Source organism: Elephas maximus, chromosome 3 (assembly GCF_024166365.1).
Source record: "Elephas maximus indicus isolate mEleMax1 chromosome 3, mEleMax1 primary haplotype, whole genome shotgun sequence".
Taxonomy (NCBI): domain Eukaryota; kingdom Metazoa; phylum Chordata; class Mammalia; order Proboscidea; family Elephantidae; genus Elephas; species Elephas maximus.
The window spans coordinates 16,560,756-16,626,696 of record NC_064821.1 but is presented as its reverse complement, the minus strand read 5'-3'; the positions used below and the strand labels follow the sequence as shown (position 1 = coordinate 16,626,696).

Below are 65,941 nucleotides of genomic sequence, written 5' to 3'. Positions count from 1 at the left end.
TAGGATCCAACTGGATGGCACCTAAAAGCAACAGCAAACATAATCAAGGTCATACTTTGGCTCTCGTGGACTTGTTCTAATTTATTTCAGCTTCAACTTGGACTTGCGTATGAGCAATTGTCTTTTCAGCTTGGTCCCTGGCCTTGTTCTGACTGATTACATTGAGCTTCTCCATCACCTCTTTCCACAGATGTAGACGATTTGATTCCTGTGTATTCCATCTGGTGAGGCTCACATGTATATTCACCATTTATGTTGTTGAAAAAAGATATTTGCAATGAAGAAGTCATTTGTCACACAAAATTCTGTCATGTGATCTTTGACATCATTTCCATCACCAAGGCCATATTTTCCAACTACCAATCCTTCTTTATTTCCAACTTTCACATTTCAATCATCAGTGTATCCTGATTGCATGTTTGATGAATTTCAGACTGCAGATGTTGGAAAAAATTAATTTCTTCATCTTTGGCCTTAGCAGTTCTAACTCACAGTAACCCTGTGTAAAACAGAGTGAAACACTGCCCAGTCCTGTGCTATCCTCACAATCTGTGCTGTGCTTGAGCCCATCGTTGCAGCCATTGCATCAATTCACCTAGTTGAGGGTTTTCCTCTTTTTCACTGACCCTCTACTTTACCAAGAATGATGTCCTTCCCCAGGGACTGATTCTAACCAACTGTACATTCTTTTATCACAAGATCGTAAATGACATATAAGCAAAAAAAAAAAAAAAAAGACACAAAAACTGCTTTTGAACAGTTGCAGCAGTTTCTCTAGAACTGACTGCCTATTTGCAAACCTCTTTCTCTCTTCATCTCTCATCCTTAATAAATAATCTCTTTGTCAAAGTATTATTATTTTGAATAGTTGCCTTCTCATAAAAGTGCAACTATAAAATATTTGTCTTTTTGTGTTTGACTTATTTCACTTAGCATAATGTCCTCCAGATTCATCCAAGTAACGTTCTGAGGACTCATCATTATTATGTACGGTTGCTTAGCATTCCATTGTATTTATGTACCACATTTTGTTTATCCATGCATCCACTGATGGGAACTGTCATGAATTTAACTGTGTCCCCAAAATTATGTGTCGATGTGGCTAGGCCATGATTCCCAGTATCATGTGGTTATCCTCCATTTTGTGATTGTAAATCCTAATCTTTGCCAGTGGTTAATGAAGAAAGATTAGTTTATGTTAAAGAGGATTAGGGTGAGATTGTAACCCACGCACCCCTGATCCAACGTAAAGGGAGTTTCCCTGGGATGTAGCCTGCACCACCTTTTATCTCGTAAGAGATGAAAGGAAGGGGAAGTGATCAGAGAGAGGGTGACCTCATACCACCAAGAAAGCAATGCCAGAAGCAGAGCATGTCCTTTGGACCAGAGGTTCCTGTGCTGAGAACCTCCCATACCAGAACCAACAGAGAAGAGAAAGACTTCCCCTTAGCTGATGGCCTGAAATTGGACCTGTAGCGTCCTACACCGTGACAGAAGAGATTTCTCTTTGTTAAAGCCATCCACTAGTGCTATTTCTGTTATAGCAGCACTAGATGACCAAGAAAGGCCCTTAAGTTGTTTCCATCTTTTTGCTATTATGACTAATGCTGCAATGAACATAGGTGTGCATATGAGGAGTTTTTAAAAATATATTCTGAATATTGAACCTGTATGGTTTCCAAATATTTTTTCCCATTCTGTAGGTTGTCTTTTCACTTTCTGGATAATATTCTTTCATCCACAAAAGTTTTAAATTTTGTTGAAGTTCAAATTATCTATTTTGCTTATCTTTTAGTGTTGCACGTAAGGATGTACTGTCAAAAAACAAGGTCCTGAAGATTTACTTTATGTTTTCTTCTTCATGATTTATACATTTTGAGTTCATCTTTGTATATGGTGTGAGGAATAAATTAACTTTTTTTTTCATGTGGAGATGGAGTTATCCCAGCACCATTTGTAGAAGATACCATTTTCTCTCCATTGAATGGAACTAGCACCCTTATTGAAAATCAGTTGGTCACAGATGTAAGAGTTTATTTTTTGGTCTCTGTGAGAATATTATAAAGTAATATCAGAAAGAAATGGGGTAATATAAATTAAATTATTGTGGACTTGTTTTTATAACCTTCCATCTATGAGAGAGATGATGAATTTTATATCATTTAAAATTTTTTCTTAGTTTTTCCTCATGTGGGTAGGTGAGACACCAGCATGTACAACAAAAAAAGAAAGAGGTTCTACTGTGTTTGGAAAAGTTATGTTCATGTTCTAGGCTGTCTTAGTCATCTAGTGCTGCCATAATAGAAATACCACAAGTGGATGGCTTTAACAAAGAGAAATTAATTTTCCTACAGCCTGCTAGGTTACAAGTCCAAATTCAGGGCATCAGCTCCAGGGGAAGCCTTTCTCTATCTGTTGGCTCTGGAGGAAGGTCCTTGTCCTCAATCTCCCCCTGGTCAAGGAGCTTCTCAGGCACAGGGACCCCATGTCCAAAGGACACACTGTGCTCCTGATGCTGCTTTCTTGATGATATGAGGTCCCCACTCTCTGCTAGCTTCCCTTTCCTGTTATCTCTTGAGAGATAAAAGGTGGTTTTGACCACACCCCAGGGAAACTTCCTTTACACTGGATCAAGGAGGTGACCTGGGTAAGGACAGTGTTACAATTTCACCCTAATCCTTTTAACCACAGGCAGAGATTATGATTTATAACACATGGGAAGATCACAAAATGGAGGACAGTCACACATGGCCTAACCAAGCTGACACATATTTTGGGGGGATACAATTCAAACCATTACATAGGCAAGGCAGGTTCTATTTGTTCCTCAACAGGAACTTGTTTTGACACAGATTTAATACCAACGAAAAAAGAAAAATATTTTAAAACTTAAGCTATTTATAAAATATGAGTGAAAGATGAGTAAAGAAGACAAATTTGTGATTAAAAAATATCGGAATAGCATTACTAAATTAAGGCTCAACTAATGTGAGTCTAATGCTAATGTCCCCTTATCCTCAACATTCACACACAAGCACACACATAAAACACTTAGTTGCTATACTTTAAGACACTATGACACTAGATTAAACTTCAATAGTGCACAAAAATGAATATAAGAATTTCATGAGATGCTTCCTACTAATCATCAAAAAATGGACGTGGACATTTACCTCTGATTTCTCCATAACTCCACTTAAATGATAGTAAAATAAATAAATAAATAACTTAAAAGGTTGAACCAGAGGGAGGGCCAAGATGGTGGAGTAGTCAGACACATCCTATAATCCCTCTTACAACAAAGACCAAAAAAAAAAAAAAAAAGTGAATTGATTATATATGACAGTCTGGGAACCCTGAATATCAAGGGAAAAGTTGAGGAGCTGGACCAAGTAGCAGGGGGAGGGAGATGGTTCAGCAGCAGCAAGAAGTTGCCAGAAATGACATGACTGGAACCAGAGCCCCGCAGGCTGGATCCTCTGGTGCAAGGGTGGTGAGGAGAGCAGTGGCATTTAGGATGCATTTTCTATATCAGGAGAGACTGAGCAGTGGAGAGTCCATTCATGCCTCGAGAGTCAGCAAAAGGCAGTGTTCAGTCAGCAACAGATAAATATGTGAGTCTATTCTACCGCACAGATCAAAAAACACCCCTTTGGGGAAAAAAAAAAAAAAACTCTCTCCCACTTACCTGGCCCCTCCCTACTCTGTACCCAGTCCCAAGCCAGCTTCAGTGATAGCCACTTTCCCTGGGCCAGAGGCAGGACCTGTCACACATCCTGAGTCATTCTCCCAGCCTTGGAGAAGGAACAAATAAACAAACAGGGAAAAAATAACCTGTCGGCTCGCCTATACCAGCAATTCAGGGCAGAAACAGCTCCTTTGCCTAGGCACGGGCATCAGCATTCCATGGACTTTAATGCCTTTCACCCCTGCATAGATGTGCGTGGGCCCATTTCAACAGTGTAGGCCCTCATTAGCACAGTACAACAGGGTATATATCTGAAGTCTAACTTCATCTGTTTCAGCTATGTGGTGGAGAGGCACATTCGTGATGTTTGACACTGCTCCGCCTATTAAACAGGGTCCTCACCTACCCACATCAGGGGCCTTAGGACTGGTGGCTCCACCTATGCCACCTAGGCACCCACCACAGGGGCCCAAGGATAAGTGGTGTCTCCTAGTCCTTACAGCCAACGTCATTGGGTACCCATAGTCCAGCTGCAAAACCCACCCAACTATGCACTCTAGGGAACAAGGACACACTTTCCTCACAGACACTCAGAGGCAGTTGTCACCCCCTGCCTTGCTCAGCATGAGACCCCCTACTGCAGCCAGATACCTGTGCCTACGCCAATGACCCCTGCTCATCTAAGAATGCAGGTGAGAGCCTGCACCACACACTTGGTGACTGACTACCTGAACACCTGAGCTGAATCCATGCAAGAAAAGTCAACAGACTCCTGGGCCTACATACGTAATAACAGCTCAAACTAGCAGGTGATAGGATGAAAGAGCTTTAAAGGTGCCAATAATCAAACTAGATCACTCAATCAGCCCATTTGGGCATATCAAAACTAAACAAAACAAGAAGCTCCAAAACAAAACAAGAAGCTAGCACACAGTAATCCAATACAAAATAAATAAATACAATAATTTATGGATGGTTTGGAGACAACAGTCAAAATCAAATCACATAAAGAGGCAGACCATGATAGATTCAGAAAGCTCCCAAAATGAAGAATGAAGAAATCTTCTGAACATAAAAGATTAACATACAGAACTCTTCAAGAGAGCAGGAAGGAGATCAGCCAAAATGCAGGACAAGCCTAGGAACACACAGACATGGCATTGGAGGAACTTAAGAAGACTAGAGAAGAGCATAATGACAAATTTAATAGGCTGCAAGACTCCATAGAGAGACAAGAAATAGAAATTCAGAAGATTAACAATAAAATTTCAGAATTAGACAACTCAATAGGAAGTCATGGGAGCAAAGTTGAGGAAATGGAAGCCAGAATTAGTGAGATTGAAGATAAAGTACTTGACACCAACATATTTGAGGAAAAAATCAAATAAAAGAACTTTAAAAAATGAAGAAACCCTAAGAATTATGTGGGACTCTATCAAGAGGAATAATTTACCAGTGATTGGAGTACCAGAACGGGGGGATAACAGAAAATACAGAGAGAATTGTTAAAGATCTGGTGGCAGAAAATTTCCCTGATATTGTGAAAGATGAGAAGATATCAATCCAAGATGCTCATCGATTCCCACATAAGGTAAATCCCAAAAGAAAGCCACCAAGACATATTGTAATCGACCTTGTCAAAACCAAAGTTAAAAAGAGAATTTTAGGAGTGACTAGGGTTAAACAAAAAGTCACCTACAAAGGAGAGTCAATAAGTTCAGACTACTCAGCAGAAACCATGCAGGAAGAAGGCAATGGAATGAGATATATAAAGCCTTGAAGGAAAAAAAAATGGCCAGCCAAGAACCATCTATCCAGCAGAACTGTCTCTCAAATATGAAGGTGAAATTAGGACATTTCCAGATAAACAGAAGTTTAGGGAATTTGCAAAAACCAAACCAAAATTACAAGAAATACTCAAGGGAGTCATCCGGTTAGAAAAACAATAACATGAGATAGCAACCCAACACTAGAAGACAGGACAGAGCAAGCAGAGATAAACCCAGATAGGGAAATACAAAACTAAATCAAAGCTAAAATGCTCAAAACAGATAAACAGATGTAATTATGTAAAAGATGACAGTATTAAAACAAAAAAGAGGGACTAAAAAATGTAGTCATTGATCTTTCATATGGAGAGGATATCAAGGTGATATAAAGAAATAAAAGATTGGTTTAAACTTAGAAAAATAGGGGTAAATATTAAGGTAACCACAAAGGAAACTAACAGTCCTAGACATCAAAGTAAAAAACAAGAAAAACATAGACTCAGCAAATACAAAATCAACACCAATGAAAAAGAGGAAAAGAAAATATATAAAGAAAAATGACTCAGCACAGCAACTTAAGAGGGAAAAAGAAACTCTCAACAACACGTAAAAAAAGACATCAAAATGACAGCACTAAACTTATACCTATCACTAATTATGCTGAATGTAAATGGACTAAATGCAGCAATAAAGAAACAAAGTGGCAGAATGGATAAAAAAACACAATCTGTCTATATGTTGCTTCCAAGAGATACACCTGACACTTAAAGACACAAAGAAAATAAACCTCAAAGGATGGAAAAAAAATATATCAAGCAAACAATCAAAAAAAAAGCAGGAGTGGCAATATTAAGTTCCGAAAAAATAGACTTTAAAATTAAACCCACCACAAAGGATGAGGAAGGAGGATATAAGCAAACAAGTATTTATGTACCCAACGACAGGGCTCCAAAATACATAAAAACTCTAAGACCATTGAAAAAAGAGATAGATAGCTCCATAATGATAGTAGAAGACTTCAACAGACCACTTTTGGTGAAGAACAGAATATCCAGAAAGAAGCTCAATAAAAATATAGAAGATCTAAATGCCACAAACAACTTGACCTCATAGGCATATACAGAACACCCCACTCAACAGCAGCCAAGTACACTTTCTTTTCCAATGCACCTGGAACACTGTCCAGAATAGACCACATACTAGGCCAAAAAGCAAGCCTTAACAGAATCCAAAACCTCAAAATACTACAAAGCACTTTTTCTGACCATAAAGCCATGAAAGGAGAAATCAATAATGGAAAAAGAAAGGGAAAAAAAAAAAAATCGAACACATGGAAACTGAACAGCACCTTGCTCAAAAACTACTGGGTTATAGAAACCATTAAGGACAGAATAAATAAATTCATAGAATCCAATGGGAATGAAAACACTTCCTACCAGAACCTTTGGGACACAGCAAAAACAGAGCTCAGAAGTCAACTTATAGCAATAAAAGCACACAACAAAAAGGAAGAAAGGGCCAAAAATCAAAGAATTGTCCCTACAACTCAAACAAATAAAAAGAGAGCAGCAAAAGGAGCTCTCAGTCACCAGAAGAAAGCGAATAATAAAAATTAGGGCAGAATTAAATGAAACAGAGAACAGAAGAACAATTGAAAGAGTTACCAAGACCAGAAGAAGCTAGTTCTTTGAAAAGATCAACAAAATCGATAAACCATTGGCTGAACTGACAAAAGAAATACTCGAGAGGAAGAAAATAACCCAAATAAGAAATAAGATGGGCAATATCACAACAGACCCAACTGAAATTAAAAGAATCGTAACAGAATACTATGAAAAACTGTACTCTAACAAATTTGAGAACCTGGAGGAAATGGAGAAATTTCTAGAAACACACTGCCTACCTAAACTAACACAAACAGAGGTAGAATAACTAAATAAACCTATAACAAAAGAAGATATTGAAAGGTAATTAAAAAATTCCCAACAACAACAAAAAAGCCCTGGCCCTGATGGCTTCATTGGAGGATTCTACCAAGCTTTCAGAGAAGAGACAACACCACTACTACTAAAGGTATTTCAGAGTATAGAAAAGGATGGAACACTCCCAAACTCATTCTATGATTCCAGCATAACCCTGATACCAAAACCAGGTAAAGACACCACAAAAAAAAAGGAATTTACAAACTTATACACCTCATGAACTTAGACGCAAAAACCCTCAACAAAATTCTAGCCAATAGAGTTCAACAACATATGAAAAAAATAATACACTATGACCAAGTGGGATTCATACAAGGTATGCAAGGATGGTTTAACATTAGAAAAATAATCAATGTAAGCTATCACATAAATAAAACAAGAGACAAGAACCACATGATCTTATCAATTTATGCAGAAAAGTAATCTGACAAAGTCCAACACCCATTTATGATAAAATGCTCAGCAAAATAGGAATAGAAGGGAAAACTCCTCAACATAACAGAAAGCATTTACACATAGCCAACAGCCAACATCATCTGAAATGGACATTCTGAAAGCATTCCTCATGACAATGGGAACCACACAAGGATACCCTTTATCACCACTTTTATTCAACATTGTGCTGGAGGTCCTAGCCAGAGCAATTAGGTTAGATAAAGAAATTACGGGCATCCAAATTGGTAAGGAAGAAGTAGAAGTATCTCCATTCGCAGATGTCATGATCTTATACCCAGAAAACCGTAAAGGATCCACAAGAAAGCTACAGGAACTAATACAAGTGTTCAGCAGAGTATCAGGATAAAAAGATAAAAATACAAAAATTAGTTGGATTCCTCTATGCCAACAAAGAGAAGTTCCAAGAGGAAATCACCAAATCGTTACCATTTACAGTAGCCCTCAAGAAGATAAAATACTTAGGAATAAATATTACCAGAGATGTAAAAGACCCATACAGAGAAAACTATAAGATGCTTCTGCAAGAAACCAAAACAGACATACATAAGTGGAAAATCGTACTTTGCCTTTGGATAGGAAGATTCAACATTGTGAAAATGTCTATTCTACACAAAGCGATCTATAGATACAGTGCAATCCTGATGCAAATTCCAACGGTATTTTTTAATGAGATGAAGAACAAATCACCAACTTCATACGGAAAGGGAAGAGGCCCCAGATTAGGATAGCATTACTGAAGAAGAAGAATAAAGTGGGAGGCCTCACACTGCGTGATTTTAGAACCTATTATACTGTCACAGTAGTCAAAACATCCTGGTGCTGGTACAGCAACAGATCCATAGACCAATGACACAGAATTGAGAATCCAGAGGTAAATTCATCCACTTATGAAGAGCTGATATTTGAGAAAGTCCCAAAGTCTGTTAGTTGGGGAAAAGACATCCTCTTTCACAAATGGTGCTGGCATAACAGGATATCCATCTGCAAAAAAAAATGAAACAAGACCCATATGTCACACCATGCAAAAAAACTACTCAAAATGGATCAAAGACATAAATATAAAATCTAAAATGATAAAGATTGTGGAAGAAAAAATAGGGACAATGATAGGGGCCCTAATACATAGCATAAAGAGTATGCAAAACATTACTAACAATGCACAAACACCAGAAGAGAAACTGGGTAACTGGGAGCTCCTTAAAATCAAACACTTACGCTCATCCAAAGACTTCACCAAAAGAGTAAAAAGACAACCTACAAAATGGGAAGAAAATTTTGGCTACAACGAATCTGATCAGCATCTAATTTCTCAAATCTACAAGATACTGCAAAACCTCAACAACAAAAAGACAAATAACCCAATTGAAAAATAGACAAAGGATATGAACAGGCACTTCACCGAAGAAGACATTCAGGCTGCTAACAGATACATGAGGAAATGCTCGCGATCATTAGGCATTAGAGAAACTCAAATCAAAACTAAAATGGGATACCATCTCACCCCAACAAGGCTAGCATTAATCCAAAAAATACAACATAATAAAAGCTGAAGAGGTTGTGGAGAGACTGGAACACTTCTACACTGCTGGCGGGAATGTAAAATGGTACAACCACTTCAGAAATCAATTCGGCACTTCCTTAAAAAACAAGAAATAGAAGTAACATATGGTCCAGCAATTCCACTCCTTTGGAATACATCCTAGAGAGATAAGAGCCTAATAGATATATGCACACCCATGTTCATTGCAACATTGTTTACAAAGCAAAAAGATGGAAACAACCAAGGTGTCCATCAACAGATGCATGGATAAACAATTTATGGTATATTCACACAATGGAATACTACGCAATGATGAGAACAACAATGAATCGGTGAAACAAAACATGGATGAATCTGGAAGGCATTATGCTGAGTGAAATTAGTTGCAAAAGGACAAATATTGTATGAGACCACTATTATAAGAACTCAAGAAAAGGTTTAAACACAGAGGAAAACATTCTTTGATGGTTACGAGGGTGGGGAGGGAAGGACAGGGGTACTCACTAACTAGATAGTAGACGAGAATTATTTTAGGTTAAGGGAAAGACAATACAGGTGAAGTCAGCACAACTGAACTAAGGCAAAAGCTAAGAAGTTTCCTGAACATAACCAAACACTTTGAGGGACAGAGGAGCAGGGGCGGGGATCTGGGACCATGGTTTCAGGGGACATCTAGGTCAATTGGCATAACAATGTATGTTAAGAAAACTTCTTGTATCCCACTTTGGTGAGGGGCATCTGGGGTCTTAAAAGCTTTGAGCCACCATCTAAGATGCATCAATTAGTCCCGACCCAACTGGGGCAAAGGAGAATGAAGAACACCAAAGACACAAGGAAAATATGAGCCCAAGAGACAGAAAGGACCACATAAACCAGAGACTCCATCAGCCTGGACTGGAAGAACTAGATGGTGTCCAGCTACCACCAGTGACTGCCCTGACAGGGAACACAAGAGAGAATCCCCGAGGGAGCAGGAGAAAAGTGAGATGCAGACCACAAATTCTGGTAGAAAGACCAGACTTAACGGTCTGACTGAGACTAGAGGGACCTCAGAGGACATGGCGTCTGGACTCTCTGTTAGCCCAGAACTGAAAGCATTCCTGAAGCCAACTCTTCAGACAAAAATTAGACTGGAGTATGAGGCATAAAATGATACTGGAGAGGAGGATACTTTTTAGCTCAAGCAAACACATGAGACTGTGTGGCCAGCTCCTGTCCAAGGCGAGATGAGAAGGCAGAGGGGGACAGGAGCTGGTTGAATGGACAAGGGAAATACAAGGTGGAGAGGAGGAGTGTGCCATTACAGTGTAGGGAGAGCAAGAAGGGTCGCACAAATATGTGTGTATAAGTTTTTGTATGAGAAACTGACTTGAATTGTAAACTTTCACTTAAAACACAAAAAAAAAAAAAAGAAAAAAGGATGAACCACAAGGATAAATAGAGGTGGGAAGGTGACAAGAATGCAAGTGTATAAGTTGAAATTTTTAGCAAACAAGAGAGCAAAACTTAAGCCCGCTACTGACAATCCATCTGGAATCCTGTCCACCTTACCGGCAGCCTGAGTAGGTGGCACATACAGTGTATAGTTCTGTAAAGGTGACTGCATCACTGGAACCACCAAGCATTTGCAGGAGGACAATACATAAGACAGAAAGCTCAGAATAAAGAACTTTCTCCTGGTAAATCATAGAAAATCCAGCACAGTGATGTAAAGTTGCTACTGAAGATGCCTGAACACCAAGGGATTTTCCACACATGTACCTCCATCGGAAAATGGGATATTCTCACAGGAACGCTACGAGAAGCTCTCTACTTTTTAATTCTGGTCGCCAGAGCAAATCTTGGGAAATCCAGGCAAAGAGACAACATATTAGCAAAGGTACCAAAGCCATAATGGTTATGAAAGGACAGCATATAAGAGTCTTTGTGAGATTTTGGAGAACCAAAATTGGTGATGTAGAGGCGGGGGCCAAGATGGCGGACTAGGTGGACGCTACCGCGGATCGATCTCGCAACAAAGACTCGGAAAAACAAGGGAATCGATCACATACATAACAATCTACGAACTCTGAACAACAAGCACAGACTTAGAGACGGAAAACGAACAAATACGGGCAGACAGCGACCGTTTTCAGAACCAGGAGCCAGCGTACCAGCCAACTACTTGGAAAATCTAGTTCCCCAGTGATGGCTCGGAGACAGCAGTCCATATCAAACCACATAAAGAAACAGACCATGACAGCTTCTCCAACCCCCCAAACAAAAGAATCAAAATCTCTCCCAAATGAAGATACAATCCTGGAATTATCAGATACAGAATATAAAAAACTAATTTACAGAATGCTTAAAGATATCACAAACAAAATTAGGATAAATGCAGAAAAAGCCAAGGAACACACTGATAAAACTGTTGAAGAACTCAAAAAGATTATTCAAGAACATAGTGGAAAAATTAACACGTTGCAAGAATCCATAGAGAGACAGCATGTAGAAATCCAAAAGATTAACAATAAAATTACAGAATTTGACAACGCAATAGAAAGTCAGAGGAGCAGACTCGAGCAATTAGAATGTAGACTGGGACATCTGGAGGACCAGGGAAACAACACCAACATAGCTGAAAAAAAATCAGATAAAAGAATTTAAAAAAATGAAGAAACCCTAAGAATCATGTGGGACTCTATCAAGAAGGATAACTTGCAAGTGATTGGAGTCCCAGAACAGGGAGGGGGGACAGAAAACACAGAGAAAATAGTTGAAGAACTCCTGACACAAAACTTCCCTGACATCATGAAAGACGAAAGGATATCTATCCAAGATGCTCATCGAACCCCATTTAAGATTGATCCAAAAAGAAAAACACCAAGACATATTATCATCAAACTTGCCAAAACCAAAGATAAAGAGAAAATTTTAAAAGCAGCCAGGGAGAAAAGAAAGGTTTCCTTCAAGGGAGAATCAATAAGAATGAGTTCAGACTACTCAGCAGAAACCATGCAGGCAAGAAGGGAATGGGACGATGTATACAGAGCACTGAACGAGAAAAACTGCAAGCCAAGGATCATATATCCAGCAAAACTCTCTCTGAAATATGAAGGAGAAATTAAGATATTTACAGATAAACACAAGTTTAGAGAATTTGCAAAAACTAAACCAAGACCGCAAGAAATGCTAAAGGAGATTGGCCGGATGACCAATAATATCAGATAGCAGCACAATACAAGGTCACAAAACAGAACGTCCTGATATCAACGCAACTCAAATAGGGAAAGCACAAAAACAAACAAATTAAGACTAATTCTAAAAAATAAATAAATAAACAAAATAATACACACAACAGGAAATCATGGAAATCAATAGATAAACGATCACAATAATCAAAAAGAGGGACTAAATATAGGAGGCATTGAACTGCCAGATGGAGAGTGATACAAGGCGATATAGAAGGATACAAGTTAGGTGTTTACTTAGAAAAATAGGGGTAAATAAAAAGGTAACCACAAAAAGGAATATCAATTCCATAACTCAAGAAAAAAGCCAAGAAAAACGTAACGACTCAACAAACACAAAGTTAAACATTATGAAAATGAGGATCTCACAAGCTACTAAGAAAAACGTCTCAGCACAAAAAAGCATGTGGAAAAATGAAATGGCCAACAACACACATGAAAAGGCATCAAAATGACAGCACTAAAAACTTACTTATCTATAATTACGCTGAATGTAAATGGACTAAATGCACCAATAAAGAGACAGAGAGTCACGGACTGGATAAAAAAACACGATCCATCTATATGCTGCCTACAAGAGACACACCTTAGACTTAGAGACACAAACAAACTAAAACTCAAAGGATGGAAAAAAATATATCAAACAAACAATAAGCAAAAAAGAGCAGGAGTAGCAATATTAATTTCTGACAAAATAGACTTTAGACTTAAATCCGCCACAAAGGATAAAGAAGGACACTATATAATGATAAAAGGGACAATTGATCAGGAAGACATGACCATATTAAATATTTATGCACCTAATGACAGGGCTGCAAGATACATAAATCAAATTTTAACAGAATTGAAAAGTGAGATAGACACCTCCACATTTATAGTAGGAGACTTCAACACACCACTTTCGGAGAAGGACAGGACATGCAGTAAGAAGCTCAATAGAGACACAGAAGACCTACTTACAACAATCAACCAACTTGACCTCATTGACTTATACAGAACTCTCCACCCAACTGCTGCAAAATATACTTTTTTTTCTAGCGCACATGGAACATTCTCTAGAATAGACCACATATTAGGTCATAAAACAAACCTTTGCAGAATCCAAAACATCGAAATATTACAAAGCATCTTCTCAGACCACAAGGCAATGAAGCTAGAAATCAATAACAGAAAAACTAGGGAAAAGAAATCAAATACTTGGAAAATGAACAATACCCTCCTGAAAAAAGACTGGGTTATAGAAGACATCAAGGAGGGAATAAGGAAATTCTTAGAAAGCAACGAGAATGAAAATACTTCCTATCAAAACCTCTGGGACACAGCAAAAGCAGTGCTCAGAGGCCAATTTAAATCGATCAATGCACACATATAAAAAGAAGAGCCAAAATCAGAGAACTGTCCCGACAACTTGAACAAATAGAAAGTGAGCAACAAAAGAACCCATCAGGCACCAGAAGAAAACAAATAATAAAAATTAGAGCTGAACTAAGTGAATTAGAGAACAGAAAAACAATTGAAAGAATTAACAAAGCCAAAAGCTGGTTCTTTGAAAAAATTAACAAAATTGATAAACCACTGGCTAGACTGACTAAAGAACAACAGGAAAGGAAACAAATAACCCGAATAAGAAACGAGAAGGACCACATCACAACAGAACCAAATGAAATCAAAAGAATCATATCAGATTACTACATAAAATTGTACTCTAACAAATTTGAAAACCTAGAAGAAATGGATAAATTCTTGGAACAATACTACCTACCTAAACTAACACATTCAGAAGTAGAACAACTAAATAGACCCATAACGAAAAAAGAGATTGAAACGGTAATCAAAAAACTTCCAACAAAAAAAAGTCCTGGCCCAGATGGCTTCACTGCAGAGTTCTACCAAACCTTCAGAGAAGACTTAACACCATTACTACTGAAGGTATTTCAAAGCATAGAAAAAGATGAAATACTACCCAACTCATTCTATGAAGCTACCATCTCCCTGATACCAAAACCAGGTAAAGACATTACAAAAAAAGAAAATTTTAGACCTATATCCCTCATGAACATAGATGCAAAAATCCTCAACAAAATTCTAGCCAATAGAATCCAACAACACATCAAAAAAATAATACACCCTGATCAAGTGGGATTTATACCAGGTATGCAAGGCTGGTTTAATATCAGAAAAACCATTAATGTAATCCATCACATAAATAAAACAAAAGATAAAAACCACATGATCTTATCAATAGATGCAGAAAAGGCATTTGACAAAGTTCAACACCCATTTATGATAAAAACTCTAACCAAAATAGGAATTGAAGGAAAATTGCTCAACATAATAAAGGGCATCTATGCAAAGCCAACAGCCAATATCACTCTAAATGGAGAGAACCTGAAAGCATTTCCCTTGAGAACGGGAACCAGACAAGGATGCCCTTTATCACCGCTCTTATTCAATATCGTACTTGAAGTCCTAGCCAGAGCAATTAGGCTAGACAAAGAAATAAAGGGTATCCAGATTGGTAAGGAGGAAGTAAAGCTATCACTATTTGCAGATGACATGATCGTATACATGGAAAACCCTAAGGAATCCTCCAGAAAACTACTGAAACTAATAGAAGAGTTTGGAAGAGTCTCAGGCTATAAAATAAACATACAAAAATCACTTGGATTCCTCTACATCAACAAAAAGAACACCAAAGAGGAAATAACCAAATCAATACCATTCACAGTAGCCCCCAAGAAGATAAAATACTTAGGAATAAATCTTACCAAGGATGTAAAAGACCTATACAAAGAAACCTATAAAACTCTGCTACAAGAAATTCAAAAGGACATACTTAAGTGGAAAAACATACCCTGCTCATGGATAGGAAGACTTAACATAGTAAAAATGTCTATTCTACCAAAAGCCATCTATACATATAACGCACTTCCAATCCAAATACCAATGTCATATTTTAAGGGGATAGAGAAACAAATCACTAATTTCATATGGAAGGGAAAGAACCCCCGGATAAGCAAAGCATTACTGAAAAAGAAGAAGAAAGTGGGAGGCCTCACTCTACCTGATTTCAGAACCTATTATACAGCCACAGTAGTCAAAACAGCCTGGTACTGGTACAAGAACAGGCACATAGACCAATGGAACAGAATTGAGAACCCAGATATAAATCCATCCACGTATGAGCAGCTGATATTTGACAAAGGACCAGTGTCAGTCAACTGGGGAAATGATAGTCTTTTTAACAAATGGTGCTGGCATAACTGGATATCCATTTGCAAAAGAATGAAACAGGACCCATACCTCACACCATGCACAAAAACTAACTCCAAGTGGATCAAAGACCTAAACATAAAGACTAAAACGATAAAGATCATGGAAGAAAAAATAGGGACAACCCTAGGAGCCCTAATACAGGGCATAAACAGAATACAAAACATTAGCAAAAATGATGAAGAGAAACCAGATAACTGGGAGCTCCTAAAAATCAAACACCTATGCTCATCTAAAGACTTCACCAAAAGAGTAAAAAGACCACCTACAGAAAGAATATTCAGCTATAACATCTCAGACCAGCGCCTGATCTCTAAAATCTACATGATTCTGTCAAAACTCAACCACAAAAAGACAAACAATCCAATCAAGAAATGGGCAAAGGATATGAACACACATTTCACTAAGGAAGATATTCAGGCAGCCAACAGATACATGAGAAAATGCTCTCGATCATTAGCCATTAGAGAAATGCAAATTAAAACTACGATGAGATTCCATCTCACACCAACTAAACTGGCATTAATTCAAAAAACACAAAATAATAAATGTTGGAGAGGCTGCGGAGAGATTGGAACTCTCATACACTGCTGGTGGGATTGTAAAATGGTACAACCACTTTGGAAATCCATCTGGCGTTATCTTAAACAGTTAGAAATAGAACTACCATACAACCCAGAAATCCCACTCCTCGGAATATACCGTAAAGATACAAGAGCCTTCACACAAACAGATAAATGCACACCCATGTTTATTGCAGCTCTGTTTACAATAGCAAAAAGCTGGAAGCAACCAAGGTGTCCATCAACGGACGAATGGGTAAATAAATTGTGGTATATTCACACAATGGAATACTAGGCATCGATAAAGAACAGTGATGAATCTCTGAAACATTTCATAACATGGAGGAATCTGGAAGGCATTATGCTGAGCGAAATGAGTCAGTTGCAAAAGGACAAATATTGTATAAGACCACTATTATAAGATCTTGAGAAATAGAAAAAACGGAGAAGAACACATACTTATGTGGTTACAAAGGGGGGAGGGAGGGAGGGAGAGGGCTTTTTATTGATCAATCTGTAGATAAGAACTGCTTTGGGTGAAGGGAAAGACAACACTCAAAACAAGGAAGGTCAGCCTAATTGGACTGGATTAAAAGTAAAGAGGTTTCCGGGATAAAATGAAAGCTTCCAAGGTCAGCGAAGCAGGGGCTGGGGTCTGGGGAACTTGGTTTGAGGGGACTTCTAAGTCAATGGGCAAAACAATTCTATTATGAAAACACTCTGCATCCCACTTTGAATTGTGGCGCCTGGGGTCCTAAATGCCAACAAGCGGCCATCTAAAATACATTAATTGGTCTCAACCCACCTGGAGCAAAGGCAAAGGAAGAACACCAAGGTCACACGACAACTAAGAACCCAAGAGACAGAAAGGACCACATGAACCAGAGACCTACATTATCCTGAGACCAGAAGAACTAGTTGGTGCCCGGCCACAATCGATGTCTGCCCTGTCAGGGAGCACAACAGACAACTCCTGAGGGAGCAGGAGACCAATGGGATACAGACCCCAAATTCTCACTAAAAGATCACACCTAATGGTATGATTGCGACTAGAGGAATCCCAGAGACAATGCTCCCCAGAACTTCTGATGGCACAGGACAGGAACCATCCCCGAAGACAAATCATCAGGCATGAAAAGGACTGGTCAGTGGCGGGAGGGGGGAGAGAGATGCTGATGAAGAGTGAGCTAATTAAATCAGGTGGACACGGGAGAGTGTGTAGGCAACTCTTGACTGGAGGGGGGATGGGAAGCTAGAGAGAGAGGGAAGATGGCAAAATTGGCACGAAACGAGAGACTGTAAGGGCTGACTCAATAGGGGGAGAGCAAGTGGGAGAAGGGAGTAAGATTTATGTAAACCTACATGTGACAGACTGATTGGAATGGTAAATGTTCACTTGAAGCTTAATAAAAATTAAAAAAAAAAATTGGTGGCGTATAAATTTAATGAAGTAAGCCAGTGCCCCTCCTTTACATATAATGCATTTCTAAAAATGTGTACAAGACAAATTATGCAAGAGCTCAACAACAAGATTATGTACTATGAGGGACAGTTTTTACTCCCACTGTTTTTTAAATTACAAAATTCCTGTCTATAATATAATTATTGATATCTTTTAAGCCTCCGAAGATTATTCAAGATATGTAATTAATAACAGCATAAAGTATTAAATGAATGCAAAATGAATTTTTAAAATAATATATCATTCTTAGCTACATGGGGATGACGCTTAGTAGCCAAGAAGGAAAGAAGGGTTTAGTGTTTAGGGAGTGGATCTGGAGATTGTGATGCTGATTTTGGTTGAAATCAATGGTCCAATCAACTCAACAGCATCTTCAACAACACAGATGCCAAATTGCTTTATGCTGCATGAGGACACAGAAGAGTAAAAACTTACAGGCTTCCTTTATTTCATCCAAAATTTGCTGATTACACAAAGTTCATTCTATGTATGCCTGGCATTCACATTCCAGTTCTTGTATCTTAGCCTAAACAAATGATTTTTTGCAAGACAAATCTGGAAAACATACAGCATGGAAGAGAGGAAAGAGTACTGGTTTCTGGTCCTGGTCCTGCCACTAACCAGCTCCCTTCTCAGAACATTCTTTATCTGACCAATGAAGAAGTAGGATGAGACCAAAGGATTCTCCTTCTTTCTTCATTTGTTGTTGTTGTTAGGTGCCCTTCAGTCAGTTATCATTCACAGTGACCCCATATACAACAGAAAGAAACACTGCCTGGTCTTGCGCCATCATCACAATCACTATGCTTGAGCCCATCATTGCACCCACTGTATCAATCCATCTCACTAAGTGTCTTCCTCTTTTTGTTTCTTATAACTTATTAATTATCAGGTCAATTAACCTGACACGCACTGTGAGAGGAGCCAAAACTAACCTCTGCTGCTATATTTACCATTTTTTGGCCTGTCGAAAATTTTTTGATGGTATTACACTTATTGTTAAGGTTTCTAAGTACAAGTAAAAGCAGTAATCTTTGAAAATTGTTATAATTCCATTGTCATATGTATTTTATCGCTACAGTGACTCCAAGCCCATTGCGGTCGAGTCGATTTTGACTCACAGTGACCCTATAGGACAGAGTAGAACTGCCCCATAGAGCTTCCAAGGAGCGCCTGGTGGATTCGAACTGCCGACCTTTTGGTTAGCAGCCATAGCTCTTAACCACTACATCACCAGGGTTTCCACAGTAACTCCAAAGTACAGAATTATTTTTTAATTGTAGTAACATTGTGTGTAGGAGTGGAGGCAAGGTATTGAGAGAAATAAGAATTCAGAAATGAATAGCCCACAGCAAGTGATATCAAACTCTACCATGAAGGGAGATTTCGATAAGCTCTATAACAGGAAAAAAAATTAACGAATGTGTATCATCACTCCCTTTCCCTCCTCCAATGATTCTGACATTGGCTGCATTTCTTTCGCAACAAATTCCTACACTTCTGTGCTTTGTTATACACATGGTGGGAATTGTGAGCAATCAGCAGGAAAGCCTCTATTTACACAGAAAATGGGAAGAATAATAAGACAGAAAACAAAAGAATCAGAAGGGAGGGAGAGAGAGAATGAACCTGGGTTTGGAAGAATATTTGGAGTTGGGAGTAGAATAAGATGAAAGCTTCTGGTAGCAGCTTTGGTACAAGAGGATTTCCAGATGGACAAAGGTAGGGAAAACTTTTAAGAAGTTCTGCTATACATTTGGAATGTTCTACCACCTTGGCATCTATAATTTCTTTGAGAAATCTTATACTGTTGTAAATATTTCTTCCAACTTTAATTTATTGTGTTAAGATAGAAATTTAATTTTTTTTTTGCTTCCAGCAAATAACTAATTGTCTAAGTCTCATTTAATTCAAAATCTTTCCTTTTCTCATTGATTTTTTTTATTAACTTTTATTGAGCTTCAAGTGAACGTTTACAAATCAAGTCAGACTGTCACATATAAGTTTATATACCTCTTACTCCGTACACCCACTTGCTCTCCCCCTAATGAGTCAGCCCTTCCAGTCTCTCCTTTCGTGACAGTTTTGCCAGCTTCCAACTCTCTCTATCCTCCCATCCCCCCTCCAGACTGCAGATGCCAACACAGTCTCAAGTGTCCGCCTGATATAATTAGCTCACTCTTCATCAGCATCTCTCTCCTACCCACTGTCCAGTCCCTTTCATGTCTGATGAGTTGTCTTCGAGAATGGTTCCTGTCCTGGGCCAACAGAAGGTTTGGGGACCATGACCGCCGGGATTCCTCTAGTCTCAGTCAGACCATTAAGTATGGTCTTTTTATGAGAATTTGGGGTCTGTATCCCACTGATCTCCTGCTCCCTCAGGGGTTCTCTGTTGTGTTCCCTGTCAGGGCAGTCATCGATTGTGGCTGGGCACCAACTAGTTCTTCTGGTCTCAGGATGATGTAGGTCTCTGGTTCATGTGGCACTTTCTGTCTCTTGGGCTCTTAGTTGTCGTGTGACCTTGGTGTTCTTCATTCTCCTTTGCTCCAGGTGGGTTGAGACCAATTGATGCATCTTAGATGGCCGCTTGTTAGCATTTAAGACCCCAGACGCCACATTTCAAAGTGGGATGCAGAATGTTTTCATAATAGAATTATTTTGCCAATTGACTTAGAAGTCCCCTTAAACCATGGTCCCCAAACCCCTGCCCTTGCTCCGCTGACCTTTGAAGCATTCAGTTTATCCCGGAAACTTCTTTGCTTTTGGTCCAGTCCAATTGAGCTGACCTTCCATGTATTGAGTGTTGTCCTTCCTTTCACCTAAAGCAGTTCTTATCTACGAATTAATAAATAAAAAACCATCTCCCTCCCCCCTCCCCCCTCAAAAAACCCTCTCCCTCCCTCCCTCCCCCCTCGTAACCACAAAAGTATGTGTTCTTCTCAGTTTACACTATTTCTCAAGATCTTATAATAGTGCTCTTATACAATATTTGTCCTTTTGCCTCTGACTAATTTCGCTCAGCATAATGCCTTCCAGGTTCCTCCATGTTATGAAATGTTTCACAGATTCGTCACTGTTCTTTATCGATGCATAGTATTTCATTGTGTGAATATACCACAATTTATTTATCCATTCATCCTTTGATGGACACCTTGGTTGCTTCCAGCTTTTTGCTATTGTAAACAGAGCTGCAATAAACATGGTTGTGCATATATCTGTTTGTGTGAAGGCTCTTGTTTCTCTAGGGTATATTCCGAGGAGTGGGATTTCTGGGTTGTATGGTAGTTCTATTTCTAACTGTTTAAGATAACGCCAGATAGATTTACAAAGTGGTTGAACCATTTTACATTCCCAACAGCAGTGTAAAGGAGTTCCAATCTCTCCACAGCCAAGGTTCTCTGGCTGGGACGCTGCACTCCCAGTTCCAAAATCAGTCGCTGTCTCCCGGGGACTTCTCGTCCCACCAGCCGTGTCACCGCGCTGCCCTCGCGGACCGGCTGGGCCCCCTCCCGGGGTTAGTTTAAGGGGAGTAGGGACGTGCCCCGTGCTTGCGCCGTGACAGCACCCAGTCAAAAGCCCGGCGCCAAGGTTCCCCAGCTGGGATGCTGCACTCCCGGCTCCAAAACCAGTCACTGCCTCCCAGGGACTTCGCCCACGGGCTGCGTTGACACGCTGCTCGCGCGGACCAGCTGGGGCCCCTCCCGGGGTAAGTTCAGGGGGGTAGGGCTGCGCCCCTTGTTTGCGCCTTCAGCTCCCCTGGGCCCAGACCTAAGCCAGGCGCCGAGGTTACCTGACTGGGACGCTGGCTCCAGGCTCCGAAAACAGTCGCTGCCTCCCCGTATTTGTTCATTCTCCGTCTCTAAATCTGTGTTTGTTGTTCAGGGTTCGTAGATTGTTATGTTTGTGATCGATTCACTTGTTTTTCCGAGTCTTTGTTGCAAGAGGGATCCAAGGTAGCGTCTACCTAGTCCGCCATCTTGGCCCCGCCTCCTTCTCATTGATTTTGATACCACTTTTACAATGTTATTGTTATTATTCTTAGGTGTCTTCAAGTTGGTTCTGACTCATAGGGATGCTATGTACAACAGAATGAAAATAATAACTTCTGATATTACTGGGTTTGCTTGTGATCATACTGCTGCACCGATAAACCTATTCAGAGTTAGCCAGTTTCACAATGGCTTAAACAAAGTTTCATGGCACATACAATAAAGAGTAGACCAAACCTTTCCTCTTTACTCCTGTTTGTAAGAATTATCTTACCTAATTGTTCTTGTGGAAAATCTGGCTAAGTAGCCTTTCCAGTATGCATTCTCAACCTTTTTTCTAAAAGCAGAACACTGATTTACTTTAGGGTGGCATATACCCAACTAACAACTTCAATCTAGTGGTTATTAGTTTCTTATTGCTGCAATAGCAAACTACCATAAACTAGTGACCTAAAGTGAAGAGGACCTGAAGCACTTACTGATGAAGATCAAAGACCAGAACCTTCAGTATAGATTACACCTCAACATAAAGAACACAAAAATCCTCACAACTGGACCCATAAGCAACATCATGATAAATGGAGAAAAGATTGAAGTTGTCAAGGATTTCATTTTACTTGGATCCACAATCAACATCCATGGAAGCAGCAGACAAGGAATAAAAAGATGCATTGAATTGGGCAAATCAGCTACAAAAGACCTCTTTAACGTGTTGAAAAGCAAAGATGTCACCTTGAGGACTAAGATGTGCCTGACCCAAGCCATGGTGCTTTCAACTGCCTCATATGCATGTGAAAGTGTTACAGCCTGGGACCCAAGACCCCAAAGGGTGAGTCCTTGTCTTGCCCACGAGAAAAGAATTAGTCAGGGAGACTTGGCTGACTTTTGAAAGGAAAGCTTTTATTAGAAAATGAAAGCACTGCACAGGGGGGCAGCAGCCGAGTGTATAGCACTCGAGCAGGCTACTTCCGTGCACAAGTCTTTGTCTCGGTTTTTATTGTTTGCCAAAACAAGGAAAGGGGGTAACAGTGAATCAGCAGCTAGGATTTCAGTAATTCCTTTTTTGGTATAAGCAGTCCCCCATGGCTCTTTAGTTCCTTATCTGCGTGTGCACTCTGCCAATAAGATGGAGTCCGTGACAAAGGCTTCTGGGAAGGTTGGCAACACCTATTATGGGGTGTCGTGCCTGTGCAGTCGCTCGTTCCCTGAGTTCGATTCCGTGCTGCGGTCGCTGCTCCTTAGTGCCCCTGGTGGAAGGTCACACAGCGGTCACAGGTGGATGTTCTGCGCACATCCCCAGGACCGGTTCTATCCAGCTGCTTCTGAAAAACAACTTTAGGAAGGTATATCTTAGGTAATCTGAGATCCTGACAGCCTTATATGGAGTTGTTTCTCTCGACTTTTCCAGGAAATGGTTTGGGCGTATTCAGATGCTACAGGGTTACTGACATGGGTTCCTAGGGTGATTTAATGCATTTCTCTCAACTCCCCCCTGAGAGAGCTGTTACTCATAATACTTTATGGAGAAGGGGCGATGGTCTTTTCTTCAGTAGCTACTTCTTGCTGGCCAGGGGCGTTGTCTTGCCTAGCTGAGTAAAAACCTCTCTCTATTATCTCTAGGTTTAGCCCTTGATAGTCTCAGGAAATTGTGTGAAAACCCTGTAGCATCATGACCTTTATTGGGAATTGTTTTAGTCTAACCAGTACTTTAAATAAGCATGGTCCAAATAAAAGTATTAAGAGAATCATGACATCTGGCCTTACGAGGGGAAGTAACCAAGTTAGGGAGGGCAAATACCCCTTGATTTGGTCCCATATGGAGAGAGCCAATCTTGACCTAGTGTCTTTTCACCATTTTGTTCTCTCTAATAGTCGGGTGGCTCTAAGTTCTACTTCTTTTATTGACATAAAAGCAGCAGGATGTATTGGCAATAGTACAAACTCCTCCTTGTTCAGCTAATATGTGGTCTAATGCTGTTTGATGATCCATGACCATGTTGGCAAGGGAATCTAGAGACTTTTGAAGGGCACGCAGTCCTTGCCCAGAGTCCTCAGCTATTCCTTTGACAACGGAAGACACATTCCACACTGTCGTAGCATTATAAATGACTCCTGCCATTAGACCCCCTAAGGCAACAACTAAAGCAGTGATTCCTAAAGCTATAAGGGTAAGGGGCTCTCTTTTCCTACTGGTCAAGGATACTTCAGTTCCTTTGGGAGAATAGGACTATAAATTGGAAAAGACTTGAATTTGTTCATCTCGGGGAGTTACCCACCCTATAGAGCAGGGACCACGGATCTGGGTTGAATTGAGGCATGAGTTGGCCCATGTTCTTCTAAAGAAGTCTCTGCATAAAAACCACAGCCCAGTAGGAAGACACAGAAGCTGAGACAAATTTTTCCAAAAGGTATTATTGTTTGGGTTGAGAAAGGGTTTTTTGTTTTGTTCTGTTTTTAAGATCCAGGCATTGAAGTGACCAATTAAGGACCTGTTATTAGTTCGTTCACACCCAGGGTATGACCAAGGGCCTTTCAGAGGCCCCCAGTCCCCGCTCCTGTTCCAGGCGGAAGATTGGATGGACCTTAACCACGTCTCCCATGACTCACAACCTTGGCTCTTTTGATTCTGATTACAAGTAGGATCAGGGTCATTAATTTGCCAAACATCCTAAGTGGTATAGTTTATTTTAATAGAATTATTGGTGGGGCAAAATGTCCCATAGACCGTTTGAGAGCCAGCATTTATCATTTGAAAGGTTTCCCCCAGAGCGTCACAGGGCCCTACAATGAAGTCAGAATCGAATGTCGCATTGATCCCATACCAGGTGTTTTTATTTTTATAAAAGATCTCATAACTGGTAAAGTTCTTAAAATATACAAGTTTTGATACAATTGGGGGACAGGTGGGAAGGCACCTAAAGCCCTTGGTAGCTGGCTGAATATTGCTCCGCCAGGTTAGGTCAGTCGGCTCTAGACAAAGAGTTTCACTGAATTGATTGACCTGAAACTGAGCTGGGTATGACTTGTAGGGTGGTTATCTTTGTCCCTTTTGGGCTAGAAAAAGGGTGATGTAACTGCTATCAAGGAGGTCAACAGGAACTGCTGAAAACAAAGGATTGTGCCCAGAACTTCTTGTGGGCCTCTGCTGGCAAATCCAACAGTTACTCAAGTTACTTTCACGTATTATGCTTTCAGACAAGCAAATCAGTGGATTATTTCCCCATTGTCCTGCTGCTTCGTACAAAAAGAGAAGCAGTAGGGAGATTTTGCAAAGCATTACTGCCATTATACTAGCACTGGGGAGTCAACTGATAATTGATGGGCAGAGCCCTCCCCCTGGGGTGTTTCACAGCACCAGGGGCAGTAACTAGCGGCAACCGCAGTGGGGAATTGAACTCAGAGAACAGGCCACTGCGCAGGTCCGACACCCCATAATAAGTGCTGCCAACCCTCCCAGAAGCCTTTGTCAGGGACTCCATCTTACCGGCAGAGTGCGCCTGCAGATAAGGAACAAAAGAGCTAGGGAGGACTGCGTATACCAAAAAAGGAATTATCTGAAATCTTAGCTGCTGATTTGCTGTTACCCCAGTTTTTTTTTTTTTTAGAGAACAATAAAAGCTTGAGACAAAGACTTGTGTGCTGGAGTAGCCTGCTAGAGTGCTATACACTCGGCTGCTGCCCCACTGCGCAGTGCTTTCATTTTCTAATAAAAGCCTTCCCTTCCAAAAGTCAGCCAAGTCTCCCTGACTAAATCTTTTCTCATGGGCAAGACAAGGACTCACTTTTGGGGGTCTGTGGGTCCCAGACTGTGACAAAAGCTGGACGATAAATAAGGAAGATCAAGGAAGAATTGATGTCTTTGAATCTTGTTGTTAGTGAAGAATATTGAATATACCATGGACTGCCAAAAGAACAAACAAATCTGTCTTGAAGAAGTACAACCAGAATGTTCCTTAGAAGAAAGAATGGCAAAACTATGTCTTACATACTTTGGACATGTCAGGAGGGATCAGTCCCTGGAGAAGGTCAGCAAAAAAGAAGACCTTCAAGGAGATGGATTGACACAGTGGCTGCAACAGTGGGCTCAAGCATAGCAACAATCCTGAGGATGGTGCAGAACCGGGCAGTGCTTCGTTCTGTAGTACATGGGGTTGCTATGAGTTGGAACTGACTTGATGGCACCTAACAACAACAACTGTGACCTAAACTAACATAAATTTATTATCTTTAACTTCTGGAAGACAAAAGTCCAAAATGAGTCACATTGAGGTTAAAAATCAAGATACCTGCAGAGCTGAGTTCCTTTCTGGAGGTTCTAAGGAAAACCTATTTTTAGGGTTTGATCAGTGATCCTTGCAATGTGCTCTACATAAGATATCATATCCATGGGTAGGGAAATTTTCCTTTCAGGAGAGGTGGGCCCATTGACAGGGAGGAGATCTGCATCTGGTCCCAAAGCTGAACCCACGGGACCAAACTGGCAGAAAAGTTTATTTACGGTCCCATGGCCTCCAAGGAGCTAACTGTCTTAGAGAATGGAGTAACAATTAAAGAGTGTATTCAAGGAGGACCTCTGAGAACTCTGCCTCTGAACTCCCAAAGCTGTAAATTTTCGCTTGGCTGCTCACTTGCAACACAGCAGCCACAGGCTAAGATCCTCCTAATTCATGCCCACCCTCCCCCAAAACGTCCATCTACTCTAGGTGCCAGCACCAAACACCACCTCCCTGCCTGGCCTGTACCCATTGGCCAAAGGATAAAGGGTCAGTGTAGTCTTGTCCATTGCGTGATGTCATGGGGAGCCAGAGAAGTCCAGTGAGTTCTGTGGAACAGAGTGTAGGGGAAGGAAATTTTTTATGAACAGTGTCTTCTGGGGATTAGTCAGGATGATGAGGTAGTAAAAGGGAATTGATTCAAATCCTATACCATCCAGGTCCCTGCTCTGAAGGGACTTCTTGCAGGCCATTCGCTCTTGGTCCCATTCCTTGTTGCTTCCATCTCAAAGAACGAGCCCAGAGCCTGGCTCCTTCAGCAGAAAATTTCCTCTCCTCTAAGGCTGTTCAGCTCTCAGGAGTCTGCTCTAGTCCAACCTTAGCATCTCTTCTTATTTGTCAAGCACTTACTACAGGAGGCAGCGCTGCTCAGTGAGAAAGTCCCTGACTTGGAGTCAGACAAGGGTGAGTTCTAATTCAGCTCTTTTCACTTAGTAGCTGATAAGCCCTATAAATATTCCTTACATTCTAGGAACCTGCTTCTTCATCAGCACAACAGTGAATACAAGGGCCTCAGAGGAAGCTCCTTGTATGACAGATACAATGGGTCAATGTCCAGGATATACTATCTAGTGTCATCAAAAAACACCATTTTTATCATTCACATGATATGTTCCAACAAGAATTTTCAGAAAATCTACACAAGTACATAAGAGAAAGCAAAATGTTTTAAATGTATACAAGAAGAGAAATATTGGGGTAAAAGGAAACATAAAATGAAGCAAGAAATGACAAAGTAAACAAAATTCGAATCATAGAATCTCACACAGGTGTCAACACTGGGGTCCTTATTTGGCTGTGTATTTATCCCAGTGAAGACAAAGGACTGTTTATGGTATTAGGATGAGATTTGGCTACATAAATGGAAAAACTCAGGTAAAAGTGCTTTAAACAAATGAGTATTTTCTCTCCCATAAAAGAAGAGTTCGATATAATAGCTCCACGCTTACATGAGGGCAAGCATTAGTCTGTATCTCTGCTCCACCATTCACAATGTGTGGTTTTCCGAGATATGACAGCGTCTAGATTCCAGTTTTCATGTTCAAACTGCAGGTAAGAAGATGGAAAAGGGGAGTTTTCTAAAGAGTATTTCAATATTCCCATCCAAAACATCCCCTTCTATCTCATTGACTATCCATAATTACAAGTAGAAATAGCAAGGCATATAAATCAAGTTGCCAGCCATTGAATTAACTATGCTCTGCAGGGTTTTCAATGGCTGTGACCTTTCAGATGTAGATTGACAGCCTCCCTTCTGAAGCACCTCTTAGTGAATTCAAACCTCCAGCTTTTTGGTTAGTAGCCCAGCGCTCAACTGTTTACACCACCCAAGGCATATATTACCAATTCCAAATAAAATTGATTTTCTGTTAATAAATAAGAGAATATATATGTTGGGTAGGAAATCTGTAGATACAATATGATGTAATATAATGAGCAATGTCTTCAGCCTATTGACTACAAGTAATCCGATCATGAATTTCAAGGTTCTTGAAATGTATCTTAGTGGAGGCTAAAGGCATCACACACAGTAAAAATCACACTAGGGAGGAGAGGAGGAAACAGGGACATCATATCCTGGCCCAGATATTCAGGTGCTCTGAAGCAGTAACCTTGGTGGGGTTAAACAGCAATACCCAGCTGAGTGACAAGAGCATTCTAACTTCCTAGTAGTATAGACTGGAAATTGCACTGCAATTGCTCTATTATTGTTATGCTTTGCATGGCTCTAATTAACAAGCCATTATCAATCCTTCTTTGATCTCCAAACTAATTGGTTTCAATGGCCTACTACTGTGTATTTCCTGGGGAGGTCTGAATTTTTTATGTACCAATCTTATATGAATTGGATCAGAAAAAAATCTCTACCCCGCACTCCCCTCCCCCCATGTTTGTAATGAAAACAGATCCTTGAGGGGTGGTCACGTGTGGATCTGGGAGATGCCCCAAGAGATCTTATCTCTCTCACCTGCAATGATTCCCCTATTTCTTGGGTCCACCCCCAGTGGATAAAATGGAAGTCATGGAGATGCGGGATATCCCAGGTGTGGCCGGGTGTGCTCAGATGGTATCTCCATATTTCTGAGTGAAGGCAGCAGGGTTTTATATGAGCTTTGAATCAATGTGTGTCTCCTTCCATTTTAATGTGGAGAAAATCCATCTAAGGGATTCTGGCAGTGTTTCTTTGGGGCATTCTGCAGAGTGGAGGTCAAAACTTAAGAAAGAATGTTCCTTCTAAGATAAAGACTCCCTGTGGCTGTGGATTCAAATGTTGGCCCAAATTTGCACCATGGGAACTTAATGAGCAACCAAAATTCCTATCTGTTCAGGTTCCTTTGTTCCCCATAAGCTAAATTCCTCTAAGACATTAGAAACACAGGAAAAATATACCTTGATGATGAGCAGCAACGAGAATTCAACTGCTGAAGTCCCCCAAACAGCAGATACTAGCCCATTCCCTTTGCCTGCAGCTCACCAATTCCAGGCTGGGAATGAGCTCACTTGTGCCTCCCAGAGACATCACTCCGGTCCAGATAAGTTGTGCTTAGTCCACCTCTTACCCTTCCTGGAGGCAGAACTTCTTACCAAAACGCATCCAGAAGGGAAAGTATGATGCAATCTGGATAAGCTGGAAGAGCCAAATAATTGCTGTACCTAGACCATGTACTCTCAATGGGGGTGATATCGCCCCCCCCACCCCAGGATATAGAAATAGATTCTTGGGAGAATGACATACAATGTATTTGTGGTATTAAAATTGCTTGGGTGTGTAGGTTAGTGGTTGTCTTAGTAATCTAGTACTGCTATAACAGAAATACCACAAGTGAATGTCTTTAACAAAGAGAAATTTATTTTCTCACAGTCTAGTAGGCTAGAAGTCCAAATTCAGGGCCTCAACTCCAGGGGAAGGCTTTCTCTCTCTGTCGGCTGGAGGAAGGTCCTTCTCATCAATCTTCTCTTGGAGTAGGAGCTTATTGGCACAGTAACCCTGGGTCCAAAGGATGCCCTCTGCTCCTGAGGCTGCTTTCTTGGTGGTATGAAATCCCCATGTCTCTCTGCTGATTTCTCTCTTTTATATCTCAAAAGAGATTGGCTTAAAACACTATCTAATCTTGTAGAACTCATCAATATAACTGCCACTAATGCATCGCCTTACATCATAGTGATAGGATTTACAACACATAGGGAAATCACTTCAGATGACAAAATGATAGACAATCATACAATACTGGGAATCATGACCTGGACAATTTGACAGACATTTTGGTGGGACACAATTCAATACATGACAACAATTAAGGGAAAAATATCTCTAAAGGCTCCTCAGGGGCAATAATGACTTGTGAAATGCTGGCCCAGAAGTCTGGAGGGAGGGGAGTATTTGGTGAGAAGTGACTCCCAGATAGGTCCCTGCGTGGTGCAAAAGGTTTTGGCTGGACTACTAACCTAAAGGTTGGTAGTTAGAACCCTCCCAGCATACCATGGAAGAAAGGCCTAGCAATCTGCTTCTGTAAAAGATGACAGCCAAGAAAACTCTATGGAGCAGTTCTACTCTAACAAACACATGGGGTCGCCATGAGTCAAAATCTACTCATGGCAAATGTTTTGGTTTAACTCTCAGAAGACCCCCATGCATCTATCAGTTGATCATACTGTGGAGGCTTGCCTGTTGCTGTGATACTAGAAGTTATGCCACTGGTATTCAAATAAACCAGCATAGTCACCTATGGATGACAGGTTTCAGCTGAGCTTCCAGATTAAGACAGACTAGGAAGAAGGACCTGGAGGTCCACTTCTGGGAAGAATTAGCCAGTGAAAATCTTATGAATAGCAGTGCAACATTGATAAAGGTTCAAAACATGAGCCCTTGATGTTGGAAGGCACTCACTCAAAATACGACTGGGGAGAGCTGCCTCCTCAAAGTAGAGTTGATCTTAATGATGTGGATGGAGTCAAGCTTTCAGGACCTTCTATTGTTGATGTGGGAGGACTCAAAAGGAGAAGGAAGAGCTGCAAACATCCATTAATAACCAGAACGTGGAATGTATGAAGTACGAATTTAGGAAAATTGGAAATGGTCAAAAATGAAATGGAGAGCATAAATGTCAACATCTTAGGCATTAGTGAGCTGAAATGGACTGGTACTGGCCACTTTGAATTGGATAATCTTATGGTATGCTATGGCGGGAATGACAAATTGGAGAGGAATCCTTGCATTCATTGTCAAAAAGAACATTTCAATATCTATCCTGAAGAACAATGCTGTCAGCGATAGGATAATATCCATATGCCTACATGGAACACAGGTGAATGCAAGTATTATTCAAATTTATGCACCAACCACAAAGGCCAAAGATGAAGAAATTGAAGATTTTTACCAACTTCTGCAGTCTGAAATTCATCAAACATGCAATCAGGATACATTGGTAATTACTGGTGATTGGAATGCAAAAGTTGGAAACAAAGAAGGATCGGTAATTGGAAAATATGGCCTTGGTGATAGAAACAACTGCGGAGATCACATGATAGAATTTTGGAAGACCAGTGACTTCCTCATGCAAATATCTTTTTTCACCAGCATAAATGGCGACTACACATGTCAATCTCACCAGATGGAATACACAGGAATTAAATCGACTACATCTCTAGAAACAGATGATGGAAAATCTCAATATCATCAGTCAGAACAAGGCCAGGGACCGACTGTGGATCAGACCATCAATTGCTTATATTCAAGTTCAAGTTGAAACTGAAGAAAACTGGAGCAAGTCCATGAGAGTCAAAATATGACTTGAATATATCCCACCTGAATTTAGAGACGGTCCCAAGAGTAGTTTTGAGATGTCGAACACTAATAACTAAAGACCAGAGGAATTAAGGAATGACATCAAGGACATCATACATGAAGAAAACAAGCAGTCACTAAAAAAATAGGAAAGAAAAACCATAATGGACATCAGAAGAGACTCTGAAACCTGATCGGCATTTCTCAAGCTGAAAAACTGAAGAAAAGATTCAAGCTTCGAGTTGGAATATTGAAGGATTCTACTGAGAAAATATTAAATGACGCTGGAAGCCAGTAATTATCAATGCAACTTCATTGCATGTTTGATCAATTTCAAACTGTGGAAGTTGGTAAAAACCTTCAATTCCTTTTTCTTTGATCTTAGTGGTTGGCAGGTAAATTTGAATAATAGTCATATTATTATTAACTCATATTAACTCGTCTTCCTTGTAAGCCTACGGTTATTATCCTATCACTGACAGTATTGTACTTTAGGATAGATCTTGAAATGTTTTTAAAAATGAACACGATCCCATTCCTCTTCAATTTGTTATTCCTGGCATAGTAGACCATATGATTGTCTAATTCAAAATGGCCAATATCACTCCACTTCAGCTCAAAAACCAAAAAAAAAGAACAAAACCCGTTGCCATCGAGTTGATTCTGACTCATGGCGAACCTATAGGACAAAGTAGAACTGCCCTGTATGGTTTCCCAGGAGTGCCTGGTGGATTCAAACTGCCGACCTTTTGGTTAGCAGCCGTAGCTCTTAACCACTATGCTACCAGGGTTTCCCACTTCAGCTCACTAATACCGAAAATATCGATGTTTATGTGTTTCATTTCACTTTTGATGATTTAGTATTTTCCTAGATTCATGCTTTGTACATTCCACCTTCTGGTTACTAATGGATGTCTGCAGCTGTTTCTTCTCATTTTGAGTCATGCCACACCAGCAAATGAAGGTCCCCAAAACTTGTTAAAATGCAAATTCTGATTTGGCAAGTCTGGGTGCGCTAGGATACTGCATTCTTAAGAAATTCCCAGGTGATTCTGATCCTGCTGGTCCAAAGATCACACTTTGAATAATCAGACTAGAGAGCATACAATTTTGGGTCTGTGTTTAGTTTTCCAGATAGAAGTGGCAGCAAAGGAAAGAGTGGAAGTGTTTAGAATTCCACAACTGAAGAAAAGTAGACTAAAGCAATACTTTATTAATTCCTCTACTTCCAATGAAAGGCAACATTTCTGTGTTATAGGTTTGCTGATAATTGAATGGTGGTTTTGCCTCTGTCCCGGTAGGTATTTCATTCACATGGAATCAGCAAATCAAACACATGTTTCAGAATTTCTTCTTCTGGGATTTTCAGTGAAGTTAGAGATTCAGCTCATTCTCTTTGGGCTGTTCCTATCCATTTACCTGGTCACCTTCACTGGGAACTTACTGATCATCCTGGCCATCAGTGCTGAGTCCCAACTCCACACACCTATGTACTTCTTCCTCTCCAACTTGTCCTTTGCTGACATCTGTTTCACCTCTACCACTATACTAAAGATGCTGGTGAATATCAAGATGCAGAGCAAATCCATCCTCTATGAAGGCTGCCCCACCCAGATTTTTTTTTTTCATTGTTTTTGGATGCCTGGACAATTTACTCCTGACCGTGATGGCCTATGACCGCTTCGTGGCAATCTGTCACCCCCTGAACTACACAGTCATCATGAACCCCCGGCTCTGTGGACAGCTGATTCTGGGGTCCTGGTGCCTCAGTGTCATGGGATCCATGCTAGAAATTTTGCCAGTTTTGAAGCTGTCCTTCTGCACATACACAGAAATCCCCCACTTTTTTGTGATCTTCCTGAAGTCCTGAAGCTCACCTGTTCTGACACCCTAATCAATAACATTGTGGTGTACTTGGTGACTGGCTTCCTGGCCTTCATTCCTTTCACTGGAATACTTTTCTCTTATTCTCAGATTGCCTCCTCCATATTGACAATTTCATCAGCCGGAGGGAAGTATAAAGCTTTTTCCACTTGTGGGTCTCACCTCTCTGTTGTCTCCTTATTCTGTGGCACAGGCCTTGGGGTCTACCTCAGCTCTGCAGCCACACCGACCTCTAGAACAAGTCTGATGGCTTCGGTGATGTATACCATGATCACACCCATGTTGAATCCCTTCATCTACAGTCTAAGGAACAGGGACATTAAAGGGGTACTGGGGAGGCTCCTTGGAAGGGCAGCTGCCTCTCAGTGATGGATCTGTTGGAGGACCATCATGAGTAGCAGGGCTAACACCACTGATGGCCAGAAATCCTGGCCACTTTCACCCAACAGTTTGACGCTGTGTAGTTTTATATGTTTTATGCAACTCTTTCCTTGGGTCTTCCTTTGGTGTCTTTCCTATGCTCTCTACTGATCATAAAGTTATATATTAGGTGCCCCTTTTCACTTTCTCATAGATTTTAGATGTATCCAAGCAGCAGTTTATCCTCTTTTATTTTTGTTATCACTATAATTTACCAGGTCTTGATTTTCACCATTTTTTAAGACACTTTTTCATCAGTAACACCTTCAAATGCACACTATGGTTGAAGCACTGAACCTGGCCCTTTACCTGTTTTTGTAAATGAAGTTTCATTGGAACACATCCATGCATATCGGTGTATGTGCTGTCTATGGCTGCCTTCCTGTTGCAACAACAAAGCTGTGTCATTGCCGCAGAAAGTACCTGTCCTGCAAAGCCTGACATACATATTTACCATCTGGCTCTTTACTGAAAAGGTTACCAATACTTTGAATTAAAGTATTCCCATCTCTTCTATTCTGAACTTTCTTCCTTAAGCATCTCAGGATAACACCAATATTCTATAGTAGTAACATGAAATTCTACACAAAACTCCTTTCTTGCAATTAATATATGTGATTAGAATTTTTTTTTCTGTATATGTGCTTCAGTAAATCAAACAATAAATGGTACTTTTCCTAATAACCTAAATAGGAATTAGCGTAGAGGCTGGAACTTTGTATTTTTTTATATCTTCATATTCCTTCTACCAACAAAATCTCTGAAACAGAAAAAAAGTGAAATAATTTTTTGAATGAATAAATCTAAATTAGTTTAAATTCTAGCTTCCGTTATGCTGTGTCATGGATTCAAAATCATATCTATAGACTGAGGACTCCAAAATGCCTATCTCCAGATAGGATCATTCCAGATTTATAGATCCTCCACGTGGATGTTTAATAGCTACATCAAGTTCGATATGTCCAAAATCCTAATCTTTGTTTTTGTTATTAGGTCTCATCCAGTCGATTCTGACTCATAGCAACCCTATGTACAACAGAACAAAAAACTGCCCGGTCCTGCACATCTTCACAATTGCTGTTATGCTTGAGCTCATTGTTGCAGCCACTTTGTCAATGTAGCTCATTTTGGGTCTTCCTCTCTTTCGCTGACCCTTTATTTTATGGAGCACGATGTCCTTCTCCAGGGACTGGTCCCTCGTTGTAGCATGGCCAAAATAATATGAGACAAAGTCTTGACATTTCAGCTCCTAAGGAATTTATAACATTTGGTTGCCAACACCATGATGTGTCAACATTTTTCCCTTCTCAACCTTGAGTTTCCCATTATCAGCTTTCCTGTCTCCTTCTGCCTTCTATTCCTTGCCCCTGGTCTGATGTGCCTATCTAGTCTCATTTTGTTTTATCTGCCGGTCTAGTCTTTGGCTGAAGGGAGAACCTCAGGAGTGACTTTAGTATTGAGCTAAGAGGGAGTCTTGGGGCCATACTTCACGAATGTTTTTGATAGACAAAGACTCCATCTCAAATGTTTACAAAATGCCCAGCGAAGAGTACACTGATCAATGGAGCTCAGAAACAGGGAGAAAAGAACACCAGGAGGAAGGGCCCAGGGGAGGGGACACACATATCTAGAACCAAGATGCTCCCAAGGGTAAAACTACTACCAGTCTAGAGTTCCTTTCTATATGAATTCTCTCTCATGGGAACCAAATTGTTCAGAGAATATAGCAGCAATAGAACAATTAATTTAAAGAGGCTTTGTGAGAATTCAACTTCTGAGGCCTCAGAAATGTGAAATATACTATCTACCCCCAAACCTACAGTTTAAATGTCCCAGAAAGGAGGGAGCTCAGCTGTGCCCTTTCAGAGAAAGAATGGTTGAGATCACCACCCTGCCAGTCCTTGGAGCTGAGTTGAACCTCCATCACACAGGGAAGAAAATGTCCTCAGGGAAGGTCTCCTAAGTGTCAGCTATGGGAGACAGGTATGGAGGCAGGCAGAGCTCTCAGACAAGTTCTGGTGGTACAAATGGGCATAATATGACAATAGAGTGTCTGTTCAAGTAAAGATTCTATATAAAACTGAAAAGAAAACCTAAAGACTGAAAGAAAAAATTTGGAATCCATATATCAGACAAATGCCTTTTGCTGTTGTTAGGTGCTGTCGAGTCAGTACTCACTCACATTGACCCTATGTACAACAAAATGAAACACTGCATGGTGCTGTACCACCCTCACAATCATTGCTATGTTTGAGCCCGTTGTTGCAGCCACTGTGTCAAGCCATATCATTGAGTGTCTTCCTCTTTTTTGCTGACGCTATATTTTATCAAGCGTGATGTCCTCTTCCAGGGACTGGTCTCTCCTAACACATCCAAAGTACATGAGACGAAGTCTTGCTATCCTTCTAAGGAGAATTCTGACTGTATTTCTTCTAGACAAATTTGTTCATTTATCTGGCAGTCTATGGTATATTCAATGTTCTTCACCAATACCATAATTCAAAGGCATCAACCCTTCTTCTGTCTTCCTTATTCATTCATCTCACATACTTTGGACACATTAACAGGACAGACCAGTCCCTGGAGAAGGACATTATAGTTGGTAAAGTAGATGGTCAACTAAAAAGAGGAAGACCTTCAATGAGATGGATTGACACATTGGCTGCAAGAATGTGCTCATATATAACAATGATTGTGAGAATGGTGCAGGACCAGGAAGTGTTTTGTTCTGTTATACTGAGAATGGTGCAGGACCAGGAAGTGTTTTGTTCTGTTATACATAGAGTCACTATGAGTCACAACTGACTCGATGGCATTTAATAATAACAAAATACCAATCAAAAATTTTGTATCCACATTGAGATCTGCTGTTTCCATTACCTGGAAGATTTAGTACAAGAAGAAAGAAAAGTAAAATGTCTCATAAATAACTTTATGTACATGACTTTAGCTATTTCATTAAATTTTATATATTAATAACACATATATTGTCTGTCAGTTCCACTACACTATCAGTTTGTTGCAGTGTGGTGGCTTGTGTGTTGCTGTGACACTGGAAGTTTTGGCATCAGTATTTCAAATGCCAGAGGGACACCCTTGGTGGACAGGTTTCCCCAGAGCCTCCAGACTAAGACAGAATAGGAAGAAGGGCCTGGCAGTCTACTTCTGAAAAAACTGACCAGTGAGAACCTTATGAATAGCAAGAGGACATTGATATAGTGCCTGAAGATGAGTCCCTCAAGTTGGAAGGCATTCAGAATATGACTGGGGAAGAGCTGCTTCCTCAAAGTAGAGTCGACTGTAATGACATGGATGGAATCAAGCTTTGGGACTTCCATTTGCTGATGTAGCACAACCCAAAATGAGAAGAAACAGCTGTAAATATCCATTAATAATTGGAACATGGAATATAAAAAGTATGAATCTAGGAAAATGTAAGTTGTTAAAAATGAAATGGAACACATAAATATCAATACCCTAAGCATTAAAAAAAAGAGCTGAAATGGCCTGGTATTGGCCATTTTGAATCAGACAATCATATGGTCTACTATTCTGGGAATGGCAGATTGAAGAGGAATGGCATAACCTTCATCGTCAAAAAAAAAAAAAAAAAAAAAAATGCAAGATCTATCCTGAAATACAATGCTGCCAGTGATCGGATAAAATTCATGCACCTACAAGTTAGATGAGTTAATACGACTATTTTTTTTCAAATTTATGCACCAACTATTAAGGTCAAAGATGAAGAAACTGAAGGTTTTTTTCCCAACTTCTGAAGTCTGAAATTGATCAAGCGTGCAATCAAGGTGTATTGATAATTACTGGCAACTGGAATGCAAAAGTTGGAAACAAAGTAGAAGGATTGGTAGTTGGAAAACATGGCCTTGGTGATAGAAATGATGTTGGGGATCCCATGGTAGAATTTTGCAAGACCAACGACTTCTTCATTGCAAATACGTTTTTTCAACAACATAAACAGTGACTATACACTTGGACCTCGCCGGATGGAATACACAGGAATCAAATCGAAGAGGGAAAATCTCAATATCATCAGTCAGAGCAAGGCCAGGGGCCGACTGCAGAACATACCATCAATTACTCATGTGCAAGTTCAAGCTGAAACCAAAGAAAATTAGAACAAGTCCAGGAGAGCCAAAGTACCACCTTGAGTATATCCTACATGAATTTAGAGACCATCTGAAACATAGATTCTATGTATTGAACACTAATGACTAAAGACCAGACAAGTTGTGGAAGGACATACGTGAAGATGCAAGAGGTCATTAAAAAAGACAGGAAAGAAAGAAAAGACCAAGATGGATGTCAGAAGAGACCCTGAAAATTGTTCTTGTATGTCTAGTGCTAAAGCGAAAGGAAGAAATGATGAAGTAAAAGAGCTGAACAGAAGATTTCAAAGGGCACCTTGAGAGGACAAAGTATTATAATAAAATGTGAAAACACCTGGAGCTAGAATACCAAAAGGGAAGAACACGCTCAGTATTTCTCAAGCTGGAAGAACTGAAAAAAAAAAAAAAATCAAGCCTAGAGTTACAATATTGAAAGATTCTAACTAAGAGCGAAATACTGAATGACACAGGAAACATCAAAAGAAGATGGAAAGAATACACAGGGTTACTGTACCAAAAAGAATTGGTTGACATTCAACCATTTCAGGAGGTAACATATGATCAAGAACTGATGGTACTGAAGGAAGAAGTCCAAGCTGCACCGAAGGCTTTCGCATAAAACAAGGCTCCAGGATTTAACAGAGTACTAACTGAAATGTTTCAACAAACAGATGCAGCTCTGAAGTGCACACTCACCCATGCCAAGAAATTTGGAAGACAGCTACCTGGCCATCTAACTGGAAGAGATCCACATTTGTACCCATTTCAAAGAAAGGTGACCCAACAGAATGCAGAAATTAGCAAACAATATCATTAATATCACACACAAGTAAAATTTCGCTGAAGATCAGTCAAAAGTGATTACAACAGTACGTCCACAGGGAACTGTCAGAAATTCAAACCAGATTCAGAGAGGAATGTTTAACAAGGAATATAATTGCTGATGTCAGATGGATCCTGGCTGAAAGCAGGGAATATCAGAAAGAGGTTTCCCTGTATTCTACTGACTATGAAAAGGCATTAGATTGTGTGGATCATTACAAATTATAGATAATATGGCAAAGAATGGAAATTCCAGAACACTTAATTGTGCTCATGAGGAACCTGTACTTAAGCCAACAGGCAGTCGTTCCAGCAGAACAAGGGATACTGTGTGATTTAAAGTCAAGAAAGGTGTGTATCAGGGTTTTACCTGTTCACTGTAATTACTCAATCTGTATGTTGAGCAAATAATCCAAGAAGCTGGACTATATGAAGAAGAATGGGGCATCAGGATTGGAGGAAGACTAATTAACTTGCGATATGTGGTTGGTACAACCTTGCTTGCTAAAAGTCAAGAGGACTTGACACTCTTATTTATGAAGATCAAAGATCACAGCCTTCAGTCTGAATCACACCTCAAATTAAAGAAAACAAAAATCTTCACAATTGAACCACTAAGCAACATCCCAATAAATGGAGAAAAGATTGAACTTGTCAATGATTTCATTTTACTTGCAACCATCCACAAGCAATGTTCGTGGAGGCAGCAGTCAAGAAATCGAACGATGCATTGCACTGGGTGAATGTGCTGCAAAATATCTCTTTAAAGGCTTAAAAAGCACAGGATAGAAGCATGGGTGGCAAGACTGGCTCATATACTTTGGACATGTTATCAGCAGGGGCCAGTCTCTGGAGGACATCATGCTTGGTCTAGTAGATAGTCAATGAAAAAGAAGAAGACCCTCAAGAAGATGGATTGATGCAGTGGCTACAAAAATGGGCTCAAGCATAACAAGGATTGTGAGGATGATGCAGGAACTGACAGTGTTTTGTTCTGTCGTACATAGGGTTGCTATGAGTCGGAATCAAGTTGACGGCACCCAAAAACAATTGATAATAATTGGATATATTCTGTTTAATAAGATATTAAAAATAATTCCACACTTACATTTTGAATTTGTAATCTGGCTACTAAATTTTTTAAAATTACATCTGTGGCTTACATTACATTTGTATTAGACAGGACTGGTCTAGAACAAATGTCCACTTTTCATGAACCATATACTTGATATGGGCCTAATATCCAAAATATATATAAAGCTTCTACAAGTTAACAAAAAAAAGATAATCTAATAAAAAAATAGGCAAAGGATTGGAACAGACATTTCACCAGTGAGGATACTCAGATGATCACCAAGCACGTGAAAAGTTGCTCAACATCATTAGTCATTAAAGAAGTGCAAATCAAAATCACAAAGAGATATCTCTTCACTCTCACAAGGATGGTTAAGATAAAAAAAAAAAAAAGAAAACATAAAAATCCATCCACATATGAGCAGCTGATATTTGACAAAGACCCAGTGTCAGTTAATTGGGGAAAAGATAGTCTTTTTAACAAACGGTGCTGGCATAACTGGATAGCCATCTGCAAAAAAATGAAACAGGACCCATACCTCACACCATGCACAAAAACTAACTCCAAGTGGATCAAAGACCTAAACATAAAGTCTAAAACAATAAAGATCATGGAAGAAAAAATAGGGACAACGTTAGGAGCCCTAATACAAAGCATAAACAGAATACAAAACATTACTAAAAATGCCAAAGAGAAACCAGGTAACTGGGAGCTCCTAAAAATCAAACACCTATGCTCATCTAAAGACTTCACCGAAAGAGTAAAAAGACCACCTACAGACTGGGAAAAAAAATTCAGCTACGACATCTCCGACCAGCGCCTGATCTCTAAAAATCTACAAGATTCTGCTAAAATTCAACTACAAAAAGACAAACAACCCAATTAAAAATTGGGGAAAGGATATTAACAGGCACTTCTTTTTTTTCACTAAAGAAGACATTCAGGCGGCTAACAGATACTTGAGGAAATGCTCTCGACCATTAGCCATTAGAGAGATGCAAATTAAAACTACAATGAGATTCCATCTCACTCCAACAAGGCTGGCATTAATCCAAAAAACACAAAGTAATAAATGTTAGAGAGACCGTGGAGAGATTATACACTGCTGGTGGGAATGTAAAATGGCACAACCACTTTGGAAATCGAATTGGTGTTTTCTTAAAAAGCTAGAAATAGAACTACCATACAACCCTGCAATACCACTACTTGGAATATATCTTAGAGAAATAAAAGCCCTTACATGAACAGATATATGCACACCCATGTTTATTGCAGCACTGTTACAATAGCAAAAAGATGGAATCAACCAAGGTGCCCATCAGTGGATGACTGGATAAATAAATCATGGTATATTCACGCAATGGAATACTACTCATCGATAAAGAACAGTGTTGAATCTGTGAAACATTTTATAACATGGAGGAATCTGGAAGGCATTATGCTGAGTGAAATTCGTCAGTTGCAAAAGGACAAATATTGTATAAGACCACTAGTATAAGACCTTGAGAAATAGTTTAAACTGAGAAGAACATATTCCTTTGCGGTTACGAGAGGAGGTGGGAGAGAGGATGGGAGAGGGGCACTTACTAATTAGTAGATAATAACTAGGTGTTTTTTTTTTAACTAGGTGAAGGGAAGGACAACTCAATACAGGGGAGGTCAGCACAACTGGACTAAACCAAAAGCAAAGACGTTTCCTGAATAAACTGAAAGCTTTGAAGGTCAGCAAATCCTCTAGTGAATTTTTCATTTTGGTTATTGTACTTTCTACTTCCGAAATTTGTTTGCTTCCTTTTTATAATTCATACCTCTTTATTGATGTTCTCACTTTCTTGTTATTGTTAGTCGCTGACCCCATGTATGTGGTGGAACTACTCCATAGGGTTTTCGAGGTAGTGACCTTTTGAAAGCAGATTGCCAGGACTGTCTCTGAGGTGCCTCTGGGTGGGCTCAAACAGCCAACTTTTCACCTACTAATTGAGTGCTTAACCTTTTGTGCCACTTAAGGACTCCACTCATTTTATTAAAACATTGTTTTCCTTAGTTCGTTGACTATGTTTTCCTTTAGCTCTTTTTCTCTAGCCCACTGTGAGACTATGGGCTGCCACCCCTAAAAGACTGCCCCCTAACCAGGGAGCAGTTGAGGCATGGGCAAGTAGAAAATCTGACAAAGCTTTCCTATCATTTTAAAGTTACCTTTTCCCTGACTTTGTGTTTGTATCATTGCTGTAAACCTTTGAATGGTTCTGAAGTTCTTACAGAGTTGAACATTATTGGCTTGTTTTTTTTACTTTTTTAAAACAATTTATTATGCTTTAGGTGAAAGTTTACAGCTCAAGTTAATTTCTCATTCAAAATTTATACGCATAGTGTCCTATGACATTGGTTCCAATCCCCACAATGTGACAGCACACTTCCCCTTTCCACCCCAGGTTTGCTGGGCCCGTTCATCCAGTTCCTGTCCCTTTCTGCCTTGTCTTGCCTCACTTGTGTTACTTTTTGTTTTATAAAAACTGTCTAATCTTTGTTTGAAAAGGGGCTTCAGGAGTGGTTTCAGTTCTGAGTTAGCGGTGTCTGGAGGCCATAGTCTTAGGGATTCCTCCAGTCTTTGTAAGACCAGCAAGTCTGGTCTTTTTTTTTTGTGAATTTGAATTCTGTTCTACATTTTGCTCTTATTCTACCTGGAGCTCTCTGTCATGATCCCTGTCATAGCATTCGGTGGCAGTAGCCAGGCACAATTTATTTCTTCTAGGTTCAGGTTGGTGGAGTCTCTCGTTCATGTGGTCCTTTAGTCTCTTGGGCCAACTATTTTCCTTGTGTCTTTGGTTTTCTTCATTCTCCTTTTCTCTAGATGGTGTGGGACCAATAGATGTATCTTAGATGGCTGCTTGCAAGCTTTTAAGACCTTGGACACTACACACCAAAGTGGGATGTGTGGTCCCCAGCCTCAGCTGCTCAGTCCCTCAAAGTGTTTGGATGTGTCTAGGAAACTTCTATGCTTTTGCCTTTGTCCACTTGTGCTTACTTCCCCTGTATTGTGTGTTGTCTTTCCCTTCGCCAAAGTTGACACTTCTCTACTGCCTAGTTTGTGATTTTCCCTTCCCGTCCCTCCCCACCTTTGTAACCATCAGAATTTTTTTTTTTTCTGTTTAAACCTTGAGTTCTTATAATAGTGGTCTCATACAATATTTGTCCTTTTGTGACTGACTTTATTTCACTCAACATAGTGCCCTCCAAATTCATCCATGTTGTGAAACATTTCACGGATTCATCATGGTTCTTTATTGTTGCATAGTATTCCCTTGTGTATATGTACCATAATTTATTTATCCATTCATGTCTTGATGGGCATTTAGGTTGTTTCCATCTTTTTGCTATTGTGAATAGTGCTGCAGTGAACATGGGAAGGCATATGTCTATTGGTGTGACGACACTCATTTCTCTCAGGTATATTCCTAGGAGTGGGATTGCTGGGTCATATGGTATTTCTATTCCTAGCTTTTTAAGGAAGCATCATATCATTTTCCAAAGTGGTATTACCGTTTTACATTCCCGCCAGCAATGCGTAAGAGTTCCAGCCTCTTTGCCACCTCCCCAACATTTGTTATTTTGTGTTTTTTGAATTAGTGCCAGTATTGTCAGGGTGAGATGGTATCTCATTGTAGTTTTGATTTGCATTTCTCTAACGGCTAATGACCTTGAGCATTTCCTCATGTGTTTATTGGCCACCTGAATGCCTTCTTTGAAGTGTCTGCTCATATCCTTTGTCCATTTTTTTAATTGGATTGTCTTTTTGTTATTGAGATGTTGAAGTATTTTGTAGATTTTAGAGATGAGACCCTTGTGTTCCTTGTCTTTTCAGCTTCTGCTGCCTGACTCCTTGGCCTCTTGAGCCTTTTTGGCTTGGCCCGGTGTCTACCCTGTTCAGGCAAGTGTTCCAAAGCTCTTTAGCTCTACTGATAATGCCTGAAGGCAGCCACTCCACCAGTAAACATCGGTCTGAAGGCACTCAGCTCTCTTGCTCCCAGAGTCAGCAAGCCTTCCTCCACTGATAAGTGTTCCAAGGCACCCTAATCTGCAAGGAAGCCTCCTGTCCAAAGGCCCTCAGCTCTCTCGCTTCCTGGGTTGGCGCCCCCACAATCTTGCGCCAGTCTCCTGGTTCTGCTGCTGCCATTTCTCTGCCCCTGCTTCTCGCCCTATGCACTATCTCCGTTGTTATAGCTCTCCTCAGCTCTTTGTAATCCTTTGCCAGCATTGTCTTTGATGTCCATAATTCCATGAACAGTCTCTTCAAGGCAATCTTGGATTTTGGATTTTGCTATTAGACACCTGAAAACTTTTCCAGCCTCTACCCATTCAGTTTCAAAACTGCTTCCACATTTTAGATATTTGTTAGGGCAGCACCCCACTCTCAGTACCAAATTGTTTTCTAGTGCTGCTATAAGATAAATTTATTCTCTCACATTCTTTTACCACAACAATGAGGAATAAATTTGTGAAGGGAGCCCCCAGCATCCTTGAAGACTGCTGTGATTGCTATTCTGTGTAACTCAGATTTGACAGTGGGAACTGCCTTATCTGGATTAAGATGCCTAACTACAATGGGGCTGATTGGATCCCATGGTGGTAGAGGCCAAGTGGCAGCACTCAAATGACAAAGACAAGGTGTGTGTGGTTACTGTAATGGACAACAGAGTGAAAGCAGTAATCAGAGTCGTCTGACTTGTATGGACTTATGGTATTGGCTACTTAGTCATGGTGTGCGTAGGATTGAAATAGGTTATCTACTAAATATTTACTTGATTTGTACAAGTGGATGAATTCTAGAGCAGGTGAACAGCATTCTAACTTGAATCACCAGAATAGTGTCATGGCTCCTCAGTCAGTTCCCAGACTTTAGTGAGTTTTCAGACTCAAAATCCCTTGAATTAAGGGAAGGCCAGGTCGCCTTGAGAAAGGACCCCATCACACTGCCAAAAATTTGTACTGTTAATCTTTCTTCCAGCCTTTCCCAAAAGGATCCACAGTGTTTTACTAGAGTGACTGTTCATCAGACTTTTTGGGGATTACTAGATACTGGCTCTGAACTGACACTAATTCCAGGAGACCCAAAATGTCACTGTAGCCCACAAGTCAGAGTGGCAGCATATGCAGGTCAGGTTGTTAATGGAGTCTTAGCTCATGTACGTCTCACAGTAGGTCCAGTGGGCCCCCGAAACCCATCCTGTTGTGAATTCCCTAGTTCCAGAATGCATAATTGGAATAGATATACTCAGCAACTGGGAGAACCCCCACATTGGATCCCTGACAAATGTAATTAAGGCTATTATGGTAGGAAACGCCAAGTGGAAGCCATTAGAACTGCCCCTACCTAGGAAATTAGCAAACCAAAAGCAGTACTGTATTCCTGGAAGGATTGCAGAGATTATGCCACCATCACAGACTTAAAGGATGCAGGGGTGGTGATTCTAACCACATCCGCATTCAATTTGCCTATTTGGCCTGTGCAAAATACAGATGGATCTTGGAGAATGATAGTGGCTTGTCAAAAACTTAACCAGATGGTGAGTGCAATTGCAGCTGCTGTTCCAGATGTGGTTTCATTGCTTGAGCAAGTTAATACATCTTTGGTACCTAGTATGCACCCACTGATCTGGCCAATGTCTTTTTTTCCATACCTCTTTCAAAGGACCACCAAAAGCAGTTTGCCTTCAGCTGGCAAGGCCAAAAGTACACCTTCAGTGTCCTACCTCAGGGCTAAATCAACTGTCCAGCCCTATGTCATAACTTAATTTGTGAAGGGACAGTGCCGATGGCCAAAGTCTAAGTAGAACATAGAACCTTGTGTGACCTCCCTATGAATTTTCAGTTCCCCAAGACTTTCAGCCTCATTCATACTTTTGCACACATTGGGAAAAACGGTACCTTGCTGATCCTGAATGTGTGTGATGTTTTAGGACTCAGTGGTCTTTGAGGATGTAGCTGTGGAATTTACCCAGAAAGAGTGGGCTTTGCTGGATTTTTCTCAGAGGAAACTCTACACAGATGTGATGATGGAAACCTTTAGGAACCTGGACTTAGGTAAGGATGGCTTCATTTTTCTTGTTTATTTATTTCGTGAATAAATATATTGTACTCATCGACCTTCTAGGATTTGGATTGAGGAACTGGAATACATTGGTAAGCATGACAGGCATTTTCACTGCCCTCATGGGGCTTAGGGAACCCCTGTTGGCATAGTGGTTAAGTGCTATGGCTGCTAATCAAAAGGCTGGCAGTTCAGATCCACCAGGCGCTCCTTGGAAACTCTATGGGGCAGTTCTACTCTGTCCTGTACAGTTGTTATGCGTCAAAATTGACTTGACGGCAATGGGCTTGGTTTTTAATGAGTATGGGACTTAGTAGCTTCCTTATGATAGTAAAAATCTGTGTATTAAACTGACTGTTGTTGTTAAAAGCCTTGAGGCCTCTTTAAGTGTTTTAAGTGTGAGCATTGGCTTCAGGGTTTACTTTGTGCCAAAGAGAAATTTGTGGTTTGGGACCTTCTTAGTGTTTTACCATATTTATTACAAATTTAATGTGATAATTTTGTGAAAAAATACATTCACACCTGTGTGTCTATAGAGACAGTGGAGACCAGAGTGTTGGTTCAACATCAGAGAAGTGTACTTGTCTGTCTTCCCTCATGATCTGTCTTTCCCTGTGAGAACCATGTCAACCACACTAATTTTCCTCCCTGAGAAGCAAAGGGAAGATCTTAGAAGAATGGAGATAGGACTTATCCAGAACTGTACTATCAGGGAGCACCAGGAAGGCAAGAATCCTTTGAAGGACCAATCCTGCTGGGATGAAATTACATTAAAAGAAATCAATTTGAAAAAATCTCTTTTGCTTTGAGGAAGTGGACTTACACATGAACCTGAGCTGACTTTTTTGAGTTTTCATCAACCATCTCATGCCTTGTTTGTTTGTGGGAGCAGACCTCCTCCATTTCCTGTTTTAATACTATCTTTATGCACTTGCATTGTTTGTGATACTTTTTAATTTTGCATTCCTAATTACACTCTACTTATCTCACCACTGGGAACCCTGGTGGTGTAGTAGTTAAGAGCTACAGCTGCCAACCAAAAGGTTGGCAGTTTGAATCCACCAGGCGCACCTTGGAAACTCTATGGGGCACTTCTACTCTCTCCTCTAGGGTCACTATGAGTTGGAATCAACTCAACGGCAATGGTTTGGTTCAGTTTTTTGGTATGTCATGATCACTGTGAATTGTCATGGAATTATTTCTTAGTAAATTTCTTAACTGTCTTGACCATTGCCAAAGTCCTGTAACAGTCGGACGCCTCACTTTTTTCTCATGTGTCTGTTCCTCATAAAATTTGCTTACTGGTTTTTTTTTTGTTGTTTTCATCTGTGAAACTCCACTTAAAATTGTTTGTTTTGAAACAGGATAACAGTGGACAAATGTCCATGAAGAAAGATTCCTGGTCCTCCATGTTAGGAGAAATCTGTGAATTCCATGCCATTGAACTTCAACACAACAACCAGGGAAGGTACATGAGGTGAGTTATTATTCACATGACAGTGAACAGTGCCTCAGGAGAGTCTTAGGCTGTTGTGATATTTGTGTGTGTGTGTGTGTGTGTAAGAGTAGCTCTAAAGTGGTGTGTTCACATAATTTTCACAACACAGTATTTCCATAAATGTGAATCAGTTATTGAGTATTTGAAACATATTTCACTTGTACCTAATTACTAGAAAGCTCCATTATTTAGAAACACTGTGAGTATAATGGTAGTACCTTCTGTGAGATGATTCAACCTATGCAACACGAGACAACTCAGGGCAAAAAACACATTGTGTATAGTAATTGTGAAATGGTAAAACTTTAATTCTAACAACATGCTTCCTATTTTTAACAGAATATATTCAGTAGAGAGCCTCTGTGAAAGTAATGATGGTAAAGTAAATAAAGTTGAAGCAGATAATCAGTGTGGAAAAACTTTCAGCTGGATTGGGAATTTTACTAGCCTCAGAAGAATTGCTGGAGTAAATCAATTGGATCCCTTGAGTGTGGAAAAGCCTTTATGGATCATTTGTCATTTAAAAATCATATCAGATCTCACACTGGATACACACCTTATCAGTGTAAGGAATGTGGAGAAGGCTGCACTTGTCCTTACCTAAAACTTCATGTGAAACTTTGTAAATGTAAGGATTATGGGAAACCTTGTAGTTGTTCCTTACCCCTCACTAAACATATGAGAACTCACAGTGGAGAGAGGCCTTATGAGTGTAAGGAGTGTGGGAAGGCCTTTAGTTATCTCTCAAGTCTCACTAGACATACAAGAACTCACAGTAAAGAGAGGCCTTATGAATTTAAGGAATGTGGGAAAGCCTTTTTTCAGTCCTCACACCTCAATGACCATGTTAGAACTCACAGTGGTGAGAAGCCTTATGAATGTAAGGAATGTGAGAAAGCCTTTAGTTGTTTCTCATCCTTCCGTAAACATGTTAGAACTTACCATGAAGGTAGGCCTTCTGATGGTAAGGAATGTGGGAAAGCCCTTAGTTCTCACACTTCACTGGTCATATAAGATCTCAGTGGACAGAACCTGTGGCACACTAAATTGCTGTCATATGGCCCTTCTAGCCATGGTTTTGTAACTCGCACAAAATGATTGGGTGGGACTATGCAAATAAGGTGAATGGAGCCCTTGTAGCAGATTGGTCAGTTTTGCCATATCAGTAGGTTTAAAAAGGAGCTGATCCTATAGAAGGGTAGAGGAACCTCACTACCATCAAGAAGAAAGGCCAGGAACGGAGTGCATCTTGTGAACCTGTGGTCCTTGCACTGGGAACCTTCTAGACTCAGGAGACAGAGGAGTTTAAAATTGTAGGAGGAGCGGCACGAGGCAGTGAGGAGCAGTGGCAAGCACAACAGGGGAACATACAGCACCAGAACCACATGACCGGCCCAGGATTGCATGATTGGCTTTCTGGCCCTCCGAGTGAGGCAGCCACAGTGGGCTCACCAGCCCACGGAGTGAAAGAGCTGAGTGCTTTCGGGCAGGAAGCTTTGTGGTAGAGAGGGGTGCCTCCCGGCACTAGTTGGTGGAGCTAGGCTTACTGTTCCAAGGAACAAGAACTGAGCACCTGTGGTCAGGAGGCCTGCTGGTGGAGCAGGGTGCTGCTGGGTACTTTTCAGCCTGACTAAAGAGGTCTAACACTTGACTGAGCAGGGCAGAGGCTGTCAGCAGGTCGCAGACCCAAGCAGGTAGCAGCAGCAGCAAGGCCCTGACCAGGGTCCAGTGACAGAGGCCAAGATGCAGTCCTTATCGAAGAACTGTGTCCTGAGGTGTTACTTCTGTGTTTATCCTGATCCTGAATTGTAACCTGTTATTTCCCTAATAAACTCCATTAATTGTAGGTATTGTCTTTGAGTTCATTGTGGCCATTGCAATGAATTATCGAACCAGTAGAGAGGTACAGACTGCTGTGGATGGGATGGCTGGTGTCAGAATTGATAGTTTGGAGAGTGGAGGTTTTGTTTGATTTCCACCTTATAGGAATCAGCTTTGGGCTTTGGGCTGATGATAATGGTGATTCTTTCTCCTCCTCGTGAAGCTAGACGATGGCTTCTAATGCCGTGCCATTTTTACAGAAGCTTTATGAATAGTAAGGAATGTGGGAAAGCCTTTAGTTGGTTTTCATCCCTCACTAACCATAGAATAGAGTTTATAGTGCAGGGATGCCTTATGATGTTGGAAAGCCTTAGTCTTCATACCTCACTAAACATAAAAGACTTCACAGTGGAGAGAAACCTTAGGAATGTAAGGAATATGGGAAAGCCTTTAGTTATTCCTCATTCCTCAGTAAATATTTAAGAACTCATAGTGGAGAGAGGCCTGATGTGTGTAAGGAATGAGGGAAAGTCTTCAGTTCTCTCAGCCTTTTGAAGTCATGTGAGAAGATACGCCGGAAATAAACATGTGTTAGTAATGTTGGAAGGCTTTTGGTAATCCCTCATCTTTACCAAAAAAAAAAAAAAAATCTGAAAGAAAACACCTGGGAGAGAAACCATAGTAGTGTAAGGAATGTGATATAGGGAAAGTTTTTGCTTTTCCTGCCGTACTTTCTAAGATGTGAAGTTTCATGCATATAGGAAAAACCTTGCCATCAAGTCAGTTCCAACTCAGGCAATGCTATGGGACAGAGAGGACTGCCCATAGGGTTTCCAAGGAGCACCTGGTGGATCTGACCTTTTGTTTAGCAGCCGTAGCTCAACCACTGTGCCACCAGGGCTCCACTAATTACTTATATTAAATATGTAAGAATTCCTATTTCTGAAAAATCACGTGCATGTAAGGAACATAGAAACATCTTGGAATTCTTAGAAAATATGTGAAATATCACACTGTGGATTGATCCTATAAATATAAGATGTGAGGGACTCCTTCAGTGTCCCTTCTCACTTAGGACCCCTAAAGTGAGACCTCATTCAGTGAGACTGCATATGTAGAGACTCTGTGACTGTAAGCCAACTTACTTTTCAGTTGTAGCACGACTTTAGATACCAAAAACAACCAAACCCAGTGCCGTCGAGTCGATTCCAACTCATACTGACCCTACAGGACAGAGGAGAACTGCCCCATAGTTTCCAAGGAGCGCCTGGTGGATTTGAACTGCTGACCCTTTGGTTAGCAGCTGTAGCATTTAACCACTACGTCACCAGGGTTTCCAACTTTAGATAAGCATATTATTTTGGTTCTTTTATATACATATTGTCCTTATTACACATTTGTATCCTGAAGTGTTTTTTTAATCAACTATATTTTGAAAGTTTGTATACTTTTTCACATAATCGTTCTTATTGTAGAAAATCTGATTTTAACGGGAAATTATATGGAAAAGCAAAAAATCACTCAGTATCCCACCAGTCTTGTTTTGGGTATTTCCTTTTAGCTGCCTTTGTAATGGAAAGCAATGTCTTTTGTTCTGTGTTGATCAAATCCCATATTGTATGTGTAGTGCTGTACTGAACATTTTTCCATTACTTCTCTCATTTATCCTCCATGACTGGTTTAGTCATCTAGTGCTGCTATAATAAATACCACAAGTGGATGGCTTTAACAAAGAGAAGTTTATTTTCTCACAGTAAAGTAGGCTAAAAGTCCAAATTCAGGGTGTCATCTCCAGAGGAAGCCTTTCTCTCTTTGTTGGCCTTCTCATCAATCTTCTGCCAGACTAGGAGCTTCTCTGCACAGGTACCCCAGGTCCAAAGGATGCGCTCTGCTCCCAGCACTGCTTTCTTGGTGGTATGAGGTCCCCCATTTCTCTGCTTTCTTATATTTCAAGAGATTGCCTCAAGACACAATCCAATCTTGTAGATTGAGTCCTCCCTCACTAACACAACTGCTGCCCATCCTCCCTCATTAACATCACAGAGGCAGGATTTACAGCATATAGGAAAATCACACAATACTGGGAATCATGGCCCAGCCAAACTGATACACACATTTTTGGGGGGACATAATTCAATCCATTGTGAAGACTTTTAAACGATCCTTGGTTTACTGATGAGGAAGCCAAACCTCTCACAAAAATGCACCTTGCAAGCAGTACTGTGAGAAGCAGGGGTTCCCTGGAAGGAGGGTTCCTCTTCTGGGTTCATATGAACCCACAGCATAACCTAGCAGCAATGGAACTTCTCTGTCCAGCACAGGCCCAGAACCTGTATTTTGAGAGAGTCCTGCTTTTGGTAATTCTGTGGTTCTTGGAGTGTCTACCAGTCCAGGAGCTGAGGCTGCAATTACTGGGCTGGACTGGACTGACAACTACTGCTCCACCTGGGGTGCATACCTGCTGTGGGGCCTGGTCATTTACTCAAAGCCACTGCCCGATGCTGAACTGGGAGCTTCCTCCATTACACCTTATGTAAGGGGCCTGTGAGATGGTGGTCCTAGGTAAAAAAGAATTCATATTAGGCCTCCCTTTGGCCCAGTAATTCTTTCAAAATCATGGAAATCCCTGGGCACAATAATGTCTGCTGATTCTGCCCATTGCCACTGAGTTGATTCCAACTTAGAGCAACACTACAGGACAAAGTAGAACTGCCTCACAGGGAGACATACGGCCACAGCTTTCTCCCACAGAGCGGCTGGTAGGTTTGAACTGCCGACCTTTCGGTTAGCAGACAGGTGCTTATCCACTGCGCCACCAGGGCCCCTTCCACTGATCCTAGTGATTGTGGAAATACTGAAGTCTGGAAACAGTGTCGGTGTATAACAGGAAGGGAGTTTTCAATAAATGCCTGGCTGCACATCACAAAATATTACTGTCAGGAAATAAATTTCTTGAGAAAAAGTTTACCCACAGTAGGAGAGGCAGCCATAGCTTACTGTTGTTTGAAAGAAAGGCAGGGTATGAAATAGTAAGGGTAACAGTTATATTAAACACATATATGCAGACAAACCAGCTTGTAGAGGAGCCTAGAACATTAACAGGGATTCTCTTGGAAAGGCAAGACTGATTTCTGAAGTCACTTTGCATCGCTCTAATTTGCAGTTTTCTTCATTTTTCATTCTTTAATTTTTTTAGTAAATTACTTTTGCAATGCACAGTAGTAAGAGTTTCAGAAATGAAGTCATATAACCAGTACCATGATGACTACAGAAGAGTTCTCTTCCCTCTAAAAATATTCTTTTTTAATCAAACCTTCCTGGCAACTGTCCCTATACATGTCATTCACTATGTTGCTTTTAAATTCTGGCTCCTGTTATTTAGTAATGAATTTGAGATTCAGCTACATTGATAAGTATATCAAGTTTGTTTCTTTTGTTGCTTCGTAGTACTCCATTGTATACACATACCTGTTGGTGTATTCAACAGTGGAAGAACATTTGAGTTTTTTCCTGTTTTATGAATAAAACAGCTATAAAACATTCAAGCATGGATTTTTGTATGTGTCTGAACATAATGTTTCAGTTTTCTCACGTATATTCTTATGAGTGGGATTGCTGTGCCATACGGAAAGTTTATGTATACCTTTATTAGAAACTACCAATCTTATCTTTCCCACGTTCCCTCTTTTTTTAGAATATTTTATTTTTGGTGAAAATGTACACAGCACTCCGTTTCAACATTTTCTACATGTATAATTCAGTGATATTAGTTACTTTCTGCATGTTGTATCACCATTCTATCACTACCCAAACTGTTTCACCACCAGTAACATTGGGTTATTGCCCTCTGAACAGCTCATCTGTGCTCCGAGTTACTGTTTTCAATCTGATCTCATATAGATAACTGTTTAAAAGAGTGCAGTGTGGAGGCAGGGCCAAGATGGTGGAGTAGTCTGACGCTTCCTGTGGTCCCTCTTACAACAAAGACCCGAAAAAACAAGTACAAGTGAGTCAATTACATTTGACAATCTAGGAGCCCTGAACATCAAAGACAAAGTTGAGGAGTCAGACTGAGCATCGAGGGAGGCAGAGACAACAAGGATTTGCCGGACCTGACCTGGCTGGCACCCTGCCAGCTGGACCAGCCAGCATGCGTGGGCTGAGGCAAGCAGCAGCACTCAGGATGTGTTTTCCACTGGGAGAAACCAAGCAGTGGAGAGTCTCCTCAAGCCTCTGGAACCATGGAGAAGCAGCTCTGAATTGGCGAAATATAAGTACAGGCATCTACCCTACCATACGGATCAAAAAAACCTTCAGCCCTTCGGGAAGTACCTCTCTCTCATTTACCTGCCCCCTCCCTACTCTGCTCCAGGTCCTGGTCTGGCTTCAGTGATTGCTGCACCCCCTAGGCCAGAAGTAGGACCCATCACATGCCCCAAGACGTTCTCCTGGCTTTGGAGAAGGGAACAAATTAACAGGAGAAAATAATGTGCCAGCTCCCTTAAGCTGGGAACACATGCAGGCACAGCCCCTTTGCCTAAGCACAGGAACAGGGTATCCACAGATTTTGAATGCCTTTCACCCCTGCATATACCTGTGTGGGCCCATTTCAACAGGGTAGGCCCTCATTAGCACAGTACGACAGGGTATATACCTGAAGCCTATTTTCAGCTGCAGCAGCTGTAAGGGGAAGTGGCAGATTCGTGATATTTGATACCGCTGTGCCCATTAAGCAGGGTCCTCACCCACATCAGGGTCTTGAGGACTGGTGGCTCCACTCACTCCACCTAACCACCCATGACAGGGGTCCAAGAATAAGTGGTTATCTCCCGGTCCTTACAGCCAACAGCATTGAGTGCCCAAAGTGTGGCTGCAAAACCCACCCACCTACACGCTCTAGGGAACAAGGACATGCCTTCCACTCAGGTACTCAGGCAGCCATCAGCCCCCTGCTTTGCTCAGCACATAACTCCCTACTGCAGCCAGAAACCTGCCTTCTCCAATCACCCCTGCCCATCTAGGACTGTAAGTGACAGCCTGCACCACACACTCAGTGACTGACTACCTGGATACCACAGCTGAATCCACACAAGAAAAGTTAATGGACTCTTGGGCTCACATACCTAGTAACAGCTCAAACCACCTGGTGACAGGATGTGACAGCTTCAAAGATGCCAATAATCAAAGTAGCTCACAAGACCAGACTATTTGGTCATATCAAAACAAGAAACTAGGACACAGTAAGCAAACATAAAATAAATAAATATAATAACTTACTGATGGCTCGGCAACAACAGTCAATATCAAATCACATAAGGAGGCACACCATGATGGCTTCAGCAAGCGACCAAAACAAAGAACCAAGAAACCTCTCAGAGGAAGAAAACTGATTGGAATTACCAGAAGTGGAATTGAACAAGATTAATATGCAGAGCTCTTCAAGAGATTGGGAAGGAGATAGGCAAAACACAGACCATACAAAGGGACACACAAAGCAACAGAGGAACTTAAGAAGGCTACACAAGAGCATAATGACAAACTTAACAGGCTGCAAGAATCCCCAGACAGCAAACAAATCCAAAAGATTAACAATAAAATTTCAGAATTAGACAACAGAATACCATAGCAGAACTGAGGCAATGGAAGTCAGCATTACTGAGATTGAAGATGAGGCACTTGACATGGCCTTAACTGAGGAAAAATCAGATAAAAGAATTTTAAAAAAGGAAAAAAAAATCCTAAAAATTATGTCGGACTCTTATCAAGAGGAATAACCTACAAGTGACCTGGGGTACTGGAACGGGGCGGGGGGGGGGCGGGGGGTGGATAACAGAAAATAGAATTGTTGAGGATTTGTTGGCAGAAAACTTCTTTGATACCATGGAAGATGAGAAGATATCTATCCAAGAAGCTCATCGAACTCTACACAGGGTAGATCCCAAAAGAAAGGCACAAAGACATAATCAAACTTGCCAAAACCAAAGACAAAGAACAATATTAAGTGTGGCTAGGAATACACTAAAAGTCATATACAAAGGAGATTCAAGAGGCCTAAGCTTTGACTACTCAGCAGAAACCATGCAGGCAAGAAGACAATGGGATGACATATATAAAGGCTTGAAGGAAAAAAACTGCCAGCCAAGAATTATATATCCAGCAAAACTGTCTCTCAAATATAATGGTGAAATTAGGACATTTCCAGATAAAAGAGTGCAATTTTTAAGTCAAACATTCTTTACAAATTGAGCAAAACTGTTACTTGGTTTAAAGATGACCTCAGGAGATTGCTTCAGTTCAAAGTTTAAAGATTATCTCAAGGCAATACATTTGGGGGTTCCTCTAGTCTTCATTAGCTGGTCTTGCAAAATTCTATCATGTGATCTCAAGCATCATTTCTGTCACCGAGGCCATATTTTCCAACTACCGATCCTTTTTTGTTTCCAACTTTCACATTCCAATCACCAGTAATTATCGATACATCCTGGCTGAATGATCAATTTCAGATTGCAGAAGTTGGCAAAAATCTTCAATTTCTTCACCTTTAGCATTAGTGGTTGTGTATAAATTTGAATAACTGTTGTATTAACTGGTCTTCCTTGTAGGAAGCTGTGCCCTGATGTGGCTTAGAGTGACTCAGAGCTCTCTGAAAGCAGAATTACCTTGGTAGCTGTTGAGGCTTTGAGGGGTAAATTAACCTCTGTCTAGACAAAATTGAGCACCAATCCTAGGATAAATTAAAGATAAAACAAATCCAGACAAAATGAAAGAGAAAGTAATCCTCAACAAAGCTTGGAGAACTCTATACACAGAGAGTGGAGTTTGGGTCCAAGAGGGGGCTTACCTGAGGAGGCTCCCAAGGAGATCCAGGGAAGTGAAGAGCCAAGAGGCTCCTACTGCTACTGGCGCCCAAGTTATTGAGCCTTCCAGGGTCACTTCAGCAGCTCTCCTTCAGATCTCGCTTCTGACACCAAGAAATGTTATGCAACAAAAATGGCAGAGTCCAGTTGAAATTAAACGTAAAGAGCTTTTATTGAAAGACAAAGCAATTTGCAAATTGGTAATCACAAGGTCCAGAGGATTCTGAAGTGATCGAAGGAGGAGACAGTTCAGAGAGATTTTATAATACGAGTAACTTCAATGAAAATTTAATGATTAGTTGACATTTAGGTAAGAGTTACAAAATTGGTTAGGGTACATCTGACTGGCAGCAGATTACATATGTTTCTAAAATTGCTTTTTAAAGTTATGAAATAATCATTAAATTGGGTACATCTGGTCTTGAAGCAATTGTCAGATCCTCCGTGACCACAGGGAGGACACCTGTAATTCTAAAGTTCATCTTGAGTAAGCATCTGTTCTGAGCGTTGTTTTGGTCCCAGTGTCCTGAACAAGGTGTATTGTTAAGCAAGCTAAGCCTTTAAGCAAACAAAATCTCATTCTTAAAACTGTCTACTAAGTAATTTTCTTAGGGTACGGTGAAGCGTTGCAGAAATGAGAAGCTGCATTCTTAAAACAGAATTTACTTTTGATCCAAAATGGAATTTTAGACTCAGACTTTAGTATGGCGACCATCTCATGTTGGGAGCCCTAAATTAATCTGGGGTGCTCTTACTCAATGTTCATTGATAGAACCAGGGATTTCTGGATAAATGGTTACTTTCAGGTCTGGATCCAGGTGATATGGGAAGACCCAGTAAGCAACTTAAAATGGCCAAATTTGGGAGAATTTAAACATCAAAACAAATGATAACAATTAATTATACCAAAAACCAAATCTGTTGCCTTCAAGTTGATTCCAACTCACAGTGACCCTACAGTACATAGTAGAACTGTCCCTTAGGGTTTCCAAGGAGCGGCTGGTGGATTCAAACTGCTGACCTTTTGGTTAGCAGCTGAGCTCTTAACAACTGCACCACCAGGGCTCCACCACCTATCAGTTTTTTGTATGGTGGTGAATGAAAAAAAAAATCCAAGAATACACTGTGATACTCCAAAGATTTAAAAAAAAAAAAAAGAAAGCACAGAAGGCATGGGGAAGCAATGTTCTTGTTTTTAGAGGGCTACCAATTAAAGAATGGAGAAGAAATTAGAGAAAAAGCCACCATTTTGTAACTTCTCCAATGTAAAATGATTTAGGCCAAGATCAACAAGTGATGTTAATTGTGTGAAAGGCTGTTGGAAGACAGATTATTCCCCCGCTGAGAAAGTATCATCCATAGATGACTAAAAAGAGATCCACAGATGACTGTACAAAGAGAGATTGGCAGCCACCACCTTGACCAAACACCTAAAAACAAACACCTAGCATCACTAATAGTGGGATAACCTGTGTTATGTGATGCACACACCAGCATATGTGAAATTTCAATCCTCTAGACCTGCACCATCCAACACAGTAACTAACAACGTAGTGTGGCTATTGAGAACGTGAACTGTGGATAGTGCAAACTAAGAAACTGGATTCTTAATTTTATGTAATTTTAATTTCAGTTTAACAATAAACGACTCAATTTTTGGAAACTTAAGTTTGGCATAACCTGGGTTTGTAACTGTATTTTTTCAACAGGAAATTTTATGAAATGTAAAGAGCCATCAAGATGTCCAATTAAATTTTTGCGTCCACATTGAGCTCTGCTGCTTCTGGATTCTGGAAGATTTAGTACAAAAGGAAAGAAATGTAAAACGTCTCATAAATAATTTTATATACGTGACATTGTTCATTTTGTTTATGTTTTTAATTTCATTAAAAATGTATATATTGATAATAATTGGATACAGTGGATTAAACAAGATACATCATCCAAAATTTAAACATTTACATTTTTACTTTTCTAATATGGCTACTAAAATGTTTGAAATTATTATCTGTGGCTTGCATTGCAATTGCATTAGAACTGTTACAGACCCAAGGTCCACTTTACAAGAAGTAACGTATGCAAACTGATTCAACAAAACCATGAGAAAACAACCGTCGCAATGCTTAACATTTTACCAGACAACCCATCTCCAATATTCAAGAGTCAGTATTATTAAAAACAAAACTACTATGAAAACAGATTAAAAGAACCCTTGGTCCCCATTCGATGATAGCCTTAGGACTTTTTATCCACCATCCAGCCCCCACCCCCATGTCCCTCCCCATTTTACTGCCCCATTAGCACCCATCTGCTGGTGGTTCCTCATATTGCTTCCCCTTAGTACATGATTGCCAACAATATGATGCTGCTTCTTGATAAAAACACTACACAAGTTAGAAGGGGAATTCATCAATATAATTAAGGGTATTTATAAAAAACCCACAGCAAACATCATATTCAATGGAGAAAATTGAGAGCTTTCACCATAAGACGGGAAACAAGACAAAAGTGCCTGCTCTCACCACTGTTATTCCATATTATCGAAATCCAGACAGAGCAATAAGGCAAGAAAAAAAAGTAAAAAGGATCCAAATCAGGAAGGGAGAAGATATACATAGGATTTTCCTATATATACGAAATCTAGGAAATCCTATGTGTAGAAAATCCAAAAGAAGGCTTCTAGAGCTAAAAGAGGAATTCAGGAAGTTTTTGTGTACAAGGTCAACACTCAAAAATCAGTTGGGTTTCTATACAACAGCAGTGAACAATGTGAAAATGAAATTAACAATTCCATTTACAGTACCACCTAAAAGAATAAAATGCCTGGGAATAAATTTAACAAGGGATGTGAAAGACTTAGGGAAATACTGGTGGCATAGTGGTTAAATGCTACGGCTGATAACCAAAAGGTCGGCAATTCAAACCCACCAGGTGCTCCTTGGAAACCCTATGTGGCAGTTCTACTCTGTCCTATAGGGTCGCTATGACTCGGAATCAACTTGACGGCAACGGGTTTTGCAGGTGAAAGATTTATACAAGGAAAATTACAAAACTCTGCTGAAAGAGATTAAATAAAATATAAATAAATGCAAACACACTCTGTGTGTGGCAGATTTAATGTTCTTAAGATGACAATATTATTTAAAGCAATCTTTGGATTCAATGCAGTCCAATCAAAATTCCATCAGCCTTCCTTGGAGAAACAGAAAAACCAATCCTCAATTTTATATGGGATGGCAAGAAGCCATTAGAGCAATTCTGAAGAACAAAGTAGGAGGACTTACACTTAGTGATCAAAATGTACTATAGAGCTACAGCAATCAAAACAGCCAGGTACTGGTAAAATGATAGACACATAGACCATAAACACAAACTACGCACGTGGACCTCACCAGATCGAACACACAGGAATCAAGGTAACTATGTCTGTGGAAAGAGATGATAGAGAAGCTCAATATCATCGATTATAACAAAGTCCAGGGCTGAATGTGGAACAGACCCTCAATTGCTCATATGCAAGTTCAGGTTGAAGCTGAAGAAAATGAGAACAAGTCCATGAGAGCCAAAATACAACCTTGAGGCTGTCTCATCTGAATTTGGAGAGCACCTCAAGAATGGATTTGACGCACTGAGCACTAATGCCTGAAGACCAGACGAATTGTGGGATGACATCAAGGACATCATACCTGAAAAAACAAAAGGTCATTGAAAAGACAGGAAAGAAAAGACCAAAATGGATATCAGAAGGGACTCTGAAACTTGCTCTTGAATGCAGAGTAGCTAAAGCAAATGGAAGAAATGATGAAGTGAAAGAGCTGAACAGATGATTTCAAAGGGCAGCTCAAAATGACAAAGTATTACAATGAAATGTACAAAGACCTGGAGTTACAAAACCAAAAGGGAAGAACATGCTCAGCATTTCTCAAGCTGAAAAAATTTAAGCCTCAAGTTGCAACACTGAAGGATTCTATGGACAAAATATTGAAAGGCACAAGAAGCATCAAAAGAAGATGGAAGGAATACACAAAGTCACTGCAGCAAAAAGAATTGGTTGACATCCAGCCATTTCAGGAGGTAGCATACAGTCAAGAACAGACAGTACTGAAGGAAGAAGTCCAAGGTGCACTGAAGGTATTGGCGAAAAACAAGGTTCCAGGAATTGACAGAATACCAACTGAGATGTTTCAACATATGGATGCAGGCTGGAGGTGCTCACTCGTCCTATGCCATGAAATTTGGAAGACAGCTACCTGGCCAACCGACTGGAGGAGATCCATATTTGTGCCCATTTCAAAGAAAAGTGATCCAATAGAATGCAGAAAATTATCAAACAATATTATTAATATCACACGCAAGTAAATTTTTGTTGAAGATAATTCAAAAATGGTTGCAGCAGTACACTGAGAGGGAACTGCCAGAAATTTAAGCTGCATTCAGAAGAGGATGTGGAATGAAGGATCTTACTGCTGTCAGATGGATCTTGGCTGAAAACAGAGAATACCAGAAAGATGTTTATCTGTGTTTTACTGACTATGCAAAGGCATTTGACTGTGTGAATCATAACAAATTATGGATAACATTGGGAAGAATGGGAATTCTAGAGCACTTAATTGTGCTCATAGGGAACCTGTACATAGACCAATAAGCAGTTGTTCAAACAGAACAAGAGGATAGTAGGGTTTAAAATCAGGAAAGATGTGTGTGAGGGTTGTATCCTTTCACCATACTTATTCAATGGGTATGCTGAGCAAATAATCCAAGAAGCTGGACTATATGTAGAACGCAGCATTAGGATTGGAGGAAGACTCATTATCAACCTGTAATATACAGATGACACAACGTTGCTTGCTGAGATGGACTGACACAATGACTGCAATAATGGGGCTCAACCACAGCAATGTTTGTGAGGATGGTGCAGGACCGGGCAGTGTTTCGTTCTGTTGTACATAGGGTTGCTGTAAGTCGGAACTGACTCGACGGCACCTAACAACAACATAACGAATAAGGGTCTAATATCCAACTTTTAGGTAAAACCTCTACAACTTAACAATAAAAAATATCCCAATCAAAAAATGGGCAAATGACTTTAACAGACATTTCACCAAAGAGGATATTCAAATGACCGACAAGCACATGAAAAGATCCTCAACGTCATTCATCATTAAAGAAATGCAAATCAAAACCATAATGAGATAACACTTCACTCCCACTAGGATGGCAAAGATTAAAAAAATGAAAAATATTGTCTATGTGGAAAAATTGGAACCCCTGTTTATTGTTGGTGGGAATGCAAAATGGTATAGCTGCTGTGAAAACAGTTTGGTAGTTCCTCAAAGAGTTGAACATAGAACTACTATAACCAAACCAAACCCACCGGCATTGAGTCGATTCCGACCTCGGCTGGTGGATATGAACTGCCGACCTTGTGGTTAACAGCCATACCACTTAACTACTGGACCACCATGACCAAGCAAGTGCATTCCTGAATATATACCCAGGAGACTTGAAAGAAGTGATGCAGACACAGGTACACCAGTGTTCATTTCAGCACTGTTCACAATAACCAAAAGATGGAAACAACCTAAATGTCCATCAACGGATGAATGGTAAAACAAAATGTGACACATAAATACAATGAAATATTACTCAGTCATAAAGAGAAATGAAGTCCTCAAACATGCTACAACATGGATTAACCTTGAAAACATTTGAGTGAAGTAAGTCAAACACAAAAGGACAAATAGCTCCTGATCTCACTTATATGAAATAAGAGGGATAGGGAAATATATAAAAATAGAGACCAAAGTCTATTATTGGTTACCACAGGCAGGAGGGATGAGGTAAGGGGGAGTCATTGTTTAGGAAACAGGGAGTTTCTGATTATGGTGATGGGAAATTTGACAATGATTATGGGTGATGTTTGCACAACATTAATATAACTGCCATCGCTAAATTGCAAACCTGAAAAATGATGAAATGGCAAATGTTATATATATTTTTAAATAATAATTTCAAAAATAGGAAAACGAAAAACCTGAAAAAACAAAACAGTGAGATATCACTTTACCCCCACTAGGACGGCTAAGATTATAAAAATGGAAAACAAGAAATGTTAGTGACAGTAAGGAGAAATTGGAACCCTCTTCTACTGCTGGTGGCAATGTGAAATGGCAGAGGTACTGTGAAAACAGTCTGACAGTTCCTCAAAGAGTTAAACATAGAACTACCTAGGTATATACTCAAGAGATCTGAAAGCAGCAACACAAACACAGGTACACCAATGTTCCTTGCAGCACTATTCACAATAACCACAAGGTGGAAACAACCGAAATGTTCCTCAGTGGATGAATGATTCAACAAAATGGGGTACATACGTACCTTGGAATACTACTCAGCCATAAAGAGAAATGAAGACCTGACACACCCTACAACATGGATGAACCTGAAAAACATTGTGCTGAATAAAGTCAATCACAAAAGGACAAATACTGTATGATCTCACTTAGATGAAATAACTAGAACAGGCTAAGTGTAGAGATCAAAGAGGAAGAGGGGAAGGTGTCACTGTTTAGGAAGCACTGAGTTATTTTTATGGTGATGGGAACTTTGGCAATGGATGGGTATTGGTGATGTTTGTCCAACATGATTGATACAACTGGTATCACTGAATTACACACATGAAAAATGTTCACTTGGCAAACATTGTTTATACGTGGTTTTATAACAACAAAAAGAAAAAAAACTGCAGGTGAATGTAGCATTTAAAGCAGATGAAAGAGATCAAAAAATAGAAAGGCAATGTCCAAATCTTGTTTGGATTCCAGCTTCAAAAAACCTGACAACTATATGGATACTTCTGTACAACTGGAGAGATTTTCTTTCCTAATGTGGGACAATAGAAAATTCAGGGTTTTTGTTTTTGGGGGCGGGGAGGAGATTGTCCTTCTGAGGAGGTGCATGCTGAAGATTCAAGGGTGAAGAAAACGTCTGCAATTAAGCATTATACAATTCCTTGCAATAATATATTTTTATAGATGAGGCAAAATCTTAACAGTTGGTGAGTCAAGATCAAGGGTTATGGGTGCTCCTTTTACTGGAACTACCAATTTTCTTTAGATAAGAAATTCAAAATAAACTAATGGGAGAAATTTCATCTGTCAAAACTCATCTTGTTTATAGTAAACTCAAATCCAACTAATGCCCATAAAATAAAAAAGCCTGTATGGTCTTTCTTCTTAAAAACCAAACCTATTGCCGTCAAGTCGATTCCGACTCATAGTGACCCTACAGGAAACCCTGGTGGCATAGTGGTTAAGTGCTACCTACAGCTGCTAACCAAAAGGTTGGCAGTTCGAATCTACCAGGTGTTCCTTGGAAACTCCATGGGGCAGTTCTACTCTGTCTTTATTCTTAAAGGCTCCCAAATTTTAAAGCTGTGAAGGATTTTCAGGGCTCTGAAATAGGTGAGGTGGAGATGACACGAAAACAGAGGTGAGCAGACCTTTTCTTTGTGGTAAATTTGTATTTCTCTTCATTTCACTCATGGATTTATTTACATTAGAAGGGGTTCCTAATATCCTGAAAATGTTTATCTTTCCATCTGAATATAATTTATCAAATGTCAATAAACTATGTGTCAGAATCACCAGGACAAAGAGGACAGGACAAGGCTGGGGCTAGTGTCTCCTTGACACCAAGGTGAAAATGCTTTTTCCTTCTGCAGAAAGGGCACAAATGTTGCTTTGAAGGCTTTGGGAAAATGAAGCCCAGCAGATCAAAAGTCACCACCTGCATTAACCAACCCACTTCATCTTAGGGAACCAAGCCCAAGGTATCATCCCTAATACAAGCAGTTCCTGATGAGCTGCAGGCTGGGCAGGTACAGGCAAAAAGAGTTGGACCCTTAGAGGAGGCGCTACTGCTCTTTAATGCCCACTGAGGCTGGAACAACTAGGAACTGACAAAGAACTAGTGACCTTTGACCCTGGATTACCACCTCTGGACCCTCCTCCTCTCACAAGTTGACATGTGGACTCTGCCTGCTACATAGAGAAAAGTTACTTCAGCCATGGGTGTGGAAGGAGTGAGTGGTAAGAGGACTACCAACTGACCCGTTAGCTCAGATATGTGCATCGACACCAGATTCCAAACCAGAAACAGTAAAGGCTGGCACCTCAGGAATTGTGATGAGAAGCAATGGCCACTTTCTCTGACTGAGACCTGAGAAATACTATGTTCCTTCCACAAAACACTCGGTTAGGCTCAGATGAGGATGACAGTGAAGGCATAGAAAGGAGCCCTATACATGTGGTCTGTGGTCTAATCGAGATTGCTACAGGCCACATCCTTCCCTCAGCAAATGTGGGGCTGCCTATTAGATGAGCCACCAACCTCAACATCTTTCCCTGATGCTAGTGGCAAAAAGAACTGTGCTAGGTAAGCAGTCTCTCTAGATCCCACCAGCAAATGGAATTATACATCGCTGGTGGGAACATAAAATGGCACAGCCTCATTAAAGAAAACAGATTGGCAGTTTCTTACAAAGTTAAACATACACCTACCATAAGACAGCTATCCTACTCTCAAGGATATATACAAGAAAAACAAAAACTTTATGTTCACATAAAAAACTGTGAAGAAAGTTTATGTCAGCTTCATTTGTAACAGTTGGAAACCCAATGTCTTCCAAAGGATGAATACACAAACTGTGGCATGTCTATACGATGGAATACTACACAACAATAAAAAGGAATAAACTATTGATGCATTCATCAATATGGATGACTCTTAAATGTATTATGCTAAGTGAAAGCAGCCAGATTTCTTTAAAAAAAGAAAAAAAAAGGCCTACGCGGTGAATCATATATATAGGAACAGTTGCCAGGGATTCACAGATGGGAAGGTTTGACAAAAAAGGGGCAATATGAGGAAGGTCTTGGAGGGAAAAGCTCTACTGCTCTGTACTTAAATTGTGCTACTGATTATAAGACAATGCATTTTAACCTCGTATAACTATACATTTCAAACATGAATTAATGTTTTTAAATTTTAAAAATGAGGTTAAGATTTTTATAAGCAATGAATAATGAATGTAAAAAAATTGAAAATTAGGGAGAAGCAAAATGAGAAATCAATCACAATCTTACCTTCAAAGGAGAATCCCTGTAAGTGTTCTAGGATGGACTGTCTCTAGAGGCTGGTTTGTCAGCACTTATAAAATGTAAAACACATATATGTAAATGTGTGACAAACTATCATGATCATGGACACACTATTTCATGCCCTGCCTTTAAGACTGCGTCTCCTGTGGTTCACACTTTTCTGGAAATAATATTTAGTGGCAGTTCAATGTTCTGATGTATGGTCAAGGATTTATTGAATTCCCTTTCTGGTGGACACCAAATTTCATGGTTTCCACTATTTATCACTACTATCAGCAGGTACCATCATGGTGCCCTTGGGTTTTCCATAGGACGATTCTACAAGGGGAACTGCTGGGTCAAGAGAAGGTCTAATTTGAAGGCTTCTGCTACTGCAATGACCATTTCCCAGGCTGTTTCCCTGAGGAGTTAGTGAGGCAGCTCCCAATTCATTATGGGGCACAGTGATGCTGGATAAACCTCCAGCATGAACAGCCCCTTGTCTGTCCACACTAACACAGGAACCCTAGCTGGGCTCCCATCTTCTCCAGGTCCTGCAGTAGCTGCGTACACCAGGTGGCATGGCAGCCACTATTGCTGCTCAGCCCAGCAACTGCAGCTTCAACTGCTGGCCTGGCACGCACTCTGGAACTGATAACCCAGTGTCTGGTCTATCTTGCTGAATGTTTAATGAGGACT

The 65,941-nt window shown here is 40.3% G+C and overlaps 1 pseudogene; it reads left to right on the top strand.

Moving 5' to 3' along the window:
* The first annotated feature begins 32,824 nt into the window (after positions 1-32,824).
* On the top strand, positions 32,825-33,763 carry LOC126070929 (olfactory receptor 7C1-like; annotated as a pseudogene).
* The last annotated feature ends 32,178 nt before the right edge of the window (positions 33,764-65,941 follow it).